The following is a 72089-nucleotide window of genomic DNA, read 5'->3' as shown; positions in this document are numbered from 1 at the left end:
AAATCATTGTCCTGTATATTAGACCCCGTTCCCACAAAACTACTTAAAGAGGTTTTCCCTGTAGTGTCAACCCCGATACTACATATCTTTAACTCATCGCTAGAAATAGGATACGTTCCAACAGCTTTCAAACTAGCAGTAATTAAACCGCTGATTAAAAAACCACAGCTTGATCAGGGAGAGCTTAACATCTTTAGACCAATCTCAAACCTCCCTTTTCTTTCGAAAATATTAGAAAAGGTAGTGGCAAGCCAGTTACGCACATTCTTGACAAATAATAGTACGTATGAAAGTTCCAATCAGGATTCAGGCCCCACCATAGCACAGAGACAGCGCTGCTTAGAGTTACAAATGACCTCCTATTAACATCCGATCGTGGTGAAATCTCAATCCTTATATTACTAGACCTTAGCGCAGCCTAGTGTTGTTTTTGGCAGCCTGTTTTCATTTTAGTTTTAGTCTAGTCTTTGTGTCAAGCTGTCATTTTAGTTTTTATTAGTTTTAGTCATGTCATACTCTTTTTAGTCTAGTCAAGTTTTAGTCGACTAAAATTCTTGCCATTTTAGTCTTATTTTAGTCAGACTTATCCATTACTATTTTAGTCTAGTTTTAGTCGACGAAAACTGATGACATTTTAGTCTAGTTTTAGTAAGTGAAATTGTATTTAGTCTCTTTTTAGTAATGCAATTCTATTTAACCCATATAGTATAATGACCTAATAGTATTATAGACAAAACAATATTTTCTTTTAGCCAAACTCATTTCAAACAAAAGTTATATTATTGTTACCTTATAGACCCAATAATACATCCATTCCAGACATGGAAGATGCTCTGATTTGAATAGATATTTATTTTACTATCCTCTGAGTGAGTGACTTGACTGTTCGTAAGAGTACATAAAAGTCTACATAATCAAAACAAAAGTAGTCTAAGCAAACACACACACACACACACACACACACACACACACACACACACACACACACACACACACACACACACACACACACACACACACACACACACACACACACACACACACACACACACATGTTGGTGTATGTGGTTTACGGGGACATCTCCATAGACGCAATGCATTTTATACTGTCCAAACTGTTATATTCTATTCCCCTTACCTACCCCAGTCCCTAACCCCAATGTCACAAAAACCTGTTGCAAGTCTTTAATCTATGAAAAACTACCATTAAGTATGTTTTTTTAGCTTTTCCGTTTATGAGGACACTCTCTGTGTCCCCGTAAACCACCTTTATAGCATAATAAACATGTCATTATACACTATTCATGTCCTCGTAAACCACATAGACCAACCCACACACACACACACACACACACACAAGGTCAAATGGGTCACACACAACTATAGTATGTGTGAGAATAGAAATATGCTATTGTTAACATTTATAATTGTATTTTGACAGCAGCACAAACTACAATCATACATATGTAATTATATATTATTATAGTTTATATTTCTGCATCTGTACGTTACCACCAGTGTACCTAATGGACTTTGGCTTAATCTAATGTGACAAAGCTGATCTTAAATGTCAGTATAAATTCAAGCAATTTTGGAGAATTACTAAATGTTTTTCTTGTAAGTAAATTAAAAGTCAGCTTTAAGAAAACATCAGATGTCTATTAAGAAAAGCAAAGTTGATATGTATGCTTAGTTCTCAATAGTACAGGTGTTTGATTGATTTAATACTCAAGTATTCAGCGAAGTATGTTTTGTTTATTTAAATAATAAATAAGTGTAGTTATTAAGCATATACAAAACAACGAATGTCTTTAGCATAGATATATTTACAATGTTTCAAAACGCAACGCAGCACAATGTCATTTAAACAACTGTTACATGATATAAATTTGTACATTGTTATACTGGTGGTGTCAGCAATCAAAGCTATACATTTTAACAGGCTTGTTGAACTGACCTGAAAGTGATGCACGGGATTTATTTTGGACTTTTCTTTTACATTTGGAGCCAGAATGCTGCATCTTCCCGGTCGGAATCGCCGCGCGGCTACAGCTTTTCTCATGCAGTGGAAGCGTTTTGTGCAGCATTTAGTGGAAATGTGTTTATCTTCAACAGCGACTGCCATGAAGAGTCGTGTCCGTAAAAGGGAGAGGATCTTAGGTGCACGAGCAAGGCTTGTGGACCAACTCTGCTTCACCTCTGTAACCGCCCCCGTTTCTCCGCTTTCCGCATGTCTCACGGTTGCCGCGTACACTGTTTGAAATGCCCATTAACGTGCAAATGGAGGCCTATGATATCAAAGCATCGCGAGAGCAGACTGCTCCGCATGCTTTCTACTCACTCTCGCGGTACTTTCATGTTTTGATTGATCTACGCAGCGCCAACAACACACGTGATCACCTGCAGTCAGGTGGTGGGGGCGCGGAGATGCTGAGATGGGTAAAAGACGAAATAACGTTATAACATTTCGTCTCGTCTCGTTTTGGTCAACGAAAATGAAGAGACATTTTAGCTTAGTTTTTATTTTGTAAACCACTTTTAGTCTCGTTTTTATTTGTCAACAATATTGCATTATACATTTTATTATAGTCATCGTCACATGACCAGCATTTTCGTTACGTCTCGTCTCGTTTTCGTCACGTGAAAAAGGTTCGTTGACGACTATATTTCGTCATACTTTTCGTTGACGAAAGCAACACTAGCGCAGCCTTTGACACAATAGATCACACAATCTTACTAAATAGACTAGAAAACTATGTTGGTATCAGTCGTCAGGCGCTAGCCTGGTTTAGGTCGTATCTAACCAATCGCTATCACTTTGTTTATGTAAATGAGGAAGAGTCATATCACTCCCTGGTTAAATATGGTGTACCGCAGGGATCAGTTTTAGGTCCTATCCTGTTCTCGTTATATATGTTACCCCTAGGAGACATTATCAGGAAACATAACATAAGTTTTCACTGCTATGCGGATGATACCCAGCTTTACATCTCCTCACATCCCAGCGAAACCCACACGTTTTCTAAGCTAACAGACTGCATTAGCGATGTTAGTGACTGGATGGCACATAACTTTCTTAAGCTCAACTCCAATAAGACAGAGATACTTATTTTTGAACCGAATCGCTACAAACATAATATGTCAGATTACAAGTTGCACATAGATGGCTGCACTGTGGTGCCATCTTCCTCGGTTAGGAACTTAGGTGTGATTTTCGACAGCAACTTATCCTTCGATAGTCATATCGGCAATGTCTGCCGCACAGCATTCTTCCATCTTAGAAATATCTCTAAAATACGCCATATACTGTCTACATCTGATGCAGAGAAGCTTATCCATGCTTTTATGACCTCTATAATAGACTATTGTAACTCGCTACTCGGGGGATGCCATGCAAATCAGGTAAACAAGCTTCAGCTAGTTCAAAACGCTTCTGCAAGAGTGCTTTCTAAGAAGTGTGACCACATAAGTCCAATTCTGGCATCTTTACACTGGCTAATAGTTAATTATCGCATACAATTTAAAATATCACTTATCACCTACAAAGCCTTAAATGGCCTAGCACCCTCATATCTTAGAGAATTACTATCAGAATACAATCCATCACGTGCACTGCGTTCGCAAAATTCTGGTCTAAAATATCAAAAGTGTCTAAAGGTGGAAGATCCTTTTCCTACTTAGCCCCTAAGCTCTGGAATGATTTACCAACCGTTGTCCGAGAATCAGACACAGTAGATACCTTTAAATCTAGACTTAAAACTTTTCTCTTTAACAAGGCATTCGCATAATTTGTTTTAGTAATGGTACTCATCTCACAATAGATAGCTTGTACAACCTAATAAATAAATAAACTAAATCCTCATTTTCGTCAACACTTCAAAGCATGGTAAATGCTATTAATATTCTTAAGAAATATGTTTAATATATCCTTACTCTGCTTCAGAACATCGTAGAGACACGGGGTTTGGACCATTTTACTTGTGACTCGGCATGTAATCACTAGTGGGTGCCAATTTTTCCCTAGCAACCAAATACAGTACCCTAGCAACAGAGTAAACAAAGCCTTATATCTCTGCAGCAGAACATCGTACAGACACAGGGGTTGGATCGTTTGACTTGTGACTTGGAGTGTAATTACCAGTAGATGCCAATTTTCCCCCTAGCAACCAAACACAGTACCCTAGCAACAGAGTAAACAAAGCCTTATATCTCCGCATCAGAACATCTTAGAGACACGGGGGTTGGACCTTTTGACTTGTGACTCGGAGACTAATCACTAGTGGATGCCACTTTTTTCCCTAGCAACCAAATACAGTACCCTAGCAACCGGATAAACAAAGCCTTATATCTCTGCATCAGAACATCGTAGAGACACGGGAGTTGGATCATTTTACTTTTGGCTTGGAGTATAATAATATATTGTCCCCCGAATTTTGCCACGGCAAGCACCACTTCACATTTTCTTCAGGAAATGTACCTTTCTAGTTATTATTAGTGGTGCTTGCATTTATGCAAAGCATCACTATTACTATTCCTCAAAGATATTATTAGTGGTGCTTGCATTTATGCAAGGCATCACTATTACTATCTTGCATACTTATTATTATTATTAAGTTGGCTTGAGAAAGCCAACTTACTGAAATGCTATTTAAACTTATTATTATTATTCTTCTGATCCAAAAATTTCCAATTCTAACTCTTCCTAGAGCTTTAACTCTACATACTCCAAACTCAGGTCAGACCTTCAGTCTTATCTGACTCGAGTTGCTATATCTTTTCTAAGGGATCAGACTTACGGAATTCCTAAAAATTGGGATCAAACTTCCCAAAATTCCCATTGACTTAACATTGCAACAAACTTTGAATGGTCATAACTCTGAGTCTCGATTACGTAGAAACGTGTGGACTTCCACATTTGAAGAAGCTGGCAGGCTGTGTAAGAACATACCTCACAATGGGGTGTAAGCTGTACCCCTGGGGTGTAAGAGGCCCCCAAAATTTCCCATTGACTTATAATGGGGCAGGAAACATGCCCTTATAAGGGAATAAAAGCGTCCCAGAAGGAATATCTTCACTTTAGATTGTCGTGGAGACATGGGGGTGGGCTCATTTTACTCAGTCATCAAATCAGTCTCTTAGGATCGTCCCAGAGCTATTAAGCCACGCCCCTAGCAACAATTTTGGGTACCCTAGCAACATCTCCCATAGACTACCATTATAAAAATCCCAGATGGATATCTTTGCAACAGAGTGTCATAGAGACATGGGTGTGAGCTCATTTTACTCAGGCATCCAATCAGTCTCTCAGGATTCTTATCAAGGTATTAAGCCACGCCCCTAGCAACCAAATATGAGCACCCTAGCAACATAATAAACAAAGCCTTATATCTCTGCATCTGAACATCATAGAGACATGGGGGTTGGGTCTTTGGGTCATGTTAGCATCATGCTAGCTTCATGCTAAGTCATACTAGCTTCATGCTAATTTCATAATAAATCTTGCTAACTTCATGTTAAATGTTGGACTTTAAGGCATCCATTGCATGTTCATAATTTAGAGGAAAGGCACAAAATACAAATATCTAAGTTCAAATATTTATTGATCAGATATGAAAAAGTTTCACAGCATGCTGGATCTTCTCATGACCACATCTGGTAAGCGAAGACACACAGCCTCTTGTTTGACAATTATATATTATGTGACGTCGATCTTTTTCTTAGAATTCTCCACCCACATCGGTTGTTCTCGTTTATCTGACTCCATCACCACACCCAGTTTCAGCCTGTAGGCGAAGATGGACACACACAGACAAAGAAAAAACAAACTGTTCTCCGCACAACTTTGAGAGTCCTGCAATTTGTAACTTTTCCCCCAGTACTTTTCCACTTCACATATGATTGACTTCACATAGCATATTATAATGCTTTCTTAAAAACAAATCATTAATAAAACATTCATTTATTCATAAAAAGACATAAGCTGTAAGATGAAAATGATTATTATGTAAAACACATTTCAATATCATAACATCATTTCATTATTCGTAAAATTGGTTATATGAATAAGGCACACATTAACTTCTTTAGATAGATAAACACATATTAAATCTTTTACTGCAATACTACTTCTAAGCAAACACTTTAATCATTATTAAAAACCATCTGTTAGGGAACAAAACACACACACACACACACACAAAGAACAAGCACAGGAGATTCTGTTCTTCAAGGTAGAGCTGCCATGCCCCCATTAGGTTATTCTGTATGCAACCTTTATTTCATTGGTTAATACACATTTATCAAAGACAACATCTTATATTTATTACATCAATTATTCAATAATTAATACTGATTAAGTAAGAATACATTGCATATTTTATCCTGTAAATATTAAAACATTGGCTAATAACATGGATGTCTGTTTGCTTTTCTCCCTCAGGCCTCGCTCTTATCTTGACCAATACCAGCTGTACATTCCAAGCTAATCCAACCGAAACCACGGCCTTGCAGCTTTTGCACACACAAGCTGCTCCCTCTTAGTAACTTTCCACTCTCTTAGACAAACACAAACAATCTTTTACTTCAGCATGCTATAATGATTATTGAAAACACTTCTAAGTAAACTATTTACAAACATATAACCTTAAAATCCCACAATTCCCTCTCTTGACCTCTGAAAGAGGTCACACTTGTTCCTCCTCATCATCCTCCAGGTTCTGTAGGCCTAATAGCGGCATGCTGTATGGGGGTGGATTTTCTTTTTTCTCTATTGCAGACACTATCAGCCTGTTACACAGGGATCTGAGACAGTGGATACAACAACATCCACAAGTGACCAGTATGGCCAAATCCAAGGTGTATGATATCGTTCAATTTTTGTGTAATTTAATTCAATTCCCCCATATCTTTAAACACGGATCTTGTGGTGTTGTTTTGGACCTTTTGTCAATTTTCAGATTACCTCCATTGTTTATGCCAAATATTATGGTAATTATAATTGCAGGTATAGCCCCTAGGGCCCACAGAACCTTCCAATTTCCATATAGCTTCATCTCTGTGGAAAAAATACACTTATGCCTATTGGCTAATACTCAAATAACATTCGTAAATTCAAAAAGGAAAAGAAAAATGAAATGTGAAATTAATACTGTAGAACTGTATAAGAAACTTAGAAATTAAATTCAAAAGGAAACATCCCTTGACAAAAAATCCTATTAGAATTTCATAGAATCTTGTAGGATTCTAAAGGATTCTTAAAATCCTATTGGACATTCAGTTATATTTTAGTGGATTTTAACTTTGTCTTGTAGGATTCTAAAGGATTCTCAAAATCCTATTGGACATTCAGATATATTTTAGTGTATTTTAACTTTGTCTTGTAGGATTCTAAAGGATTCTTAAAATCCTATTTGACATTCAGATATATTTTAGTGGATTTTAACTTTGTCTTGTAGGATTCTAAAGGATTCTCAAAATCCTATTGGACATTCAGATATATTTTAGTGGATTTTAACTTTGTCTTGTAGGATTCTAAAGGATTCTCAAAATCCTATTGGACGTTCAGATATATTTTAGTGGATTTTAACTTTGTCTTGTAGGATTCTAAAGGATTCTCAAAATCCTATTGGACATTTAGATATATTTTAGTGGATTTTAACTTTGTCTTGTAGGATTCTAAAGGATTCTTAAAATCCTATTGGACATTCAGATATATTTTAGTGGATTTTAACTTTGTCTTGTAGGATTCTAAAGGATTCTTAAAATCCTATTGGGCATTCAGCTTTATTTTAATGGATTTTAATTTGTCCTGTATGATTCTAATGGATTATACAATCCTATTGGAAATTCAGATTTATTTTAGTAAATTTTCAGTGTATCCTTTAGAATTGTATTTGATTTTACAAATCCTGTTTGACATTGTTATACACCCTATCGGAATTTCATTTTGACCTATAGGATCATATTTGACTTATTAGATTTCTATTATATAAGAAATCACACATGTAGTTAACTGCAAAGAGCACCAGTAATAAATAATAATAATAACAACAACAGCAACAATAAATTGTGTCTTTCTCAAGTAATCATAATAAAATACAAATAAAATAATTTGTATATTTATACATAAAATGTCTACACTTCCCTATCACACTTTGTAGTCATTAACATTGGGCATAGGCATCCTTTGTCCTGTTCAAAAACTTCAGCAGTTTGAGGGTTCTGGCTAGATGAAGTACAGCTACGGCAGAGGCGATTCTAGGGTTAGAGCTTTAGGGGTGCTGAGCACCCAATGAGCTCCGCTGCCACCACCCGCTCTTTTTTCCTACAGAAACCAATAATATGTCTATTGTAAAATAACTATCATTTTAACATTGGTTAAACTAACTCCAAAATAAAGATTTTTTTGGAGACCTTTCAGGCATGAAAATGGGTCAGGGGTGAAAAAGAGGAGAAGAATATTACCCCTCTAGGGTCCGGGAGCATGCTCCCCCTTAGAATTTTTTTTAAATAACATATTTTAAAGCATCAATCTGATGAGTTTTCAGATGCATTTTTTTGCCAACCTTTTTATTTCTAATTAATGGTGAGCTAGCACTTTTTTGCCATTAATGCCATATTAAAGTCTCAGGACAAAAGGTGGGCTACACCAGCAGTGTGGGTATGGATTTATGTGAATATACAGTGTATCGTTTTAAGCCTTTGTCAAAATTGGAAAATCTCCTAATTTATAAGTTTTATGCCTACAACATATGGTAGGTTTATTAATAGTTTGTTAATTTGCAGCTTTTCTTTTAACAGTTCTTTAATTGAACCATTACCTTTACTATGTCTAAAACAAAACACTTGTGACTCCTGCACTAAGGGTTAAAAACGTTATCCCCTTCATATTAGTCTATATGTAACAAACTAAAAAAATATTTATTGTCTAGTTTGATAGTCAGACAGTTAGTGATTTCACACATAACTTACCGGTACTTGTGGTATACAGTTATATGTAGTTTGTTTTCACTCTGTTCCAAACGCCATGTTTTCATCACGACTGACCAGAAAAGACGCACGTGACGTCATGTTTACTTGACTCCCGATTGTTAAAATAAGTCTCAAATTAACGATAAATCATACAATAAACTTTAACAACGGAGACACACGTATGCAACTACCCACTGAGACGCACAAAACTGCATGCGTCTTGCGGAAGAACATTAACCGGCGCTACTTCTCTCCGTTTAATGCTGCGTTCCAGGCAACCCGTAACCCGTAACTCACGAGTTCAAAACCACGCCTCACGACTCTGAACTGGGAGTACATCGATCTAGTACGAGTTCACGGGTGGGAAGTCACGGGTTTGACTGCCGTTCCAGTGCACTTTCACCGGTAGAAGGTTGTAAAAACACGAGTTACGGGCTGCCTGGAACGCATAAGGTCGTGAGTCGTGGTTTTGAAGTCGTAACTCACGGGTTTAAAAACCTGCCTGGAACGCACCATTAGTCTATGGACGAGTCACCCAAGTACTGTACTACTCCGCAGCGCGCGGGTACCCGCCGGACTAAAATAATTCGAAAATAAACACTTATTATACGTGTACCATGGTGATTCATTATAAGACAAAAACACGGCTTGAAAGATTGATTCGTGATGTACTCGCTCATTATAAACATAACGTAAACATTTTGTAAGATTTGAACAAAAAAGTTGCATCACAACACTTTTAACTGATTCTCACTCTGCGTGTGTTTCGCACTGAATGGTCGGGCTAAGTGATGCAGGTACAGAGAAGTAGAAGAAGAGGATGACACCATTTGCTAAGCGGGGAGGTTTTCATTTTCTACCTTATTATTCATTTTAAACCACAAACTACGGAGTATGTTTTGGACATTATTTAACCTGGTCCAAGACGAACGAACATTTTAGAATAATTAAATTTCTTGCCCCAAGTTTTAGGGGTGCTGAGCTCCTTTTTAGGGGTGCTGAAGCACCCCTAAAAAGGGGCTAGCCTCGCCCATGAGCTACGGCCAAATCTCGCGAGATGTTTGGTTTAGCCAAAAACAGCGCTCGTTCGGCGAGAGCTCACGAGATTTTGGACCCAGCTGTAAGCCGGCTAGTATCCCTTCTAGCCACAACTCAGTTCGTCTGAATGGAAACTCTGAGGAGCACAAACAACTGGTAAGTGGCTAAGTTTTACTATTTTTTCAATATTTTGCACAGTCTAGAAATGTAAGCGTGTGTAAAACATAATTTCTCATTATAAGCTACTGTTGTTGTTCCCGTTACCCAGCAACATTCTTAACCGTTATGAATGAAGCGAGAGAGTGAGTATCCGTGCAAAATACGCAAATTCAGGTGATAAAACGACAAAACTGGATAGGCATTAAATGTTTGTTGTAACTAACGTTAATGATAAGTTATCGACCTTTTTTGTTGATGTTAGTTCATAACAGCTTTGCTGCACGTCAAAGAGCTTGCGTCACTTTTCTCAAACTGAACTCGCCTTTTTAACCAGAATAGAGGTAACTACAAACAAAGTTTTTCAATTGTTATATTATTATTATAAGAGAGAGCCATGGCAACTATTATGGACACCGCAGTTATGTTTAATGTTACTGTCTTTTCTCCGTGCATGGGAAAGAAAAGTCATACTTTATGTGAACACATGAATGAACAAACACCAGTCAGCGCGTGGCTCAGCACGTCAGCTTGTTGTTCTCTAATGTAAATCTTGTGTAAAAAGTACTAATGGTGTAAATGTGGTAACTTTAAAGCTTCAGTTGATAAGAATAACAGTTAACACTTCATTTTAACAACACTGACACTTCATGCGATCTGCTCACTACATTGTAAGAGAGTTTTCTTGGTTATTTCATGCAATTTAAACAATCAGCCATTAAAGGTCTCAAATTGTGTAGAAACCAACCTACTTAAAGTATATTACTATGTATGTTCACAGATCTGTTTTTTTCTAAAACAATTCTACTTTCTCAAATCTCTAAATTTAGACTATGAACAGAATTTACAACTAATGACATTATTTATTAATTTTGGTTTGTTAAAATATGTTTTCTATTTCTTTATTTTATAGGCTACCTCAAAAATGAATTCCATATGGAACTTAGTGGAAGACCATCTCCAAGAAATGTGCAGATGAATGTAAGATGTCAAAAAGGCACCACAGTCATTGTTTGTGAAAATTACTGCTTTGCATTAAAAGATATTTCACGGTAATGTAATATAGATTTTTTTACCTTTTGAAAGTAACAAATATAATATGATTACAGTATGTAATAAAATAATTACAGTTATAAGCATTTATCACTGTGTCTGTTATCTTTTACCTGTTATCAGCACTAATACTCTATTCAAAAGAGGTAAGAAATTGTTTTGTTCAAACACAGCATAATTACAAAGTATGGTTTTGCTGGGTTTTAATTGTTTTCTTATTAACACAAAAAACAACATGACTACCCTTTCTGCTTCTAGAGCCTTAGAGCTGTTCATGTATAACTCCGTGGTAGAGCATTGCGTTTGCAATGCAAAAGGTCATTGTGGGTTTGAAACAAATAATAAGCAGCTTGTAATGCACTTTAAGTTGCTTTGGATAAAAGCGTCTCCAAATGCATAAATATTATATATACACATGATGTAACCCCAGGTGGACCACCCAGGTGGAAACATGTATGCTTTAGGTGGACGGCTTTATCCAAAGCATATACTTTTTATTAGTATGTGTGCTCCTTGGTTATTTAGCCCATAACCTCTTATTTCAGCCTTGTTTGTTTTATTTTTTATGTATATACACTGTAAAACCTAACAGTGTAAGTCACTAAACGAAATGAGTTTTTTAAACTTATTATTTTTTTAAATAAATTTCACTTAATAAAAACTGTGATATGAACTCAAAAACTGCAAATGATTAACCATAAATTAAACCAAATAAGTAAGCAACAGCCAGGACACAGATATGAAGAGCTAACAGGTAAGCACTGCAAACTCTTTCAACCTTTTTAAAGGACAAGTTCGGTATTTTAGACTTAAAGCCCTGTTTTCAGATTGTTTATGGTGAAATAGAATGGTTTTGACTGAAATTTCGACATTTGCGGCTGCCCTGAGAATTTTTGCGTGTTTGTGTTTCAGCTCAGACCTCTACAGTGGGTTTAATGGTGCACTGGAACAATCCTTCCTAAAATGCATTAAACTTTCGTTTACAAAGACGTGAAACTCACCGAGTGGTCAGGGGTGTTCACTGATATGCTCACACAAAAATCGCTGCAAAAGATGCTTTCCAACAGCTGTTTTAGCATTCGTTGTTAACTTGTGGACCTATTTTTCCAAACGCCTCACACCCATACATTCTTCCGCTTAGAGCTTGAATAATAGACACTCCAGCCCAGGTGGTGGCGCTAATCCGCCTTTGCCAATTGCAAGAATAGAAACAAAGTTCCCGGCGCGGAGTAATACGTACCTCACAGCACATCTAATACAAGTCAATGGAGTTGGCAAAAACTACGATAAAACCTGTTGGAATGCGTCTTTTGGAGCGATTTTTGTGTGAGCATACCAGTGAACACCCCTGACCACTCGGTGAGTTTCACGTCTTTGTAAACGAAAGTTTAATGCATTTTAGGAAGGATTGTTCCAGTGCACCATTAAACCCATTGTAGAGGTCTGAGCTGAAACACAAACACGCGAAAATTCTCAGGGCAGCCGCAAATGTCGAAATTTCAGTCAAAACCATTCTATTTCACCATAAACAATCTGAAAACAGGGCTTTAAGTCTAAAATACCGAACTTGTCCTTTAAAGCATCTTTAAACTTTAAAAACATGTTGTTTGTCGTGACTCTACATTGTAATACTCACCCAGTTACAGTAATTTGTGTAATGTTGGACATACGATGAAACAACACGACATTGATACAGCAATTTGATCTCACACTCATTTTTATCAGCAGATTAGTGTGCTTTGAGTACACCACAGTTCTGTAAGTGAAAAATTAATTCATATTTATGTGTGTTTCTTTCTCAGTAAGGACTACCTTTAACTGACTTTCTGTCTGTCTGTCTGTTCTCAACCAAACGGTCATTCAAGACCTTTTAAAGGTAACGTTACCACATTTATTCATTCATTTATTATGTTTTGAGTACACCACAGTTGTGAAAAATGTATTCATATTTATGTGTTTCTTACTGTTTAGCAAAAACATTTCCCGTGCAAGTTTGAATCTCTCTCAGTAAGGACTTATTGACTGGCTGTCTGTTCTCGACCAAACGGTCATTCTTACTCATAAAAAACTTTTAAAGGTAACGTTACCCCATTTATTTGTTCTTTTAATATTGTTTAGTACACCACAGTTCTTTCAATTGAAAATTAATTCATATTTGTGTGTGTTTTCTTACTGTTTAGCACAAGTGTGTCCCGCGCAAGTTTGAATTTCTCTCAGTAAGGACTGACGGATGGCCATTCACTCATAAAACCTTTTAAAGGTAACATTACCACATTTATTATGTTGTGAGTATACTACAGTTCTGTATAGGGATGGGCACGAGTACTCGAACGTGGCATCGATGATCGATCACAAAAACGATGATCATGCGGCTTTATTTATTTATTTATTGTGGATATGACGGCATTGGATGTCTGGTTAGCATTACAAGCGCATGTGGTAGTAAAGGCTTGGTCTGGAGATGCGTGTTTGACATTGTGTTGAGCTATGCAGACCGGCGTATGACATCAGTAACATTACCATGCATGATTTAAAAACAAACAGATAATTCCGCGCACCCGACGTGCACGCGGCAACCCCTCGATCCGCGCAATGCGCGGCAACTCGCCGATCCCGTGAAGCCGGTCACACCTCACATCACTGAGACATTATTGTTTAAAAAGATGCCCTGATTTTCAGAAATACAGTCAGTCAGGTGAAAAAGTACAGCGCTGTCAAAAGTTCAATGGGTTATCATCTCATATTTAAAAATCAATGTTAAAAGATACCAGAGAGCCATACGAGCATTAACATTACATCTTGACTGAGAACAGGTTAGGGGACGATACGCCACAGCTAATCCCTAAAATAATAGCAAAAGACTTAAAGCTGCTTAATGTTATGAAGCTTGTGCTTTGACTGGACGTGTTTAAAAGGGCGCTGTTTATGGTGCACATCCACAATGGGAGTTAAACTTTCTGTACATAACTTAGTTGAAAACTTAGTTGAAGTCTAGCATTTTATGCAGATAGATGCACAATGTAAATTTATGTTGTATAAAGGCTTACTATATTTAGAGTGTGTCATATAGAAAGCGGTTTGTGCTTATTAACCCTTTAGATTCACTTCATCACGCAGCTATTCCTATTAGAGGTTTCTGTTAAAACCATTTAATTTCCTTAATAATCTAGTATGTGTTCATTGTTCTGTCGTAGTTTCTTCAAAATTAAGTTTCATTTCAGTGTTTTTAATAAAAATATTTTAATTTTCACCATGACGTGTACGCCCCTTTGATTGCCCCGCCCCAGTTAATCGAGTACTCGTTCTTCAGACCTATGGATTAATCAAAATGAAAAAATGACATAAATGCACATCCCTAGTTCTGTAAGTGGAAAAGTAATTCATATTTGTGTGTTTTCTCCCAGGTTAGCACGAATGCATCCAGCATAATTTTGGATCTTTACCATTGAGGAGACTGGCTGACTGTTCTCAACAAACCATCATTCACACGCAAAAACTTTAAAGGTACCACATTTATTTAAGTTGTTAGTATACCACAGTTCTGTTAGTGAAACATTTATTCATACTTTTGTGTTTTCTCACAGGTAAGTATGAACGTGTCTAGAGCAGTTTTGGATCTTTACCATTGAGGAGGTTGACTGACTTTCATCTACCAACTGTCATTAACACAACAAAAACTAAAGAAATGTTACTACAAGTGGACCTATTCAGTTACTCATTATGCTGTGAGTACACCACAATTTTATCAGTGAAACAATAATGTTTGTTTTTTCTCAATGCTTGGCATAGACAAATGTGACCCTGTGTAATTTGGAAATTTCATGGGAAATGTGTACGTCTTAAAGAGCACCTATTATGGGATACACGTTTTTAAACATCCTTTTGTGTGTAAGTGTGCATTAGTACATGCTAACGATATTCAAAAAGTACATACCTCAAAGAAAACGATGACGCGAGTTATCGTCTCTAACGTTCGAGGACTACAAAAAACACTCGGATTGTAGGCAACAGTTTACTTCCTGGGATTGGTGACGTAGATAAGACCAACATTATCATAGTTCAGCCCTCTCTGCTTTGCTTGGGTACGCCCTCAAAGACGGGGGTGGGGAGCGCCGAGTCAGAAGAGAGCTAAAATGGCGGAGGTTGTGAGTCCCTGCTGTGACTCTGTTTGCAAACTCTTGTTTCATTGTTTAAGCGATTAAATCTCTCGAGTAGACGCTGTCTCTTTAGATGCGAGGGCAAAATAGCACTTTATGGACTTCCACAGAGGACATCATGTTTAATACGGTTCCGGAAAAATCCAGTCAGAAGTTGTTCACGGAGTTTTCACAATAACTGCTTCTCATGAACCGAAGCTGGATTTGCGCGAAGTCTCCTCTTGAAAGTTGGATTACTGTGCACTTCTGGATCACAGGCTGTAAGTATTCACGTTTATTATTTGCCTTTTACTGTACATTACATAACTGGTAACCGGAGATTAACATAATGTGCGTGTAGAGCTAAGCTTGCAAGCTAATTGTTTTGTGTTGTAATACTGTATTTCATAAACAACGTACCATATTTACACACGTGTATGTTGAATTATGCAGACTATCGTTTTTTTTATCTATGTTGGTTTAGACATGTTTACAAACTTGCTAAGTTGCTAAGCTAAATACAAATACAAATACCAGCTAAACTGTCACCGGTAAAATTTGTTCTCATGATCAAACTCAAGAAACTCTAAGTACAGATGATTTGTTTAAAGTTATATGTATTTTACTGTTGTATTTACTTGAAGCTTTCTTAGATTTTGAAACGAAGTAAACACGTAATGTGTGTTGCTAATGTTGGGCCATGTAATATGTAATACATTAACGTTTTAATGAATAGTCTAACGAGTTATAGTCGTTGTACTCTATTGTTATAATATGTCTTTTTGACTGAATACATGTTTGTTTTATTTGTCTATATCCTAGATTCGCAGCTGGACACATCCTTCTACACTGTATGCAAACATGCAACATCATTACACACAGTACAAGGAGTCAGACTGGCATATGAGGAGCAAAGGTGTGTAACACATACAGTATGATGTATTTAGCTAGTGAAACCACTACCAGTCTTAGATGTATAAAGTTTTTTTTCTCTGCATAATAATAGGAACCCAGGCAGTAGCATCGTTTCACAATGTTTCCATCATCATCATCAGTGGATGCCTTTGCCTTCCGTAGCCTGAGATTTCAGATTTGCAGCAAAAAAAAAAATATTTTCTCATTTATTGGAATGCTGTGCAGGTATTAAAGTATTTTAGTAACTGTGTTAAATAAAGTAGTATTTACTTTTACAATAAATTAATTGCTTGTTTATATTTTACAGGTATTTGTACCTTGCAGCCATCCATTACAATGTCACCAAGCCGTAACAAAAGCAGGAGAGGGAAAGTACAAGGCTATGTTCCCAAAACACACAAGTGACATACCGTAAGCAGTAATGTTTTATTTCAAATACATTCATAATTAAAAACTTAATGTATGAAGCAGGGAAATAAATTATCAAAACAAAAGATTTATTGACTGCAATATTTCTACAGTTATGTGGAGGATGTGATCAGGCTTGTGTTTGATGAGGTATTTAAAGATAAGCTGAAGGAAGCCCTGATTCCAATGGACCTGGCATCACAGTTTGAGAGACCTTCAAAGGAGGACGTGATTGCATGCCATCTTCAGTGCAGGGGTCGTCAAAAGCCAAAATTGTGACCGATCTGATCAGGAAGCTCCAAGCGTATCTGGAGAACAACACACGACAGGATGATAACCTTATAGTGTCGTCTTAAATAGCACCAGCTGACAAAGCTTTGATATGCCATTTATCTGAATAGATAGCTGTAAGAAATGAATTGAACAATTTTTGAAACAAGAGCACAATATGGTTACTAAAGTATGTTTATTTATATATTGTTTAACATTTAAATATATATTTGTAATAAATAAAAAAAACTTTTGACTGACTATTATATTTTCTTTAAAGTTACATCTTTTGTTCTTTTGGGTACTTTGTTACTATAATGATACTTTAGTGTTATTGGTTTAAAAATGTAATAAAACTTACTCTAGTCCTGCACCTCAAAGGCTTATAGTCGGTACAATAAATGTTCTGTGTGTAGGGATTTAGACAATTTGTGCAAAACCTGGATGATGAATCACGCAGGTAAGAGGCCCTGGAACATGTTGCATTCTCCTTAAAACCTAGTAAGTAAAAACATAGCACAGTCTTTCATAATAAAGTTTACCATAGTAAAATAATGTAGAACTAACATTCATTTCAATTAATACTTTCTTTGTGCTACATTTGGTGTTTCCATATAGTTTGCACAGTAAAATAGTATGTAAGCAGTATTTTATAATTAAGTTTACTATAGTAAAATAATGTAGAAATTACCAAGTGAAATCGTTTTATAATCATTTCAACAAATACTTTCTATGTGCTACATTTGGTGTTTCCATATAGTTTGCACAGTAAAATAGTATGTAAGCAGTATTTTATAATTAAGTTTGCTATAGTAAAATAATGTAGAAATTACCAAGTGAAATCGTTTTATAATCATTTTAACAAATACTTTATATGTGCTACATTTGGTGTTTCCATATAGTTTGCACAGTAATAGAGTATGTAAGCAGTCATTTATAATAAATTTTACTAGAGTAAAATAATGTAGAAATTACCAAGTGAAATCGTTTTATAATCATTTCAACAAATACTTTCTATGTGCTACATTTGGTGTTTCCATATAGTTATGTAGTACGTTATAATTACCTTTTGGATGTCTTTGCAACACATTTTCGTCTTCGTTTAGCATTCTGGCAGAGCTAAGGACACCTAAAAAAGTTAAATCCAATCGCATTCATTGACGGAGATCGTTTATATCGTAACGGCCGTATGAACTCTCTGGATCGAGCTCGAAGTGGTAAGGCAGTACAGACACCATCGTTTATAGAGAAATATAACGCTTGTTTACGTTGCCTCTGAGGCTGTGACTCTCAGTCAGAATCTGTGTCAACCCACGCGTAGTCAGGGGCGTAACCTTTCAAACACACGCTGAACCCAGCTGACCAATAACAGTTGAGTAGTCATCTGACCAATCCGATTACACTAGACATTTTGGGAGGCGGAGACAGGAACTAAACCGAGCGTTTTCCAGACAGTGGGAAATCGGTGAGGTATGTAAGCAATTTATAAGACTCACAATGCATTAGTTCAAGTTTTAATAACATGTATGTACTATGGGATATTGCAATAACGTGCTAACGTGCCAATTTATTAGCATAATTGGTGCTCTTTAAAAATGTTTAAATGTCATTTGAGTTAAGGAACAGTACACCGATTTATTAAAAGTGTGCAATACACTGAGTCTATTAAAGTCATAAAGGAATACTTGATATATTTCATAAAGGAATGTGTAAATCTAATATTAGTTTTAATGTGAATTTGGACAGAAAAGCAAAAAAATGTTTGTAAAATAAACAATTGTTTAATAAACTGTAATAATTTTACCCTTTTCTGTCATCATTTTTTATACTAATGTTTGGTTTAAGGCAATCGGTTTCCTCAAACGGTTTAAGTTGAGTTAACTTTTCAGGTTTTACAGTGTAACAACAATGTACAAAATCAAAAAGAGGAAAGCATATTTTAAGAAACAAAAAATTTAATTGTATTTGGATCCCATTAAAATCCTCTACAAATTATCCTAAAGGATATTTTTGTCGTGTCTTAAAATCCTTTAGAAATATCCTCTAATAGAATCCTATAGGATTTTTTCTAATGGAATCCCATAGATGTTTTGTAATGGAATCCTTTAGGATTTTCTAATGGAATCCTATAAGATTTTTCTAATGGAATCCTATATGATTTTTCTAATGGAATCCTATAAGATTTTTCTAATGGAATCCTATAAGATTTTTCTAATGGAATCCTGTAGAATTTTCTAATGGAATCCCATAAGATTTTTCTAATGGAATCCTATAAGATTTTTCTAATGGAATCCTATAAGATTTTTCTAATGGAATCCTATAAGATTTTTCTAATGGAATCCTATAAGATTTTTCTAATGGAATCCTATAGGATTTTTCTAATGGAACGGTTCCAAAATATGATAGAAATTCTAATTGGATTCCTGTACAGGATTCTTATAAAAAATCCTATAGGATTTTTTGACAAGGGATTGAAATGTAAGACTATATAAGAAACTTAAGAAATTCAAAGGTCAAAATTCATATACCAATATGGTATGTAGTTACCCAGGTTATAATGACTAAACCATAATTGTGATGTTCAGGTCCCTGAACACTTCTGTCAGGATTTCCACCACCTTATGGAAATCCAATTTATCTAACCCACACCCCAGCCGGGGAGTAGGCACACTTGTTATTCCTTTTTCCTCACACCAATCTCTCATGCATCTGAGGCTGTTAGTAAAATTCTCATATGTTGGTAAATCAGTACAGTTTTGTTTGGTTATTAAATGAAAGATCAGTCTGCCGTCATCCTCATGGGTAACTGCACATTCACCTGTGTGTTTGTTTTGACTTACAACCTTTTGTGTACCGTACTTTGCCTTGAATCGTACGGCTATACCTGAATTTTACAGATTGTCTGTCGACTTTGTTGTTGGTGTTGTGTGGGTGTTACCAATAGTGGTTCACTTCCCGTCTGTTCTCTCTGCTCTCCAGCAGGTTTAGTTTACTTTCACTTTCACTTTCAACAACCTCCCTCTCTTGGACCTGAGTCTTCAGGTCCACACCTGTGTCTGTCAGTGACCTGGAAGGAAAATCACATGGAACACAAGAAGAAACATGGAACCAGGTGTCTCCTTTTCCTTGGAGCTACACACAATGCGAAGGCCTGACAGTCACTCTTAGCGACTTGGACCATCTGGGCTCGTCCCACTTCCTCCTTAACACCGTTACTCTCACCCAATCAGCTATACTTTTGGTTTGGTCACTGTCACCTTCACGTGTTTTGGTAGCCTGCCATGAAAAATGTTTAATCAGATCAGTTAGTGTGTCAAAAGAAACAGCATGTGTTAGTGGCAGGATAGGGTCCTTCACCAGGGCATTCCTCGGACCCGGAAACTGACGACCTGTAAGCAATTCAAATGTTGTCAAACCAGTGATCCTGTTAACAGAAAAGCAAATAGACATTAATGCAATTGGCAATGCGTCAAGCCATGTTATTTTTGTCTGTGCACAGATTTTGTCAAGTCAAGTTTTGATGTCAAGGTCAGGTTCATTATTTCAGCTTTGCTCTGTCATTGGGGTGTCAAGCAGCCCCGAAACTATATGTCAATTCCATTGTGTGTTTGTCAGTCTGTCAGATCTAACTTTGTCTTTAGAAACCATGGTTGGGGATATAAGTGGTTTATTGGGCAGTTGACAACAGCCACTTCATTAGGTACCTTCACAGCCTGTAGCATGTCTCAGGCTTCGCTAGCATTTGATAAAGGCCGGCCTTTCCTGGTTTCAAACCCACCTATCTGCCATATGGCAGTTCCATACTTCACCAATCACATATTCACAGTCACTATAAACAATCACCCTCTCTTCACCAGCGTAGTGTAAGGCTTTGATACCAGCTATCATTTCAGCTCTCCGTGCTTACTGTTTACCTTCCAACCTGCCACTCACTCCTGTTACAAAATCACCCTCAACTTGCTCCACCACGGCAAAGCCTGCTTTTAGTGTACCATCTGATGCTTTAAAACAACATTAATCCGTAAATAGTTTAATGGTTGGTGTAGGAGTTGGCAATGGTGCTGTAAACAAAGTATGTCTGATTCAATTGGCCCATTGTTTGTTTTGTGGTTTTATTTTTCTGAATACAATCATGTGGCATCCCCTCTGTGATCAGGTCAGTCACGTTTACACCCCCATGGACACAATTTTATGTTTGGCTGGCCAGAATTTTGGTAAGCTTTCTTTAGGACACCGTAATATATATTGGTAAATACTTTGTTATGTTTTGTTTGTTGAAGTGTATAGGGCCTAAAAATGACAACACGTCTCTCACAGTTTCTGGTCATGGGTCAGACATAAGGCTTTGTCTCTGCCATTCATTTTTGCCTCGTCCATCCGGGAGCACATTACAAGATTGACAGGCCATTATAATTTCTAGGTCCCTATCAATCATTAACTGGTGCGTTGGAGGAATACAGAAATGCATGTGAAACAGACTGATTATCAATTGTGGTTGGTAAATATTTTGTTAATGGCCACTTTTCAATTTTACCAGAGAAACCCATCACACCCACTGTTGTATTACTTAGATCTTTTGACTGTATGGTGCCTCTTATTACAGTGGAGTATGTAGCTCCAGTATCCACTAGAGCTTTTAGTGGTGTATCGTTTACCACTATATCCATTAGGGGCTCAGCCATTCCCCTCATGGTGGTTCTCTGTGTGCCCCGTCATTCCTCTGCACCACTACCCTGGCCCCATGTTGGGTGCACAGGCGCCATCCAATCAGGCAGTGATGGGTTGTGTGACGCTGATGGTCCCCTGCCAAAACCACCATTTCCACGTCCGCCACCTCCTCTGTTGGGACCCCATCCCCTTGCATTTGGTGTGTTAAGTGGATACCTTACACCGGAATATTGGGGCTGTGACCCATTTTGAGGGCATCTTCTGGCCCAATGACCTTCTTGTCCGCACACATAACATGTATTCCTGCCAAAACCTCCCCGTTTTGGTCTACTACTCCTTCTTGGCCCTCCCCTTCTCTGTTGGTTATATCCCTCCCACGGGTTTCCTGTATAGGGTGGGCCTTTATATGGATCTATGGGCTGATTGGGATATTGTACGTTGTCCGGGACACTAGTTGTCATAGCTATTGGTGTTGGTTGGGCCTGCTGGGGCATTTGTTTCTTTTTTGTGTTGGCCTGTTCCAGCTGCAGTTTCAAAAGCTCATTCTTAATCCTATCTACCTCTACAAGTTCTGTTTGTGTGATTTGTTTATGGCCCTGTCTGTGTAATACACAAGATCTCTTTCCCATGTTTTTATCATTTACATTTCTCTGTAATCTTAATAGAGTTGTGATTATCTCTCCCTGTGTCATAATTGTTTGTTCTAATCTTTCCATTTTTCTTTTCAGGGCCTTTATCTCATCAAATTCAACATCTAGTTCACCGCTGTTTACTGTTAACACCGGCTGTTGCTTTGAGATCGAAACAGACTTTTCCTCATAAGGAGGAGGTGTGTGCAGTGAGGGGTATAGTGACTTCACTTGAGGAGGAGCCATGGGTGGGGCTGAGGGTACCGGCTCAGTGCTTCCTTGTTCTACTTCCTTTTGCTCGCTCCCAGCACAACTGCCAACTTCCCTTTTTTTCTCTGCAATCGTCTCGACTTCAGCTGCAACAAAAGCGATTCTCGTCCCCATTCTCAAATCTGTTTCTTAGTCTTTTACAGTTGGTCCCTTTCCAAGCTACTTGCCTTTTCCCATTGCACATACACTGTTAGGCAGCCATACCCATCACATTTTTTAAATTTAGCCATTTTAAGACAATTTACAAGCATTCAAAATGTCAAAAAACACAAAACGTCGCTCCTATTAAGCAAAAGGATATATACACCAGTAGTTTTCAGGACTTCCACCCGCGCGACTACTGACCCGTCTTTTTAGCGAAATTCGAAAGCACACAAGAGTCTACTATACACCAGTAGTTTTCAGGACTTCCACCCGCGCGACTACTGACCCGTCTTTTTAGCTAAATTTGAGAGCGATTAAAAATATCCGGACACATCAGAGTCAGTATTTTATAATACCTAATGTATTAAAGGAATCCTCAACCTTTTCAATTACTTCTATTAAGTTAAACCGCCATCAACAGTATTTGTAGGTATTTCACCTAACAGGCCTTTCACCCCCTATTGGTACTTTATAGTGTCTAATACACTAATGGCCTCCAACCATAACTTACTGTTTCTGTTTGTTCACTGTTACCAAACACCGTACTTATCAAAAGTTTTTCACTCTGATCATTGTATTGGATAGTTTATATAAAATTCAGTTCGGATATCCTTTTCAACACAAGTAATTTGGTGTATTCAAAGAGCAGAATTCGATAAAACAGGCTCTGCTTACCTTTTTTAGTAGAGCGCTCTTTTTGTGTTGAATTGTATTCCTCCCTTACTTTGGTTTCTTCAATATGAAACCCTCCTTCCTTTCACTCTCTCCTTTCCCTCCAAAGAACGTCAGGTCACCAATTGTTGGACTATAAGGCGTCCATTGCATGTTCATAATTTAGAGGAAAGGCACAAAATACAAATATCTAAGTTCAAATATTTATTGATCAGATATGAAAAAGTTTCACAGCATGCTGGATCTTCTCATGACCACATCTGGTAAGCGAAGACACACAGCCTCTTTTTTGACAATTATTTATATATTATGTGACGTCGATCTTTTTCTTAGAATTCTCCACCCACATCGGTTGTTCTCGTTTATCTGACTCCATCACCACACCCAGTTTCAGCCTGTAGGCGAAGATGGACACGCACAGACAAAGAAAAAACAAACTGTTCTCCGCACAACTTTGAGAGTCCTGCAATTTGTAACTTTTCCCCCAGTACTTTTCCACTTCACATATGATTGACATCACATAGCATATTATAATGCTTTCTTAAAAACAAATCATTAATAAAACATTCATTTATTCATAAAAAGACATAAGCTGTAAGATGAAAATGATTATTATGTAAAACACCTTTCAATATCATAACATCATTTCATTATTCGTAAAATTGGTTATATGAATAAGGCACACATTAGCTTTACATCTCGTCACATCCTAGCGAAACCCACCAGTTTGCTAAGCTAACAGACTGCATTAGTGATATTAGGGACTGGATGGCACATAACTTTCTTATGCTAAACTCCAATAAGACAGAGATACTTATTATTGAACCAAATCGCTCCAAACATAATATGTCAGATTACAAGTTGCCCATAGATGGCTGCACGGTGGTGCCATCTTCCACGGTTAAGAATTTAGGCGTAATGTTTGACAGCAATCTATCTTTCGATAGTCATATCTCCAACATCTGCCGCACAGCATTCTTCCATCTTAGAAATATCTCAAAAATACGCCATATGCTGTCTGCATCAGATGCAGAAAAGCTTATCCATGCTTTTATGACCTCTAGAATAGACTATTGTAACTCGTTACTCGGGGGATGCCATGCAAATCAGGTAAACAAGCTACAGCTGGTTCAAAACGCCGCCGCAAGAGTGCTTACTCGATCTAAAAAGTATGACCACATTAGTCCAATTCTGGCATCTTTACACTGGCTACCAGTTAAATATCGAATACAATTTAAAATATTACTAATCACCTACAAAGCCTTAAATGGCCTAGCGCCCTCGTATATTAAAGAACTACTATCAGAATACAATCCACCACGTAAACTGCGATCACAAAATTCGGGTTACTTAATTATCCCTAGAATATCAAAAGTGTCTAAAGGTGGTAGATCCTTTTCCTACTTAGCCCCTAAGCTCTGGAATGACTTACCAAATAATGTTCGAGTATCAGACACAGTCGAACAATTTAAATCTAAACTTAAGACATTCTTCTTTAACAAAGCATTCACATAGAATGTCCAGTAAATGTACTTTTCCCGCAGTAGTTATTTTGTCTAGAACAAAGCACATACATATGGAGGACCAAAAATGACTTAAGTGTATATAAATTAATTAATTAATAAATACATAAATACGTAAATAAATAAATAAATAAATGTAGATATACGTAAATAAATACATAAATACGCAAATAAATAAATAAATACATGTAGATATACGTAAATAAATGTATAAATAAATAAATAAAAACAGAAATAAATAAGTAATTAATTAAATGAATAAATAAATAAATGTAGAAATAAATAAATAAATAAATAAAAGCAGCCATAAATAAATAGATATATATCGTTTTTGGACAATTTCATTAATTTCTACATTTATTTATGTAGTTCTACATTTATTTATTTTTACATTTTTTTATGCATTTCTACATTTATTTATTTCTGTATTTCTGTGTCCGTATGTTAATAAGGTAGGCGGCCCCAACCTCTCTCAATGCAGGATTGGTCAACTAGGCAGACCAATCAGAACAACCCTTAGAAACCAGTCAATGAAGGATTGGTCAACTACGTAAACCAATCAGAACAACCCTTAGAAACCAGTCAGAACCTCTGGTGCTGTAAAACATGGCGGGTTTTTTAAGTACCATTGCTAATGGTCTTCGTTTAATAGCAAATGATCTAGGTCATGCAAGAAGCGACGACCTTCTCGTTCGTTTGGAACGTTTAGAAGATGATTTAGTTCAGCTCAGTGCTGATATGGATGTAGACCTTGATCCAGCTGTGTTTGCTGGTCTGCAAGACGCAGCATACCAGCTTCACGTGCGCTCAGAAACGGAGGCGAACATGGGACGTCCATCATACTGTTTACCTTCACATGTAATCAAGGCACACCTGCTTTTGGGCCACACCGCTGGAGATATCGCTAATTTATTCGAAGTGTGCGAGAGAACAATTCGTCGGAGGATGACACAGTATGGGATAAGGTAATTAATAAACATTTCTTCAGCTGGACGTTTTAATGGCCGATTTCATTATGTTGTGTTGTGAACGTAAACCCATGTGTTGTGAATTATTGTAACTTTTCATAATATCTAATCCATGCCTCAATCGAATAAACCACATTTGTTGCTGTTTGTTAGAGGTAAAGATAGAGGCTGTTGTATGTTGTTGTATAGACCATTTTGCAAGATGTAAACAACACTGGTCCAGAAGCACTCCCTGCTTCAGTTTTTTAACACTACAACAACGTTGGGATAAAATACAACCAACATAACATATAGAACTGAATCAAAATGTTAGAAAAACATCTTTAAGATGTTTTCTTAATATGTGATATACAGAAATCAGTTACAAACTAAAACGGGAAGTGTTTCTGGACCAGTTTTGTTTACATCTTGCAAAATGTACATACATTATCCCATTGTGACAAAAAAAAGATGATTTGCAATGTTTTGCTATAAAACTGATCATTTGACATTTGCTTTAGGTTTTGTTAAGGCTTATTATAGGACAAACTTTAACATTAACGTATTGCTGTTTTTGTACATAAAACACTAGTTTAAATTCGTTGAAATTGCGGCAAAGCTAAGTAACTGAGCAGCTAACCTTTTTGTCTGTCATTTGATGTTTTCAGAGTTCATGATCTATTAACTCCAGTCGATGACAATGATCTGGATGAAACTGTTACCCACATTCTGCAACGCCATCCCAACTGTGGTTATAAAATGATGGTTGGGCACTTGAATGCACAGGGAATCCTCATACAGAGTAAGTGATTCATTGGGTCAGAGGATCATTTACACATAGGCTATTCAACTGCTGATCAATTAATAATGCTTAAAGGTGCCAAAGAATGCATTGAAATAATATGTTAAATTGTTCTCTGATATCTACGTGTGTGTGTGTGTGTGTGTGTGTGTGTGTGTGTGTGTGTCTGTGTGTGTGTGTGTGTGTGTGTGGATGGGTGTGTGGATGGGTGTGTGTGTGTGGGTGGGTGGGTTGTGTATAGGGTATATATTTATAGTGTTGTGACTTTATTATGGGACTGGAAAGCCTGACTTCTGTGTTAAGGTCTCATTGTAGTTGTGCTTAGGCCCTACGGTGTGAACTATCACTTTAATCTGTGTCTTATTTTGCATATCATAGGACAGCGTGTACAGGAGTCCATGCGCCGTGTGGATCCTTATGGAGTATCTATTCGCACCCTTCAGCTCAACCCACGAAGACGCAGGAAGTACTTTGTACCAGCGCCAAACAGTCTGTGGCACATCGACGGCAATCACAAATTGATAAGGTATCTGAAGAACCTCAACAGTCTTTGCAAGCTTGCTAGTTAATGAAAATATGCAAATTCAATTTAAGGTTATTCTGTAATGTTTTATAATTATGCATTGTGGGATTGTAAAATAGATGAGATTGTATATTCCTTAATCCATGCCTACGCATACAATTTTTCAGATGGCGTATTGTTGTCCATGGTGGGATAGATGGCTTTAGCCGTCTCATTGTATACCTGAGTGCAGCCACCAACAACTGTGCAGCAACAGTCATGCAAAGCTTTCTTGAAGCTGTTCAAGTATATGGCATGCCATCTCGTGTGAGATCAGATAAAGGTGGGGAAAATGTTGATGTTGCACGCTATATGGTGGCTAACAGAGGACTCAACAGAAATTCACATATTGCTGGCAGGAGTGTTCATAATCAGAGGTAACATGAAATCATTAAATAATAAGATACGTTAGCCTTATTAAAAGCTTGCTTTTATAAATGTTTGATGAATTAAACAATTATATTTGCATGTTTTTAATTAGAATAACATATCTTATTATTAATACTTTTATTGTTTTTTAGAAATTGTGCATAGTTAATGTTGGGCACATAACTACAAACATAACATTGAAGCATACTATAGAAATAACAATCTAGTTCTCCGGACAGGGCTTATCCTAGTCCCAGATTAAAATGCATTTTTGAGATGTCTTAATTTATAAACATCTTGCATTGACATATCTTAACAGATATCAGTGCCATTGTTTTGTCTCAACGCATAGCAGTAATTTTTTTTGTAAGCCATTTTTTTTAAAACTGCTTAAATGCCCTAATATAACAAAAGCTAGTCCTGGCTTTATCCAAACCCCGTCCGGGAAACTGCCCCAATAACATAATTACTTTATTTTTATTCAGAATAGAGAGACTCTGGAGAGATGTTTATGCTGGAGTGCTTGATCTATTCTACTCAATCTTTACCAATCTTGAGAGAGAAGGCCTTCTGGATCCTGACAATGAAGTTCATCTTTATGCTTTACACCAGAGTTTTCTGCCTCACATACAGAAGCACCTTATCTTTTTTCAACGTGGCTGGAACTGCCACCGACTGCGAACGGAGGGAAATCAGTCCCCGTTTCAACTGTGGAGTCGTCATCAGAATGAGGCACAGCAGGACCCTATGCAGGTTTGGATTTTTTTCTGGTTGTCCTACGTAGTATATAATCTTATTCATTGTATATGACATTATACAACTCAAGGGTTTAGGTGTCAATTCTGGACATTTTCAAAGCCATAATCTGCACTTTTGTAACTATTAAAGTAGACTGAAATTCTGGAACAAAGTTATGGAATTTTATAGTTTGTTTTTATTGTACAGTGGTTGGATCAAACAAGAACCTGTAATGTGTAGTGAAAACACACATCGTCTACAAATAATTTTGCTCTATGAAAATTGTAATCAAACTCCATGATGTGCTGAATTAAACCCATTATTACAAGTTTCGTTGTGTGAGCTAATTGAAAATGTAATTTTCTTGTCTCCACATCTTTTGTCATTAAAGGTTGATATGGAGTATGGAGTTGACTGGACAGGCCCTTGTGGTCATCGACAGCCTGGTGTTGTGGTCCCTGAAGTTCAACTGCAGCGGATGTTGACTATGGAAGAAATAGAAAGTCTGCCAGAACCTGATGTACCTTTGTCCAATGTGTTGGATGTCTACATACAAACTGTAAACTTATTAACAGAGATGCTTCAGTAAATTTATTTTCAAACAACTGTACAATATATGCTCACACTAGAAGCAAGTTGTTCTAATGCTCTACCTTATAAAAGCTGGGATAACAAACTTTTGTTTCATAAATGTTTTAAAAGAGTTATATTTACAAACATTTTGTTACTCATTTGGCAATAAAAAAAACACAACTGACAATGGCAGAACATCCAGTGTTTTAATTTTACAGTAGTCTTTAAATACTGTATGGTATAACAGTGTACATATTGTAATACCCATACTGTACACGTTTTCATGAAAAACAAGACCCATTTATAAAATTGGCCCCCCAATGGCAAATGTTTTGTCTAGTCCTACTTAGAAAACCGTTAATTGCAATGTTAACAGAGGTTACATTCCACAGTATTATCAGTTAGCATACACAAAACTCAAGTGCTGATAATAATATTAACTATTTCCTCTTTTGACAAGACAAAATGCCAGCTTGTGAAACTGAACCTATAAGAGAAACGATGTAACATTATACAGCCCTAACTTAAAAAGGCATAACCTCCAGTGTTTAATTTTACAGCAGTCTTGGGTAAAATACTGCATTATAAAACACAGTGTACATATTGTATTGCACAGTAATATACACAATTTGAATGAACACCATGAAAAACAAGAAAAGACCCATTTATAAAATTGGCCCCTCCCATGGCAAATGTGCTGATAACATTAATATTTTCTTTTTGACAAAGGAAAATGCCATCTTTGAGAAACTGAACCTAGCATAGAAACATGGTAACGTTAATACTGCCCCAATGTATTACAGGCTTGCAACCTTTATTCGCAGTGTTACCGATACTCTGTGCTGCTTTTAATAACTCAATGATTGGTGTAGTGTGGAACATTTAATTCTACTTCCTCCTTAAACCATTCCAAAACCACTTTCAGTACTACATAGAGCAGCAAGAATGTCTCTTTCAAAGATGCTGTAGTCTTTGTAATGCATTGGGAGTTTAAGGAGGTGGAAGCAAGTGGATGACTTTGGGAAGCTGCTCTCTACAACTTCTACATCCATGTACCTTGGTAGCACACTCCACCCAACCCAGAACTGCACAAGCTTTTCAAGCAGTCTTGAAGATGCTGCAACAAGATCAAGAAAAACAATGATACTTTAGTCGAGTCAAAAAGATTTGTCATTTAACCATATATAGCATTATAATACCATGGTGCTACATACAGACACTGAACTGCATAAAACAACACAGAGCTAAGGACTAAAAAGTAAATATTTTGCCTAGCTACATAATGTGCATGTGTGCAAAGAGTGTAAGACAAGAGCAGGGTTTCTGCAGGTTTTTTGCAAGTCGTTGGAAATGACAATAACGATGAGGCAATAATAATCTGTTCAAATAAAACAAAATCAAAACCAAGTAGACACAGGGTATTATCAAACGTTAAAATATATGGTCAGTTTCACAGACAGGGTTTAGATTAGTCTAGGACAGGGGTAGGCAAGTTCGGTCCTAGAGAGCCGCAGTCCTGCATATTTTAGCCTAAACACTGATAATCTAACCTGATGTCTAAATCCTAAAGACATTGATTAGCTTGTTCAGGTGTGTTTGATTAGGGTTGGAACTAAACTCTGCAGGACTGCGGCTCTGTAGGACCGAACTTGCCTATACCCGGTCTAGGACTAGGCCTGGGTTATATTAGGACATTTAATTTTTTGCAAACAAATGTTACAAAGAAGAAATTATTGGGGTGCATCTTGAGACAAAGCAATGACACTGCCATTGTTTTATACCAAGTTGTATTCTACTTAAGACACAAAACATGCATTTTGAAAAAAAGATGCATTTTAGGTATTTAAACCCTCTCTGAGAAACTGGCCCATAGTGTAATATTAGCCAACATTGTGAATTTTAACAAATGATGGCATAGGGTGCAGTTTAACTTTGGTCAAATGTTAACTTTTGGCAAAATGACATTTCAATTGAAAAGAATTGGGACACATTAAAAATGTAAATGGCACATCCATTGTAATTCTTGAGCAAGAATATGGGGACATCAAATTCAGGTTAACTAAGTCAGAGCAATCTCTGCTGAGATGCTCCACATCACCTTAAGGATTAACTGCCAAACACAACATGCCTCAGACTTTATACGAGTTCCCAAACAAACATTATTGGAAACCCAAACAAAAAAAGCCTGCATGGATGCATTATAGAAGGTTGCCACAAACAGACTGATTTTTTTACTGATTATTCACTTTGATACTTCAGGACGATGTTTTAAAGTTTGAGGGCTTTACATAAATATCAAGTGTATATGAAATTTAATTAAATAGCATGTAAGGAACAAATAAAACACATATTAAACTTACCATTTTCAATAAATGTACGTAAGAATCCAGTGATCCTACATGTATCTTCCAAAGATACATCACAGTCTTCATCCTGTACAGGCCAGTTAATCTTGTCCAGGACCGTCTAAAAGAATAATTTTATAGTCATCGTTTATATAATATTATAAATAAAACTGCACAAAATTATATGTAAAACTAGACATTTTGTCTATCTCCTGTAATTTAGTCAAATAGGAGGATTTAGTTACTAGCATTTACATTGAATACAAATTCCATGTATGCAAATCAAATCTACTATTTTAAACATAATACTAGAGCAATACGCCCAGTGAAGCAATGGCTTACAGTAATTATATAACAACTAAGGGGGTGGCTCAGTGGGTAGCACCATTGCCTCACAGCAAGAAAGTCCTCTGTTTGAGCCCTGACAGGTTCGGGTGGCCTTGATGTTTGGAGTTTGAATTTTCTCCCTCTGTCAGAATGGCTTTACTCTGGATACTCGGATTTCCTCCCACAGTCCAGAAATGCAGGTTAGGCTAACTGGAGATGTCAAATTGGCCGTTCCCCAACATGTGTAAACTAACTTGTGTTCAGATTAACCTGTTCTTTCCAGGAATATAGCCGTAGATGCTGGGATGTCATTAAAAATAAATAAATAACAGCTATGGGACATTGTTAGGCATGACATGGAGTGTAATGCGGTCAGCTGATATAAACATGACATTTTATAACAGCTTACAACACGACTTAACCAAACAGGGGCAAGGACCAGAAATTACTATTTTATAATAGTAACAAATCGATATTAAATTAAATCTAATCAAAATTACAAAAAAGGAGTGATTTTATTTAACGCATTTACCTGTGGTGAGTACTGCATTTCAGATGCCCTTGGAAACAGAAGAGGAATTGTTTCTTTTCTTTCTGTTAGTAAAGGCCAGATCAGGGTCTCCTTTAACCCCCGTCTTAATTGTTTCAGTTGTCTTGAGGTTCTTGTAAGAACCTGCAAAATATTTACAATACAACACAACATAAAAGCAATTAGTTATATAAAATCTATATAAACAATATATTTTTGTGTATCCCTTCGGCCCTTCAACATAACTCCAACTCCGATTAGTTGGTTTTACTTTAAGTAACCAGTGAATTAGAAAATGCTTACAGCGTGCAAAAGCAGTTTTTCAAGGAGCCATCTTCTGTTCTCTGCTGTAACATGTGGCAAATCCCAGGAGACTGCAAGCTCATTGATTGCTTTCTTTTCATCAAGTGATAATTCCACTGTACCATCCAACTGATATAAAAAAATAATAATGAATAAAAAATTTCACATAAAATGTATATATACACACATATTCAACTTTGATGCAAATATTTTGTGGTCTTAAAACTATTCTCATGCAAAGAACATTTTAAAATGGCATCTTTCAATGTACTTCAGTGTTTAAAAAGATTTGTAACATTAGCATTCCCTGCTGGTGCCAAACAGGACTATGTGGTGTAATTGTTTAATTATCTTTATGTTATTTCTGCTAAAAAAAATGAAGTTGTCAATTAATGTTTTGCAGTATTGCAATGTAAATGCCTTACTTATTATAGATAATATCATAGTACTAAAATGATGTTCATACCAACTTGATTGTGTCACGAACATCAAGGTCAACACAATCCTTTATATCTATTATGGCTTCTTCTGGTGCTCCACCAAAGAGTACATGAATGATTGCTGGGCTCAGTCCAGCCAGGGTTGGCCCACCATGTATAAAAGAATGACCGATCATCCGGCCAGCAACAACAAAGAAGTCACTCTCCAAAAGATACGGTGAAGTAGATGGAATCAAGTGGTCTTGCTGTCCCTCAAAAAGAATAGTTCCTCCTGGCACTTAAAGTTAAAACATAGGTGGCAATGTTAGGAACATAGGACCATATTGCATTACCAGAACTTTCTATTAGCACAGTTTTTAACCTGGAGCTGCTCAGTAGACTGAAAGACCAAGTCAAACATTTATATTTTTCCATGCATGTGATGTGGAAAAGTGTACAGGACTGCTTAAGATTCTTTTTTTCAACCTGGATCTGCTACAGATCAAACACATAGCCTATCCAAGAGCAATCAAGATCATCCGTGAACTGACAAAAAGTCCATTATAAAATATTCAGCAGCAGAAGAGACCACTGCAATTTTTTTTTATTAATCAGCACTTCTAGATAATTCATAACCTGTTGAATTATACCAACATCAAGCCTCAGGAGTAAAGTCATTAAACAGCAATATGAAAGACTGACAGCATGAAAACACACTTAAAAAATTGAATATTTTCATTATTGTTTTGCCTAAAAGTGAATATGAACTTAATTAGTATTTTATTGAAAACATACAGAGCATCTTATTTTATTTTGTTAGCTGTTATTTGAAATTTTGTAGTAGTTCACAGAATGACACAAAAATTATAATTTCACTTTAACACATCAATTAATCGTTAAGTCAGGAAAAAAATGGGAAAATTTGGAATGGTCTATTTCAAAGCTGTGTGTGGAAAAAATTTAAAGGAAAACCCCAATATTTACTTACCCAAACAAATATCGAAACCACTCTGAAGTTTGGACATGATGGTACTAAAGAAATGGCGAGTCACACCATCACCAATTGCTGGATCTCCTGAGCAGGCAAAAACAATACATACATCAGTACAATAAGGTTAGCTGTTAGTGTGCATACCTCATGTAATAATCTGCAATGTCAACTAAATACAATTAAATAAACTTTTCTATAACACATCCATCAATTGTTCCCTACCAGCATTCACTAGGTTTCCACATACAAATTAAATTCATGTAGAATGCATGTTAAATTTATGATTTAGACTTTTATGACTTCATAATTTAAAGTGTAGCTATATACAAGCATATGCTTCACTGTCCTACACTCTATAGAGGTTAAGTAGTCCAATGAAATGTTTATTTTACGTTAGTAAGAAATTTACCTTTCAGTGTGCATGTCAAAGGGGAAGCCCATTCAACATGAGCCATTTTATAAAAAGAAATGATTGCCCTTTCCCTATCCTCGGAACTGTCTCCCAGATCCATTACGAGATTTAGTGGTTTCCTAGAAGCATGCTCATTTAAAATGTGAGCTCTGAATCCCTTTACTGCCTCAGTGGGATCTGGCTCCATTTTCCAGTCTTAAACAGATTAAAAAGAATTATTACATTAGTATTAAATCAAAATAGAACAACAAAATACAAAAATTAAGTACAGTATTACTACATTAAATGTTAATTTAATGTTAATTTAACAGACCACAGTTATCCACAGTGGGATCTAGATTAATGATCACAGGAGGAGTAGACACACGTCCCTGTGATGTCCCTGGGGCTGGCATATTTCCCTGATGTGCCACTGTGACGGCAGTGCTACTGGCCCTTGCTGTCTGACTCTCCTGTGGGGTCAACATGCTCACACATCTGTCTTCACTTTGAGGGGGGCTGGAACTTTCTGGGGGTACCTCCATTTGTTCCTCAGAAGTGCTCTGTAATCTTGAATAAATAGAGATGAACTGGATATGTAGTGTTCTGATTACAATTGTGCAGATAGGGTAAATACTGTAAATTACTATTTGTCTAATATCTATAAAAATGTATGTGTCACTACATCTAAAGACCGTTGCATGCTTGGCACTACTCCATTAAAGTTAACTTCACTGAAAATTTGATTCTAATAAAAAACGTGATGTTTTAACAGTGTAAAGCAATACCTTATACATTCATCACTATGTGCTTTGATTTGTGAAAAAGGAAACTCTTCTCCACAAGTCACACATTTCTGAGGTGGTCCAGCTAGCACATTACTGCATTCTGGTTGACATATCTACAAAAGGAATTATTTGAGAATTTAACAATACTGACGTGACTGTGATTCGAATTCACTTTCTAAAGCCTGGTATACATTGCACGTTTTTTGCCATCCTATAAGATCATTACCTTATCACACTATGCAATATGGATAGTTTAAACTTGAGTACGAAAAGCACTGTATGATGACACCTATTGAATCGTAGACGGCTGCAACACACATTATCGCAACATCACCAGCATGTGCAAATGGTAAACAAATACAGATACACAGGTCGTAGCAGCAAACTGTGCGTTGATCATGCTGATTTTCTGACACAACCTATGATAGTTTTCTGACAATCTTTGGTCACAAGAACGAGAAAACTGCCATCTTTACACCTCTCTTACTGTACAACATAGGACCACAGAAATCGTGCAGTGTATCACAGGCTGAAGGAGGCAACAACAGCTTTAAAATTAAAAAACTTACAGGCTCGAGGTTCAGGTTTCTCTGCAGTGGTCGAATAAAAATTGTGGCATGACCAATCTGGGTTTGTGGATTTTTAAGATATTTAATGTTATAGCCCTCATTGGGACATGGAATGAGGGTCAGTTGGCGACTTCGTGTTGTCCCAGCAATTTTAAGCAATTCAAATCCTCCACCTTGTCTAAGTTTTGGATACTCAGTAAAAAGAAAGTCATTAAATTCATGTGGGCTTGACTGACTTCCTAAGAAAGATGGAAAGATAAAACAGATAACTATACAAAAAGTGCATTTGCAACAAATGAAAGTAGTTTCACTAAAACTGTATTAAAGGTAACTTAATTATGATTACACTACCTTGAAATGTAAGACGTTTCTCCCCTAATCCAGCAGCAGTAAGTCTTTGTTTAGCACAACGATTAGGGACTAGATCTTCCACCTTGTCATCAAGACAGCAGAACACGTGAGTGTAAGAACTTAGTTGTGCGGGCACAGCAAGGGATCGCCGACCTGTAACATTAGACCTTCTCCCTCCGTTTGTGTATGGGCCGAACAGTCGTAAAACCTCAGCTGTTGCAAAAATCATATGGCAAGAAAATATTAAATCAGCACCTGTTGCATGACAGTCCATGTGAGCTATTGAAAACCCACATCATCAGTTACAGTCGGATTATTCCGCTGATTATGAAGATTTAAACTTTAAAACGTGCCCGAGTTACGTTACTGCTGTACGTGATCGCCGAACACAGATAAACATAAAGCGCGATAAAAGCTCATAATTAAACCTCAAAAACTTAAAGTAGAAACTTACCGTCCACTGGATGTCTGGGTGTAGGGGGCGTAGGGGGTATAGGAGGCGGAGGAGTGGGACTTGGTGCGCTTACGGCTCCCAGTCCTATAAAAAAACCGGTCCGATTAATATTTTCCGTGTGTATCGGTTATTAATTTAGCTTAATTATCAACCCATCAGATATAACAAGGAGAATTTTACTGTTTTCAAGCTGGTTAGCTACATCCCGCAGCAGGTCAGCTAGTGGTCTTCCATTCGACGCCATGTGCTCGGTGGTAAACAGCTATTTTGTTGTGTGCTGCGCTGACTATCAGCGGTTCTGGTTGGTTTGCCTAGTTGACCAATACTGCATTGACTGGTTTCTAAGGGTTGTTCTGATTGGTTTGCCTAGTTGACCAATACTGCATTGACTGGTGTCTAAGGGTTGTTCTGATTGGTTTGCCTAGTTGACCAATCCTGCATTGAGAGAGGTTGGGACCGCCTACCTTATTAACATACGGACACAGAAATAAATACATGTAGAAATGTAAAAAAGCATAAATAAATGTAAAAATAAATAAATGTAGAACTACATAAATAAACGAGAAATCAATGATATTGGGCAAAAACGATATATATTTATTTATTTATGTCTGCTTTTATTTATTTATTTATTTATGTATTTCTACATTTATTTATTTATTTATGTATTAATTTAATTAATTACTTATTTATTTCTGTTTTTATTTATTTATTTATGTATTTATTTACGTATATCTACATTTATTTATTTATTTATTTACGTATTTATGTATTTATTTACGTATAGCTACATTTATTTATTTATTTATTTACGTATTTATGTATTTATTAATTTATTTATTTATATACACTTAAGTCATTTTTGGTCCTCCATACATACATACCTCATACGGGTAATTTACTCTTGCCGCAATAGTTAGCCTGTCTGGAACCGAGCTGAATTAAACCACTATAATGTATGACACTTGCATTACATGTGAACGGCCCCTACGCTAATAGAATTCTGTTTTTGTCTCCCTGTCTCGTCCTCGACCCTGAGGACAATGAGACAAACAGACCCAGTTCCTGTTGCTGTGAAGGTCATCGCACCACTGATCTACTGGCTGTCCTTCAACGTGACGCCAAACCGATGCGCGACCAACGGCCACCGGCTGAACCAGTTTAATCCGCTTACACGCTTCCTATCCCTACCGTGTCTATATATTATAAATATAAATATTAATTTCTCCCTAGGGTTTTTTGTCCTTCTAGGATTTTTTCCCATTGGGTTTTCTCCTAGGGGTTTTTTTAGTCCCAGGGAGAGTCAGCCAACTTTGGCTTAACTTAGCACTTTACTGTATACGTTACATTATTAATATGCTCGCTTACACGTTTTTTTATCCTTAGCCGCTATACTCTACTTCTTATACTATGTATTGATTTTCAATGTTCTCCTCTACATCTACTCATGTAAAGCTGCTTTGCAACAATTAACAATTGTGAAAAGCGCTATATAAATAAAATTGAATTGAATTAACTTCTTTAGATAGATAAACACATATTAAATCTTTTACTGCAATACTACTTCTAAGCAAACACTTTAATCATTATTAAAAACCATCTGTTAGGGAAGAAAACACACACACACAAAGAACAAGCACAGGAGATTCTGTTCTTCAAGGTTGAGCTGCCATGCCCCCATTAGGTTATTCTGTATGCAACCTTTATTTCATTGGTTAATACACATTTATCAAAGACAACATCTTATATTTATTACATCAATTATTCAATAATTAATACTGATTAAGTAAGAAATACATTGCATATTTTATCCTGTAAATATTAAAACATTGGTTAATAACATGGATGTCTGTTTGCTTTTCTCCCTCAGGCCTCGCTCTTATCTTGACCAATACCAGCTGTACATTCCAAGCTAATCCAACCGAAACCACGGCCTTGCAGCTTTTGCACACACAAGCTGCTCCCTCTCAGTAACTTTCCACTCTCTTGGACAAACACAAACAATCTTTTACTTCAGCATGCTATAATGATTATTGAAAACACTTCTAAGTAAACTATTTACAAACATATAACCTTAAAATCCCACATAAATCATGCAAGCTTCATGTTAATTCGTGTTAGCATCATGCTAGCTTCATGCTAATTCGTGTTAGCATCATGCTAGCTTCATGCTAATTCGTGTTAGCATTGTGTTAGCTTCATGCTAATTCGTGTTAGCATTGTGCTAACTTCATGCTAATTTGTGTTAGCATCGTGTTAGCTTCATGCTAATTTGTGTTAGCATCGTGCTAGCTTCATGCTAATTCGTGTTAGCATCGTGCTAGCTTCATGCTAATTCGTGTTAGCATCGTGCTAGCTTCATGCTAATTTGTGTTAGCATCGTGCTAGCTTCATGCTAATTCGTGTTAGGATTGTGCTAGCTTCATGCCAATTCGTGTTAGCATTGTGCTAACTTCATGCTAATTCGTGTTAGCATCGTGCTAGCTTCATGCTAATTTATGTTAGCATCATGCTAGCTTCATGGTAATTCATGTTAGCTTTATGTTAACATCATGCTAGCTTCATGCTAATTCGTGTTAGCTTTATGTTAGCATCATGCTAGCTTCATGCTAATTCATGTTAGCATCATGCTAGCTTCATGCTAATTCATGTTAGCATCATTCTAGCTTCATGCTAATTCATGTTAGCATCATGCTAGCTTCATGCTAATTCATGTTAGCATCATGCTAGCTTCATGTTAATTCATGTTAGCATCATGCTAGCTTCATGCTAATTCATGTTAGCATCATTCTAGCTTCATGCTAATTCATGTTAGCATCATGCTAGCTTCATGCTAATTCATGTTAGCATCATGCTAACTTCATGCTAATTCATGTTAGCTTTATGTTAACATCATGCTAGCTTCATGCTAATTCATGTTAACATCATGCTAGCATCATGCTAATTCTTGTTAGCATCATGCTAGCTTCATGCTAATTCGTGTTAGCATCATGCTAGCTTCATGCTAATTCGTGTTAGCATCATGCTAACTTCATGCTAATTCGTGTTAGCATCATGCTAACTTCATGCTAATTCGTGTTAGCATCATGCTAGCTTCATGCTAGCTTCATGCTAATTTGTATTAGCATAATGCTAGCTTCATGCTAATTCGTGTTAACATCGTGCTAGCTTCATGCTAATTCGTGTTAGCATTGTGCTAGCTTCATGCTAATTCGTGTTAACATCATGCTCTAGCTTCATGCTAGCTTCATGCTAATTCATGTTAGCTTTATGTTAACATCATGCTAGCTTCATGCTAATTCGTGTTAGCTTTATGTTAACATCATGCTAGCTTCATGCTAATTCATGTTAGCATCATGCTAGCTTCATGTTAATTCATGTTAACATCATGCTAGCATCATGCTAATTCATGTTAGCATCATGCTAGCTTCATGCTAAGTCATGTTAGCTTTATGTCAACATCATGCTAACTTCATGCTAATTCGTGTTAGCATCATGCTAGCTTCATGCTAATTCATGTTAGCATCATGCTAGCTTCATGCAAATTCATGTTAGCATCATGGTAGCTTCATGCTAATTCATGTTAGCATCATGCTAGCTTCATGCTAATTCAGGTTAGATTCATGCTAAATCATGCTTACTTCATGTTAGTTTCATGCTAAATCATGCTTACTTCATGTTAGTTTCATGCTAAATCATGTTTACTTCATGCTAGCTTCATGCTGCATCATGTTAGCTTCATGTTAAATTATCATGTTAGCTTCAAATTATATCATGCTAACTTCATGCTAAATCATGCTAGCTTATGTTTGCTTCATGCTTAATCATGCTAGCTGTTTTAAACTTTCAGGCCAGGCTTTCTCAAGCCAACTTAAAATTTGTCTTCAAACTTTACCATCTAGTTAGTGGTGCTTGCATTTATGCAAAGGATCACTATTATTATTGTTCAGGGATATTCTTATTCTTATTTCTGGACAAAATTTCGGCACGTAACTCGTCCCGCACGGTTTGTCGTAGACCCATGAAAGAGGACTCAAATCGACCGGCTTATTGAAGAGCTGGTGGCTATATCTTTTATAAGCGATCGGGTGCAGGATTTCCGAAAGGGGGGCAAAAAACCACCCGAAAAAACCCATTGACTTAACATTGGGCAAAACTTTGACGAGTCATAGCTCCGCTCAAGGATTTTGTAGAAACATGTTGGTTACAAAATTTGAAGAGGGTGGTAGACTCTGTAAGAACATACATCACATTGGGGTGTAAGTTGTACCCCTGGGGTGTAAGAGGCTCCCAAAAAGTGCCCCACTGAAAAGTCAATGGGGGAAAATCCCATAGACTTAACATTGCAAAAACTCTGTCAGGACGTCCCCCACAATGGGGTGTGAGGTTACCCTAGCAACCATTTTGGGCACCCTAGCAACCTATCCCATAGACTGCCATTATAAAATGCCCAGATGGATATCTTTGCACCACAGTGTCATAGAGACATGGGAGTGGGCTCATTTTACTCAGGCATCCAATCAGTCTCTCAGGATCCTTAAAGACTAACTAAGCCACGGGCCAAGCAACCACTTTTAAGCACCCTAGCAACATAAAATTCAAACAGTTATATCTCGGCATCAGAACATCGTAGAGACACGGGGTTTGGGCCGTTTGACTCGTGACTCAGAGTGTAATCACTATGGGATGCCAATTTTTTCCCTAGCAACCAAATACAGTACCCTAGCAACAGAGTAAACAAAGCCTTATATCTCGGCATCAGAACATAGTAGAGACACGGGAGTTGGACCGTTTGACTCATGACTCAGAGTGTTATCATTATGGGATGCCAATTTTCTCCCTAGCAACCAAACTTAGTACCCTAGCAACGGAATAAACAAAGCCTTACATCTCCGCATCAGAACATCATAGAGACTTGAGGGTTGGACCGTTTTACTTGTGGCTTGAAGTGTAATCATTATGGGATGCCAATTTTCTGCCTAGCAACCAAACTTAGTACCCTAGCAACGGAATAAACAAAGCCTTATATCTCCGCTTCAGAACATCATAGAGACACAGGGTTTGGACCGTTTTACTTGTGGCTATAAGGTTGATCATTATAGGATGCCAATTTTCTCCCTAGCAACCAAACTTAGTACCCTAGCAACAGAATAAACATAGCCTTATATCTCCGCATCAAATAATCGTAGCGACACGGGGGTTGGACCGTTTGACTCGTGACTCAGAGTGTAATCACTATGGGATGCCAATTTTTTCCCTAGCAACCAAATACAGTACCCTAGCAACAGAGTAAACAAAGCTTTATATCTCCGCATCAGAACATCGTAGAGACACGGGGGTTGGACCGTTTGACTCGTGACTCAGAGTGTAATCACTATGGGATGCCAATTTTTTCCCTAGCAACCAAATACAGTACCCTAGCAACAGAGTAAACAAAGCCTTATATCTCCGCATCAGAACATCGTACAGACACGGGGGTTGGACCGTTTGACTCGTGACTCTGCAATTTTGCCACGGCAAGCACCACTTCACATTTTCTTCAGGAAATGTACCTATCTAGTTAGTGGTGCTTGCATTTATGCAAGGCATCACTATTATTATCTTGCATACTTATTATTAGTGGTGCTTGCATTTATGCAAGGCATCACTATTACTATTCCAAAAATTATTATTATATTTTATTCTTACATCTGCACGTTTTTTCGGCACCTTCCTCGTCCCGCACGGTTTGTCGTAGACCCATAAAAGAGGGCTCAAATCGACCGGCTTATTGAGGAGAGGTGTGCTATGACTTTTATAAGCGATCGGGTGCAGGATTTCCTAAAAGGGGGCGAAAAACCACCCGAAAAATCCCATTGACTTAACATTGCGCCCAACTTTGACGAGTCATAGCTCCGCTCGAGGATTTTGTAGAAACATGTGGGTTACAACATTTGAATAGGGTGGTAGACTCTGTAAGAACATGGATCACATTGGGGTGTAAGTTGTACCCCTGGGGTGTAAGAGGCGCCCAAAAGTGCCCCAATGAAAAGTCAATGGGGGAAAATCCCATAGACTTAACATTGCAAAAACTCTGTCAGGACGTCCCCCACAATGGGGTGTAAGGTTACCCTAGCAACCATTTTGGGCACCCTAGCAACCTATCCCATAGACTGCCATTATAAAATGCCCAGATGGATATCTTTGCACCACAGTGTCATAGAGACATGGGAGTGGGCTCATTTTACTCAGGCATCCAATCAGTCTCTCAGGATCCTTAAAGACTAACTAAGCCACGCCCCTAGCAACCACTTTTAAGCACCCTAGCAACATAAAATTCAAACAGTTATATCTCGGCATCAGAACATCGTAGAGACACGGGGTTTGGGCCGTTTGACTCGTGACTCGGCATGTAATCACTAGTGGGTGCCAATTTTTTCCCTAGCAACCAAATACAGTACCCTAGCAACAGAGTAAACAAAGCCTTATATCTCCGCATCAGAACATCGTACAGACACATGGGTTGGACCGTTTGACTCGTGACTCTGCAATTTTGCCACGGCAAGCACCACTTCACATTTTCTTCAGGAAATGTACCTATCTAGTTAGTGGTGCTTGCATTTATGCAAGGCATCACTATTATTATCTTGCATACTTATTATTAGTGGTGCTTGCATTTATGCAAGGCATCACTATTACTATTCCAAAAATTATTATTATGTTGGCTTGACAAAGCCAACATACTGTTCTTCGATCTAAGCTTATTATTATTAGTGGTGCTTGCATTTATGCAAGGCATCACTATTACTATCTTGCATACTTATTATTATTATTATTAGTGGTGCTTGCATTTATGCAAAGCATCACTATTACAATCTTGCATACTTATTATTATTATTATTAGTGGTGCTTGCATTTATGCAAGGCATCACTATTACTATTCCTCAGGGATATTATTATTAGTGGTGCTTGCATTTATGCAAGGCATCACTATTACTATTGCAAAAATGATTAGTGGTGCTTGCATTTATGCAAGGCATCACTATTACTATTCCAAAAATTATTATTAGTGGTGCTTGCATTTATGCAAGGCATCACTTTTACTATTCCTCAGGGATATAATTATTATTATGTTGGCTTTGAAAAAGCCAATATATTGTTATTGCTATTAAACTTATTAGTGGTGCTTGCATTTATGCAAGGCATCACTATTACTATTGCTCAGGGATATTATTATTATTATTATTATTCTTATTTCTGGACAAAATTTCGGCGCGTAACTCGTCCCGCACGGTTTGTCGTAGACCCATGAATAAGGACTCAAATCGACCGGCTTATTGAAGAGATGGTGGCTATATCTTTTATAAGCGATCGGGTGCAGGATTTCCGAAAGGGGGGCAAAAAACCACCCGAAAAATCCCATTGACTTAACATTGGGCAAAACTTTGACGAGTCATAGCTCCGCTCAAGGATTTTGTAGAAACATGTGGGTTACAACATTTGAAGAGGGTGGTAGGCTCTGTAAGAACATGGATCACAATGGGGTGTAAGTTGTACCCCTGGGGTGTAAGAGGCTCCCAAAAGTGCCCTAATGAAAAGTCAATGGGGGAAAATCCCATAGACTTAACATTGCAAAAACTTTGATGGGTCATAGGTCCAAGCGAGGATTTCGTAGAAACATGTGGGTTACTAAATTTGAAGAGGGTGCTAGACTCTGTCAGGACGTCCCCCACAATGGGGTGTTAGGTTACCCTAGCAACCATTTTGGGCACCCTAGCAACCTATCCCATAGACTGCCATTACAAAATGCCCAGATGGATATCTTTGCACCACAGTGTCATAGAGACATGGGGGTGGGCTCATTTTACTCAGGCATCCAATCAGTCTCTCAGGATCCTTACAGACTTACTAAGCCACGCCCCTAGCAACCACTTTTGAGCACCCTAGCAACATAAAATACAAACAGTTATATCTTGGCATCAGAACATCGTAGAGACACGGGGTTTGGACCGTTTTACTTGTGACTCGGACTGTAATCACTGGGCACATCATTGGCCACTCCCAAGCCACGCCCCTAGCAACCAAATACAGTACCCTAGCAACAGAGTAAACAAAGCCTTATATCTCCGCATCAGAACATCGTAGAGACACGGGGGTTGGACCATTTACTTGTGACTCGGAGTGTAATCACTGGGCACATAATTGGCCACTCCCAAGCCACGCCCCTAGCAACCAAATACAGTACCCTAGCAACAGAGTAAACAAAGCCTTATATCTCCGCATCAGAACATCGTAGAGACACGGGGGTTGGACTGTTTTACTTGTGACTCGGAGTGTAATCACTGGGCACATCATTGGCCACTCCCAAGCCACGCCCCTAGCAACCAAATACAGTACCCTAGCAACAGAGTAAACAAAGCCTTATATCTCCACATCAGAACATCGTAGAGACATGGGGGTTGGACCGTTTGACTCTTGACTCGGAGGGTAATCACTAGTGGATGCCATTTTTTTCCCTAGCAACCAAATACAGTACCCTAGCAACAGAGTAAACAAAGCCTTATAACTCCGCATCAGAACATCGTAGAGACATAGGGTTTGGACCGTTTGACTCGTGACTCGGAGGGTAATCACTAGTGGATGCCATTTTTTTCCCTAGCAACCAAATACAGTACCCTAGCAACAGAGTAAACAAAGCCTTATATCTCCGCATCAGAACATCGTAGAGACACGGGCGTTGGACCGTTTGACTCATGACTCGGAGGGTAATCACTAGTGGATGCAATTTTTTTCCCTAGCAACCAAATACAGTACCCTAGCAACAGAGTAAACAAAGCCTTATATCTCCGCATCAGAACATCGTAGAGACACGGGGGTTGGACCGTTTGACTTGTGACTCGGAGGGTAATCACTAGTGGATGCCATTTTTTCCCTAGCAACCAAATACAGTACCCTAGCAACAGAGTAAACAAAGCCTTATATCTCCGCATCAGAACATCGTAGAGACACGGGGTTTGGACCGTTTGACTCGTGACTCGGAGGGTAATCACTAGTGGATGCCATTTTTTTCCCTAGCAACCAAATACAGTACCCTAGCAACAGAGTAAACAAAGCCTTATATCTTCGCATCAGAACATCGTAGAGACACGGGGGTTGGATCGTTTGACTCGTGACTCGGAGGGTAATCACTAGTGGATGCCAATTTGCTCCCTAGCAACCAAATACATTACCCTAGCAACAGAGTAAACAAAGCCTTTTATCTCCACATCAGAACATCGCAGAGACACGGGGGTTGGACCGTTTGACTCGTATCTCGGAGTGTAATCACTAGTGGATGCCATTTTTTCCCTAGCAACCAAATACAGTACCCTAGCAACAGAGTAAACAAAGCCTTATATCTCCGCATCAGAACATCGTAGAGACACGGGGGTTGGACCGTTTGACTCATGACTCGGAGGGTAATCACTAGTGGATGCCATTTTTTCCCTAGCAACCAAATACAGTACCCTAGCAACAGAGTAAACAAACCCTTATATCTCCGCATCAGAACATCGTAGAGACACGGGGTTTGGACCGTTTGACTCGTGACTCGGAGTGTAATCACTAGTGGATGCCAATTTGCTCCCTAGCAACCAAATACATTACCCTAGCAACAGAGTAAACAAAGCCTTTTATCTCCACATCAGAACATCGCAGAGACACGGGGGTTGGACCGTTTGACTCGTATCTCGGAGTGTAATCACTAGTGGATGCCATTTTTTCCCTAGCAACCAAATACAGTACCCTAGCAACAGAGTAAACAAAGCCTTATATCTCCGCATCAGAACATCGTAGAGACACGGGGGTTTGACCGTTTGACTCGTGACTCGGAGTGTAATCACTAGTGGATGCCAATTTTCTCCCTAGCAACCAAATACAGTACCCTAGCAACCGAATAAACAAAGCCTTATATCTTCGCATCAGAATATCGTAGAGACATGTGGGTTGAATTGTTTTACTTTTGGCTTGGAGTATAATCATATATTGTCCCCCGAAATTTGCCACGGCAAGCACCACTTCACATTTTCTTCAGGAAATGTACCTATCTAGTTATTATTATTATTATTCTTATGTCTGCACACTTTTTCGGCGCGTAACTCGTCCCGCACGGTTTGCCGTAGTCCCATGAAAGAGGGCTCAAATCGACCGGTTTTTTGAGGAGATGGTGGCTATGACTTTTATAAGCGGTCGGGTGCAGAATTTCCGAAAGGGGGGCAAAAAACCACCCGAAAAATCCCATTGACTTAACATTACGCCAAACTTTGACAAGTCATAGCTCCGCTCGAGGATTTTGTAGAAACATGTGGGTTACAACATTTGAAGAGGGTGGTAGACTCTGTAAGAACATACATCACAATGGGGTGTAAGTTGTACCCCTGGGGTGTAAGAGGTGCCCAAAAATGCCCAATGAAAAGTCAATGGGGGAAAATCCCATAGACTTAACATTGCAAAAACTTTGACGGGTCACAGGTCCGAGCGAGGATTTCGTAGAAGCATGTGGGTTACTAAATTTGAAGAGGGTGCTAGACTCTGTCAGGACGTCCCCGCAATGGGGTTGTAATGTTACCCTAGCAACCATTTTGGGCACCCTAGCAACCTATCCCATAGACTGCCATTACAAAATGCCCAGAGGGATATCTTTGCACCACAGTGTCACAGAGACATGGGGGTGGGCTCATTTTACTCAGGCATCCAATCAGCCTCTCAGGACCCTTGCAGAGTTACTAAGCCACGCCCCTAGCAACCACTTTTGAGCACCCTAGCAACATAAAATTCAAACAGTTATATCTCGGCATCAGAACATCGTAGCGACACGGGGGTTGGACCGTTTTACTTGTGACTCGGACTGTAATCACTTGCCACATCATTGGCCACTCCCAAGCCACGCCCCTAGCAACCAAATATGAGCACCCTAGCAACGGAATAAACAAATCGTTATATCTCCGCATCAGAAAATCGTAGAGACACGGTGGTTGGACCGTTTTACTCGTGACTCAGAGGGTAATCATTAGTGGATGCCAAGAGGTATTAAGCCACGCCCCTAGCAACCAAATATGAGCACCCTAGCAACCGAATAAACAAAGCCTTATATCTCCGCATCAGAAAATCGTAGAGACACGGGGGTTGGACCGTTTTACTCATGACTCAGAGGGTAATCACTAGTGGATGCCAAGTTGTATTAAGCCACGCCCATAGCAACCAAATATGAGCACCCTAGCAACGGAATAAACAAATCGTTATATCTCTGCATCAGAAAATCGTAGAGACACGGGGGTTGGACCATTTTACTCGTGACTCAGAGGGTAATCATTAGTGGATGCCAAGAGGTATTAAGCCACGCCCCTAGCAACCAAATATGAGCACCCTAGCAACCGAATAAACAAAGCCTTATATCTCCGCATCAGAAAATCGTAGAGACACGGGGGTTGGACCGTTTTACTCGTGACTCAGAGGGAAATCAGTAGTGGATGCCAAGAGGTATTAAGCCACGCCCCTAGCAACCAAATATGAGCACCCTAGCAACCGAATAAACAAATCATTATATCTCCACATCAGAAAATCGTAGAGACACGGGGGTTGGACCGTTTTACTCGTGACTTGGAGTGTTATCACTGGTGGATGCCAATTTTCTCCCTAGCAACCAAATACAGTACCCTGGCAACAGAGTAAACAAAGCCTTATATCTCCGCATCAGAACATCATAGAGACACTGGGGTGGACCGTTTTACTTTTGGCTTGGAGTATAATCATAAATTGTCCCTCGAAATTTGCCACGGCAAGCACCACTTCACATTTTCTTCAGGAAATGTACCTATCTAGTTATTATTAGTGGTGCTTGCATTTATGCAAGGCATCACTATTATTATTGCTCATACTTATTATTTATTTATTTATTATTCTTATATCTGGACACTTTTTCGGCGCGTAACTCGTCCCGCACGGTTTGTCGTAGACCAATGAAACAGTGCTCAAAACGACCGGCTAATTGAGGACACGTCTGCTATGACTTTTATAAGCGATCGGGTGCAAGGTTTTCGAAAGGGGGGCGAAAAACCACCCAAAAAATCCCATTGACTTAACATTACGCCCAACTTTGATGGGTCATAGCTCCGCTCAAGGATTTTGTAGAAAAATGTGGGTTACAACATTTGAAGAGGGTGGTAGACTCTGTAAGAACATGGATCACAATGGGGTGTAAGTTGTACCCCTGGGGTGTAAGCGACACCCGAAAATTCCCATTGACTTATAATGGGGCAGGAAACATGCCCATATAAGGGAATAAAACAGTTCCAGATGAGATATCTTTGCTTTACAGTGTCGTAGAGATAAGTGGGTGGGCTCATTTTACTCGGGCATCCAATCAGTCTCTTAGGATCATCCCAGAGCTATTAAGCCACGCCCCTAGCAACAATTTTGGGCACCCTAGCAACATCTCCCATAGACTGCCATTATAAAATGCCCAGATGGATATCTTTGCGCCACAGTGTCATAGAGACATGGGGGTGGGCTCATTTTACTCAGACATCCAATCAGTCTCTCAGGATCCTTACATAGGTATTAAGCCACGCCCCTAGCAACCACTTTTGAGCACCCTAGCAACATAAAATTCAAACAGTTATATCTCGGCATCAGAACATCGTAGAGACACGGGGGTTGGACCGTTTTACTTGTGACTAGGGGTGTAACAATTGGGCACATCATTGGCCACTCCCAAGCCACGCCCCTAGCAACCAAATTTGAGCACCCTAGCAACCGAATAAACAAAGCCTTATATCTCCGCATCAGAACATCGTAGAGACACGGGGTTTGGACCGTTTTACTTGTTACTAGGGGTGTAACAATTGGGCACATCATTGGCCACTCCCAAGCCACGACCCTAGCAACCAAATTTGAGCACCCTAGCAACCGAATAAACAAAGCCTTATATCTCCGCATCAGAACATCGTAGAGACACGGGGTTTGGACCGTTTTACTTGTGACTCGGAGTGTAATCACTGGGCACATCATTGGCCACTCCCAAGCCACGCCCCTAGCAACCAAATACAGTACCCTAGCAACAGAGTAAACAAAGCCTTATATCTCCGCATCAGAACATCGTAGAGACACGGGGGTTGGACCGTTTTACTTGTGACTCGGAGTGTAATCACTGGGCACATCATTGGCCACTCCCAAGCCACGCCCCTAGCAACCAAATACAGTGCCCTAGCAACAGAGTAAACAAAGCCTTATATCTCCGCATCAGAACATCGTAGAGACACGGGGGTTGGACCGTTTTACTTGTGACTCAGAGTGTAATCACTGGGCTCATCATTGGCCACTCCCAAGACACGCCCCTAGCAACCAAATACAGTACCCTAGCAACAGAGTAAACAAAGCCTTATATCTCCGCATCAGAACATCGTAGAGACATGGGGGTTGGACCGTTTGACTCATGACTCGGAGGGTAATCACTAGTGGATGCCATTTTTTTCCCTAGCAACCAAATACAGTACCCTAGCAACAGAGTAAACAAAGCCTTATATCTCCGCATCAGAACATCGTAGAGACATGGGGTTTGGACCGTTTGACTCGTGACTCGGAGGGTAATCACTAGTGGATCCCATTTTTTTACCTAGCAACCAAATACAGTACCCTAGCAACAGAGTAAACAAAGCCTTATATCTCCGCATCAGAACATCGTAGAGACACGGGGGTTGGACCATTTGACTCGTGACTCGGAGGGTAATCACTAGTGGATGCGATTTTTTCCCCTAGCAACCAAATACAGTACCCTAGCAACAGAGTAAACAAAGCCTTATATCTCCGCATCAGAACATCGTAGAGACACGGGGGTTGGATCGTTTGACTCGTGACTCGGAGGGTAATCACTAGTGGATGCCATTTTTTTCCTTAGCAACCAAATACAGTACCCTAGCAACAGAGTAAACAAAGCCTTATATCTCCGCATCAGAACATCGTAGAGACACGGGGGTTGGACCGTTTGACTCATGACTCGGAGGGTAATCACTAGTGGATGCCATTTTTTTCCCTAGCAACCAAATACAGTACCCTAGCAACAGAGTAAACAAAGCCTTATATCTCCGCATCAGAACATCGTAGAGACATGGGGTTTGGACCGTTTGACTCGTGACTCGGAGGGTAATCACTAGTGGATGCGATTTTTTCCCCTAGCAACCAAATACAGTACCCTAGCAACAGAGTAAACAAAGCCTTATATCTCCGCATCAGAACATCGTAGAGACACGGGGGTTGGATCGTTTGACTCGTGACTCGGAGGGTAATCACTAGTGGATGCCATTTTTTCCCTAGCAACCAAATACAGTACCCTAGCAACAGAGTAAACAAAGCCTTATATCTCCGCATCAGAACATCGTAAAGACACGGGGTTTGGACCATTTGACTCGTGACTCGGAGGGTAATCACTAGTGGATGCCATTTTTTTCCCTAGCAACCAAATACAGTACCCTAGCAACAGAGTAAACAAAGCCTTATATCTCCGCATCAGAACATCGTAGAGACATGGGGTTTGGACCGTTTGACTCGTGACTCGGAGGGTAATCACTAGTGGATCCCATTTTTTTCCCTAGCAACCAAATACAGTACCCTAGCAACAGAGTAAACAAAGCCTTATATCTCCGCATCAGAACATCGTAGAGACACGGGGGTTGGACCGTTTGACTCATGACTCGGAGGGTAATCACTAGTGGATGCCATTTTTTTCCCTAGCAACCAAATACAGTACCCTAGCAACAGAGTAAACAAAGCCTTATATCTCCGCATCAGAACATCGTAGAGACACGGGGGTTGGACCGTTTGACTCATGACTCGGAGGGTAATCACTAGTGGATGCCATTTTTTTCCCTAGCAACCAAATACAGTACCCTAGCAACAGAGTAAACACAGCCTTATATCTCCGCATCAGAACATCGTAGAGACATGGGGTTTGGACAGTTTGACTCGTGACTCGGAGTGTAATCACTAGTGGATGCCAATTTTTTCCCTAGCAACCAAATACAGTACCCTAGCAACAGAGTAAACAAAGCCTTATATCTCTGCATCAGAACATCGTAGAGACACAGGGGTTGGACCGTTTTACTTTTGGCTTGGAGTATAATCATAAATTATCCCCCGAAATTTGCCACGGCAAGCACCACTCACATTTTCTTCAGGAAATGTACCTATCTAGTTATTATTATTATGTTGGCTTGAAAAAGCCAACATACTGTTATTGCTTTTAAACTTATTATGTTGGCTTTGAAAAAGCCAACATACTGTTATTGCTATTAAACTTATTATTATGTTGGCTTGACAAAGCCAACATACTGTTCTTCGATCTAAGCTTATTATGTTGGCTTGAAAAAGCCAACATATTGTTATTGCTTTTAAACTTATTATTATTATTCTTAGCACCCCAAAATTTCGGACACTAACTCGTCCTAGAGCTTTCAAGCTACATGCACCAAATTTTCCACGGACCTTCAGACTGGTCTGACTTAGTGTGCTATATCTTTTCTAACTGATGGGACCTTCCGAATTCCTAAACGGGGCGCTCAAACACCCCAAATTTCCCATTTACTTAACATGGAGACAAACTTTGACGGGCCATAGCTGCGAGTGAGAAACTTGTAGAAACTTGTGGCTTACCACATTTAAGGAGGCTGACAGGCTCTGTAAGAACATACATCACATTAAGGTGTAAGCTGTACCCCTGGGGTGTAAGAGGCCCCCAAAATTTCCCATTGACTTATAATGGGGCAGGAAACATGCCCATATAAGGGAGTAAAAGCGTCCCAGATGGAATATCTTCACTTTAGAGTGTCGTATAGACATGGGGGTGGGCTCATTTTACTCAGTCATCCAATCAGTCTCTTAGGATCGCCCCAGAGCTATTAAGCCACGCCCCTAGCAACAATTTTGGGTACCCTAGCAACATCTCCCATAGACTACCATTATAAAAAGCCCAGATGGATATCTTTACACCAGAGTGTCATAGAGACATAGGGGTGGGCTCATTTTACTCAGGCATCCAATCAGTCTCTTAGGATTCCTACTGAGGTATTAAACCACGCCCCTAGCAACCAATTTGAGCACCCTAGCAACATAATAAACAAAGCCTTATATCTCTGGATCTGAACATCATAGAGACATGGGGGTTGGGTCTTTGGGTCATGTTAGCTTCATGCTAGCTCCATGCTAAGTCATACTAGCTTCATGCTAGTTTCATGCTAGCTTTATGCTAATTTCATAATAAATCTTGCTAACTTCATGCTAAATCATGCTAACTTCATGTTAAATCTTGTTAGCTGCACGCTAAATAGTGCTAGCTTAATGCTAATCATGCTAGCATCTTGCTAATCATGCTAGCTTCACGATAAATCATGCTAGCTTCATGCTAATCATGCTATTCTCATGCTAACTTCATGTTAATCATGCAAGCCTCGTGCTAGCTTCATGCTAGCTTCATGCTAATCTTGCTAGTTTCATGCTAGCTTCATGCTAATCATGCTAGCATCATGCTAGCTTCATGCTAATCATGCTAGCATCATGCTAGCTTCATGCTAATCATGCTAAAATCATGCTAGTTTCATGCCAATCATGCTAGCTTTATGCTAGCTTCATGCTAATCATGCTAGCATCATGCTAGCTTTATGCTAATCCTGCTAGCATCATGCTAGCTTCATGCTAGCTACATGCTAATCATGCTAGCATCATGCTAGCTTCATGCTAATCATGCTAGCTTCATGCTAATCATGCTAGCATCATGCTAGCTTCATGCTAATCATGCTAGCATCATGCTAGCTTCATGCTAATCATGCTAGCATCATGCTAGCTTCATGCTAATCATGTTAGAATTATGCTAATCATGCTAACATCATGTTAACTTCATGCTAATCATGCTAGCATCATGCTAGCTTCATGCTAATCATGCTAGCTTCATGCTAATCATGCTAGCTTCATGCTAGCTTCATGCTAATCATGCTAGTATCATGCTAGCTTCATGCTAATCATGCTAGCTTCATGCTAATCATGCTAGCATCATGCTAGCTTCATGCTAATCATGCTAGCTTTATGCTAGCTTCATGCTAATCATGCTAGCATCATGCTAACTTCATGCTAATCATGCTAGCATCATGCTAGCTTCATGCTAATCATGCTAGCTTCATGCTAATCATGCAAGCATCATGCTAGCTTCATGCTTATCATGCTAACATCATGCTAGCTTCATGCTAGCTTCATGCTAGCTTTATGCTAATCATGCTAGCATCATGCTAGCTTCATGCTAATCATGCTAGCTTCATGCTAATCATGCTAACATCATGCTAGCTTCATGCTAATCATGCTAGCATCATGCTAGCTTCATGCTAATCATGCTAGCATCATGCTAGCTTCATGCTAATCATGCTAACATCATGCTAGCTTCATGCTAGCTTCATGCTAATCATGCTAACATCATGCTAGCTTCATGCTAATCATGCTAGCATCATGCTTGCTTCATGCTAATCATGCTAGCATCATGCTAGCTTCATGCTAGTTTCATGCTAGCTACATGCTAATCATGCTAGCATCATGCTAGCTACATGCTAATCATGCTAGCTTCATGCTAATCATGCTAGCATCATGCTAGCTACATGCTAATCATGCTAGCTTCATGCTAATCATGCTAGCATCATGCTAGCTTCATGCTAATCATGTTAGCATCATGCTAGCTTCATGCTAGCTACATGCTAATCATGCTAACATCATGCTAGCTACATGCTAATCATCCTAGCATCATGCTAGCTTCATGCTAATCATGTTAGCATCATGCTAGCTTCATGCTAATCATGCTAGCTTCATGCTAGCATCATGCTAGCTTCATGCTAATCATGCTAGCATCATGCTAGCTTCATGCTAATCATGCTAGCATCATGCTAACTTCATGCTAATTATGCTAGCATCATGCTATCTTCATGCTAATCATGCTAGCATCATGCTAGCTTCATGCTAATCATGTTAGCTTCATGCTAATCATGTTAGCTTCATGCTAGCTTCATGCTAATCATGTTAGCTTCATACTTAAACATACTAACTGCCAGATAGCCTACTAAACTAAACTTCTGTCAATCCGTTTTAAACGTTCAGGCTACGCTTTTTCAAGCCAACATAAAGTTTGTCTTCAAACTTTAATATCTAGTTATTATTATTATGTTGGCTTGACAAAGCCAACATACTGATATTGTATTTAAACTTATTATTATTATTCTTCTTCTTCTTCTGAGACTAAAATTTCTGCGGCTAACTCGTCCGACAGCTTTCAAGCTACATCCACGAAATTTTCCACGGACATTCTGACTGGTCTAAAGAAGTGTGCTATATCTTTTTGATGGGATCCGACTTACAGAATTCCTAAAACGGGACATTAAACTTCGGAAAAGTCCCATTTACTTAACATTGCGACAAACTTTGACGGGTCATAGCTGCAAGCGAGAAATTTGTAGAAACTTGTGGGTTACCACTTTTCAAGAGGCTGGCAGGCACTGTGAGAACATACCTCACATTGGGGTGTAAGCTGTACCCCTTGGGTGTAAGAGGCTCCCAAAATTCCCCATTGACTTATAACGGGGCAGGAAACATGCCCATATAAGGGAATAAAAGCGTCCCAGATGGAATATCTTCGCTTTACAGTGTCATAGAGACATGGGGGTGGACTCATTTTACTCAGGCATCCAATCAGTCTCTCAGGATCGCCCCATAGCTATTAAGCCACGCCCCTAGCAACCATTTTTGGGCACCCTAGCAACATATCCCATAGACTGCCATTATAAAATGCCCAGATGGATATCTTTGCAGCACAGTGTCACAGAGACATGGGGGTGGGCTCATTTTACTCAGGCATCCAATCAGTCTCGGTGGATTCTTATTGAGGTATTAAGCCACGCCCCTAGCAACCAAATATGAGCACCCTAGCAACATAATAAACAAAGCCTTATATCTCTGGATCCGAAAATCATAGAGACATGGGGGTTGGGTCTTTTGGTCATGTTAGCCTTATGCTAGCTCCATGCTAAGTCATACTAGCTTCATGCTAGTTTCGTGCTAGCTTTATGCTAATTTCATAATAAATCATGCTAGCTTCATGCTAATTCATGTTAGCTTCATGCTAGCTTCATGCTAATTCATGTTAGCATCGTGCTAGCTTCATGCTAATTCATGTTAGCATCGTGCTAGCTTCATGCTAATTCATGTTAGCATCGTGCTAGCTTCATGCTAATTCATGTTAGCATCGTGCTAGCTTCATGCTAATTCATGTTAGCGTCGTGCTAGCTTCATGCTAATTCATGTTAGCATCGTGCTAGCTTCATGCTAATTCATGTTAGCGTCGTGCTAGCTTCATGCTAATTCATGTTAGCGTCGTACTAGCTTCATGCTAATTCATGTTAGCGTCGTGCTAGCTTCATGCTAATTCATGTTCGCGTCGTGCTAGCTTCATGCTAATTCATGTTAGCGTCGTGCTAGCTTCATGCTAATTCATGTTAACGTCGTGCTAGCTTCATGCTAATTCATGTTAGCGTCGTGCTTGCTTCATGCTAATTCAAGTTAGCGTCGTGCTAGCTTCATGCTAATTCATGTTAACGTCGTGCTAGCTTCATGCTAATTCATGTTAACGTCGTGCTAGCTTCATGCTAATTCATGTTAACGTCGTGCTAGCTTCATGCTAACTCATGTTAACGTCGTGCTAGCTTCATGCTAATTCATGTTAGCGTCGTGCTAGCTTCATGCTAATTCATGTTAGCTTCATGCTAATCATGCTAACATCATGCTAGCTTCCTGCTAATCATGCTAGCATCATGCTAGCTTCATGCTAATCATGCTAGCATCATGCTAGCTTCATGCTAATTCATGTTAGCACAATGCTAATTCATGTTAGCATCGTGCTAGCTTCATGCTAATTCATGTTAGCATCGTGCTAGCTTCATGCTAATTCATGTTAGCATCGTGCTAGCTTCATGCTAATTCATGTTAGCATCGTGCTAGCTTCATGCTAATTCATGTTAGCATCGTGCTAGCTTCATGCTAATTCATGTTAGCATCGTGCTAGCTTCATACTAATTCATGTTAGCACAATGCTAATTCATGTTAGCATCATGCTAGCTTCATGCTAATTCATGTTAGCATCATGCTAGCTTCATGCTAATTCATGTTAGCATCATGCTAGCTTCATGCTAATTCATGTTAGCATCATTCTAGCTTAATGCTAATTCATGTTAGCATCATGCTAGCTTCATGCTAATTTATGTTAGCATCATGTTAGCTTCATGCTAATTCATGTTAGCATCATGCTAGCTTCATGCTAATTCATGTTAGCATCATGTTAGCTTCATGCTAATTCATGTTAGCATCATGCTAGCTTCATGTTAATTCATGTTTGCATCATGCTAGCTTCATGCTAATTCATGTTAGAATCATGCTAACTTAGTGCTAAACATGCTAACATGGTAACTTTTGGTATCATGTTTACGGAAAGTTATAATCCTAAACTAAACTTGTTTTAAATTTCTCTCAATCTGTTTTAAACGTTCAGGCTAGGCTTTGTCAAGCCAACATAAAGTTTGTCTTCAAACTTTTCTATCTAGTTATTATTATTATTATTATTATTCTGGTCCACACTTTTTCTAACTGTAACTCCTCCTAGAGCTTTCAAGCTACACCCACAAAATTTTACAAAACTTTTAAGACTGGTACGTAGATTTATGCTATATCTTTTCTAACTGATGGGACCTACTGAATTCCTAAACGGGGCGCTCAAACACCCCAAATTTTCCATTGACTTAACATTGCGACAAACTTTGACGGGTCATAGCTGCGAGCGAGAAATTTGTAGAAACTTCTGGGTTACCACATTTGAAGAGGCTGGCAGGCTCTGTAAGAACATGCCTCACATTGGGGTGTAAGTTTCACCCCTGGGGCGTAAGGGCCACCCAAATTTCCCCATTGACTTATAATGGGGCAGGGAACATGCCCATATAATAAGCGTCCCAGATGGAATATCTTCACTTTAGAGTGTCGTAGAGACATGGGGGTGGGCTCATTTTACTCATTCATCCAATCAGTCTCTTAGGATCACCCCAGAGCTATTAAGCCACGCCCCTAGCAACCATTTTGGGCACCCTAGCAACATCTCCCATAGACTGCCATTATAAAATGCCCAGATGGATATCTTTGCATCACAGTGTCACAGAGACATGGGGGTGGGCTTATTTTACTCAGACATCCAATCAGTCTCTTTGGATTCTTATTGAGGTATTAAGCCACGCCCCTAACAACCAAATATGAGCACCCTAGCAACATAATAAACAAAGCCTTATATCTCTGGATCCGAACATCATAGAGACATGGGGGTTGGGTCTTTTGGTCATGTTAGCCTTATGCTAGCTCCATGCTAAGTCATACTAGCTTCATGCTAGTTTCGTGCTAGCTTTATGCTAATTTCATAATAAATCTTGCTAACTTTATGCTAAATCATGCTAGCATCATGCTAGCTTCATGCTAATCATGCTAGCATCATGCTAGCTTCATGCTAATTCATGTTAGCATCATGCTAGCTTCATGCTTATTCATGTTAGCATCATGCTAGCTTCATGCTAATTCATGTTAGCATCATGCTAGCTTCATACTAATTCATGTTAACATCATGCTAGCTTCATGCTAATTCATGTTAGCATCATGCTAGCTTCATTGTAATTCATGTTAGCATCATGCTAGCTTCATGCTAATTCATGTTAACATCATGCTAGCTTCATGCTAATTCATGTTAGCTTCATGCTAATTCATGTTAGCATCATGCTAGCTTCATGCTAAGTCATGCTAGCTTCATGCTAATTCATGTTAGCATCATGCTAGCTTCATGCTAATTCATGTTAACATCATGCTAGCTTTATGCTAATTCATGTTAGCATCATGCTAGCTTCATGTTAATTCATGTTAACATCATGTTAGCTTCATGTTAATTCATGTTACCATCATGTTAACTTCATGCTAATTCATGTTAGCTTCATGCTAATTCATGTTAGCATCATGTTAGCTTCATGCTAATTCATGTTATCATCATGCTAGCTTCATGCTAATTCATGTTAGCATCATGCTAACTTAGTGCTAAACATGCTAACATGGTAACTTTTGGTATCATGTTTACGGAAAGTTAAAATACTAAACTAAACTTGTTTTAAATTTCTCTCAATCTGTTTTAAACATTCAGGCTAGGCTTTGTCAAGCCAACATAAAGTTTGTCTTCAAACTTTTCTATCTAGTTATTATTCTTTCTTATCCCCCCAAAATTTCTGACACTAACTCGTCCTAGAGCTTTCAAGCTACATGCACCAAATTTCCCACAGACCTTCAGACTGGTCTGACTTAGTGTGCTATATCTTTTCTAACTGATGGGACCTTCCGAATTCCTAAACGGGGCGTTCAAACACCCCAAAATTTCCATTGACTTAACATTGAGACAAACTTTGATGGGTCATAGCTGCGACTGAGAAACTTGTAAAAACTTGTGGCTTACCACATTTAAGGAGGCTGACAGGCTGTGTAAGAACATACCTAACAATGGGGTGTAAGCTGTACCCCTGGGGTGTAAGAGGCCCCCAAAATTTCCCATTGACTTATAATGGGGCAGGAAACATGCCCATAAAAGGTAATAAAAGCGTCCCAGATGGAATATCTTCACTTTAGAGTGTCGTAGAGACATGGGGGTGGGCTCATTATACTCAGGCATCCAATCAGTCTCTTAGGATCGCCCCAGAGCTATTAAGCCACGCCCCTAGCAACAATTTTGGGTACCCTAGCAACATCTCCCATAGACTACCATTATAAAAAGCCCAGATGGATATCTTTGCACCAGAGTGTCATAGAGATATAGGGGTGGGCTCATTTTACTCAAGCATCCAATCAGTCTTAATAGGATTCTTATTGAGGTGTTAAGCCACGCCCCTAGCAACCAAATATGAGCACCCTAGCAACATATTAAACAAAGCCTTATATCTCTGGATCTGAACATCATAGAGAAATGGGGGTTGGGTCTTTGGGTCATGTTAGCTTCATGCTAGCTCCATGCTAAGTCATACTAGCTTCATGCTAGTTTCATGCTAGCTTTATGCTAATTTCATAATAAATCTTGCTAACTTCATGCTAAATAATGCTAACTTCATGTTAAATCTTGTTAGCTGCACGTTAAATAGTGCTAGCGTCATGCTAATCATGTTAGCATCATGCTAATCATGCTAGCTTCACGTTAAATCATGCTAGCTTCATGCTAATCATGCTAACCTCATGCTTACTTCATGCTAATCATGCTAGCCTCATGCTACCTTCATGCTAATCATGCTAACATCATGCTAGCTTCATGCTAATCATGCTAGAATCATGCTAGCTTCATGCTAATCATGCTAGAATCATGGTAGCTTCATGCTAATCATGCTAGAATCATGCTAGTTTCATGCTAGCATCATGTTAGCTTCATGCTAATCATGCTAACATCATGTTAGCTTCATGCTAATCATGTTAACATCATGTTAGCTTCATGCTAATCATGCTAGCTTTATGCTAATCATGCTAGCATCATGCTAATCATGCTAGCAACATGCTAGCTTCATGCTAATCATGCTACCATCATGCTAACTTCATGCTAGCTTCATGCTAATCATGCTAGCATCATGTTAGCTTCATGCTAATCATGTTAACATTATGCTAACTTCATGCTAGCTTCATGCTTATCATGTTAGCATCATGCTAGCTTCATGCTAATCATACTATCATCATGTTAGCTACATGCTAATCATGCTAGCTTCATGCTAATCATGCTAGCTTCATGCTAATCATGCTAGCATCATGTTAGCTTCATGCTAATCATGCTAGCAACATGCTAGCTTTATGCTAGCATTATGCTAGCTTCATGCTAATCATGCTAACATCATGCTAGCTTCATGTTAATCATGCTAGCATCATGCTAGCTTCATGCTAATCATGATAGCATCATGCTAGCTTCATGCTAATCATGTTAACATCATGCTAGCTTCATGCTAATCATGCTAGCAACATGCTAGCTTTATGCTAATCATGCTAGAATCATGCTAATCATGTTAGCAACATGCTAGCTTCATGCTAATCATGCTACCATCATGCTAACTTCATGCTAGCTTCATGCTAATCATGCTAACATCATGCTAGCTTCATGCCAATCATGCTAGCTTCATGCTAATCATGCTAACATCATGTTAGCTTCATGTTAATCATGCTAGCATCATGCTAGCTTCATGCTAATCATGCTAGCATCATGCTAGCATCATGCTAGCTTCATGCTAATCATGCTAACATCATGCTAGCTTCATGTTAATCATGCTAACATCATGCTAGCTTCATGCTGATCATGCTAGCATCATGTTAGCTTCATGTTAATCATGCTAGCATCATGCTAGCTTCATGCTAATCATGCTAGCATCATGCTTATCCTGCTAGCTTCATGCTAATCATGCTAGCTTCATGCTAATCATGTTAGCATCATGCTAGCTTCATGCTAATCATGCTAACATCATGCTAGCTTCATGCTAATCATGCTAACATCATGTTAGCTTCATGCTAATCATGTTAGCTTCATGCTAATCATGTTAGCATCATGCTAGCTTCATGCTAATCATGCTAGCATCATGCTAGCTTCATGCTAATCATGCTAACTTCATGCTAATCATGCTAGCATCATGCTAGTTTCATGTTAATCATGCTAACATCATGCTAATCATCCTAGCTTCATGTTTATCATGTTGGCATTTTGATAAATCATGCTAAATCATGCTACCTTCATGCCTAAACATACCAAAAGCCAGATAGCCTACTAAACTAAACTTCTGTCAAACCGTTTTAAACGTTCAGGCTACGCTTTTTCAAGCCAACATAAAGTTTGTCTTCAAACTTTAATATCTAGTTATGTTGGGTTGAAAAAGCCAATATATTGTTATTGCTTTTAAACTTATATCTTATTAGTGGTGCTTGCATTTATGCAAGGCATCACTATTATTATTGCTCATACTTATTATTTATTTATTTATTATTCTTATATCTGGACACTTTTTCGGCGCGTAACTCGTCCCGCACGGTTTGTCGTAGACCAATGAAACAGTGCTCAAAACGACGGGCTAATTGAGGACACGTCTGCTATGACTTTTATAAGCGATCGGGTGCAAGGTTTTCAAAAGGGGGGCGAAAAACCACCCAAAAAATCCCATTGACTTAACATTACGCCCAACTTTGATGGGTCATAGCTCCGCTCAAGGATTTTGTAGAAACATGTGGGTTACAACATTTGAAGAGGGTGGTAGACTCTGTAAGAACATGGATCACAATGGGGTGTAAGTTGTACCCCTGGGGTGTAAGCGACACCCGAAAATTCCCATTGACTTATAATGGGGCAGGAAACATGCCCATATAAGGGAATAAAAAAGTTCCAGATGGGATATCTTCGCTTTACAATGTCGTAGAGACACGGGGGTTGGACCGTTTTACTCATGACTCAGAGTGTAATCATTATGGGATGCCAATTTTTTCCCTAGCAACCAAATACAGTACCCTAGCAACAGAGTAAACAAAGCCTTATATCTCCGCACCAGAACATCGTAGAGACACGGGGGTTGGACCTTTTGACTTGTGACTCGGAGTGTAATCATTATGGGATGCCATTTTTTTCCCTAGCAACCAAATACAGTACCCTAGCAACAGAGTAAACAAAGCCTTATATCTCCGCACCAGAACATCGTAGAGACACGGGGGTTGGACCGTTTGACTAGTGACTCAGAGTGTAATCATTATGGGATGCCAATTTTTTCCCTAGCAACCAAATACAGTACCCTAGCAACAGAGTAAACAAAGCCTTATATCTCCGCATCAGAACATCGTAGAGACACGGGGGTTGGACCGTTTGACTCGTGACTCAGAGTGTAATCAGTATGGGATGCCAATTTTTTTCCCTAGCAACCAAATACAGTACCCTAGCAACAGAGTAAACAAAGCCTTATATCTCCGCATCAGAACATCGTAGAGACACGGGGGTTGGACCGTTTGACTAGTGACTCAGAGTGTAATCATTATGGGATGCCAATTTTTTCCCTAGCAACCAAATACAGTACCCTAGCAACAGAGTAAACAAAGCCTTATATCTCCGCATCAGAACATCGTAGAGACACGGGGGTTGGACCGTTTGACTCGTGACTCAGAGTGTAATCATTATGGGATGCCATTTTTTTCCCTAGCAACCAAATACAGTACCCTAGCAACAGAGTAAACAAAGCCTTATATCTCCGCATCAGAACATCGTAGAGACATGGGGTTTGGACCGTTTGACTCGTGACTCGGAGGGTAATCACTAGTGGATGCCATTTTTTCCCCTAGCAACCAAATACAGTACCCTAGCAACAGAGTAAACAAAGCCTTATATCTCCGCATCAGAACATCGTAGAGACACGGGGGTTGGACCGTTTGACTCGTGACTCGGAGGGTAATCACTAGTGGATGCAATTTTTTTCCCTAGCAACCAAATACAGTACCCTAGCAACAGAGTAAACAAAGCCTTATATCTCCGCATCAGAACATCGTAGAGACACGGGGGTTGGACCGTTTGACTCGTGACTCGGAGGGTAATCACTAGTGGATGCCATTTTTTTCCCTAGCAACCAAATACAGTACCCTAGCAACAGAGTAAACAAAGCCTTATATCTCCGCATCAGAACATCGTAGAGACACGGGGGTTGGACCGTTTGACTCGTGACTCGGAGGGTAATCACTAGTGGATGCCATTTTTTCCCCTAGCAACCAAATACAGCACCCTAGCAACAGAGTAAACAAAGCCTTATATCTCCGCATCAGAACATCGTAGAGACACGGGGTTTGGACCGTTTGACTCGTGACTCGGAGGGTAATCACTAGTGGATGCAATTTTTTTCCCTAGCAACCAAATACAGTACCCTAGCAACAGAGTAAACAAAGCCTTATATCTCCGCATCAGAACATCGTAGAGACACGGGGGTTGGACCGTTTGACTCGTGACTCGGAGGGTAATCACTAGTGGATGCCATTTTTTTCCCTAGCAACCAAATACAGTACCCTAGCAACAGAGTAAACAAAGCCTTATAACTCCGCATCAGAACATCGTAGAGACACGGGGGTTGGACCGTTTGACTCGTGACTCGGAGGGTAATCACTAGTGGATGCCATTTTTTCCCCTAGCAACCAAATACAGTACCCTAGCAACAGAGTAAACAAAGCCTTATATCTCCGCATCAGAACATCGTAGAGACACGGGGTTTGGACCGTTTGACTCGTGACTCGGAGAGTAATCACTAGTGGATGCCATTTTTTCCCTAGCAACCAAATACAGTACCCTAGCAACAGAGTAAACAAAGCCTTATATCTCCGCATCAGAACATCGTAGAGACACGGGGGTTGGATCGTTTGAGTCGTGACTCGGAGGGTAATCACTAGTGGATGCCATTTTTTTCCTTAGCAACCAAATACAGTACCCTAGCAACAGAGTAAACAAAGCCTTATATCTCCGCATCAGAACATCGTAGAGACACGGGGGTTGGACCGTTTGACTCATGACTCGGAGGTTAATCACTAGTGGATGCCATTTTTTCCCTAGCAACCAAATACAGTACCCTAGCAACAGAGTAAACAAGCCCTTATATCTCCGCATCAGAACATCGTAGAGACACGGGGTTTGGACCGTTTGACTCGTGAATCGGAGTGTAATCACTAGTGGATGCCAATTTTCTCCCTAGCAACCAAATACATTACCCTAGCAACAGAGTAAACAAAGCCTTTTATCTCCACATCAGAACATCGCAGAGACACGGGGGTTGGACCGTTTGACTCGTATCTCGGAGTGTAATCACTAGTGGATGCCAATTTTTTCCCTAGCAACCAAATACAGTACCCTAGCAACAGAGTAAACAAAGCCTTATATCTCCGCATCAGAACATCGTAGAGACACGGGGGTTTGACCGTTTGACTCGTGACTCGGAGTGTAATCACTAGTGGATGCCAATTTTCTCCCTAGCAACCAAATACAGTACCCTAGCAACCGAATAAACAAAGCCTTATATCTTCGCATCAGAATATCGTAGAGACATGTGGGTTGAATTGTTTTACTTTTGGCTTGGAGTATAATCATATATTGTCCCCCGAAATTTGCCACGGCAAGCACCACTTCACATTTTCTTCAGGAAATGTACCTATCTAGTTATGTTGGCTTTGAAAAAGCCAATATATTGTTATTGCTATTAAACTTATTTTTATTATTATTATTCCGCTTTCTTCTGAGACTAAATTTCCGACACTAACTCGTCCTAGGGCTTTCAAGCTACATGCACCAAATTTTCCACAGACCTTCAGACTGCTCTGACTTAGTGTGCTATATCTTTTCTAACTGATGGGACCTTCCGAATTCCTAAACGGGGGGCTCGAACACCCCAAAATTTCCATTGACTTAACATTGAGACAAACTTTGACGGGTCATAGCTGTGAGTAAGAAACTTGTAGAAACTTGTGGCTTACCACATTTAAGGAGGCTGACAGGCTCTGTAAGAACATACATCACAATGGGGTGTAAGCTATACCCCTGGGGTGTAAGAGGCCCCCAAAATTTCCCATTGACTTATAATGGGGCAGGAAACATGCCCATATAAGGGAATGAAAGCGTCCCAGATGGAATATCTTTACTTTAGAGTGTTGTAGAGACATGGGGGTGGGCTCATTTTACTCAGTCATCCTATCAGTCTCTTAGGATCGCCCCAAAGCTATTTAGCCACGCCCCTAGCAACAATTTTGGGTACCCTAGCAACATCTCCCATAGACTACCATTATAAAAGCCCAGATGGATATCTTTACACCAGAGTGTCATAGAGACATGGGGGTGGGCTCATTTTACTCAGGCATCCAATCAGTCTTAATAGGATTCTTATTGAGGCATTAAGCCACGCCCCTAGCAACAAAATATGAACACCCTAGCAACATAATAAACAAAGCCTTATATCTCTTGGTCTGAACATCATAGAGACATGGGGGTTGGGTCTTTGGGTCATGTTAGCTTCATGCTAGCTCCATGCTAAGTCATACTAGCTTCATGCTAGTTTCATGCTAGCTTTATGCTAATTTCATAATAAATCTTGCTAACTTCATGCTAAATCATGCTAACTTCATGTTAAATCTTGTTAGCTGCACGCTAAATAGTGTTAGCGTCATGCTAATCATGTTAGCATCATGCTAATCATGCTAGCTTCACGTTAAATCATGCTAGCTTCATGCTAATCATGCTAACCTCATGCTTACTTCATGCTAATCAAGCTAGCCTCATGCTACCTTCATGCTAATCATGCTAACATCATGCTAGCTTCATGCTAATCATGCTAGCATCATGCTAGCTTCATGCTAATCATGCTAGCATCATGCTAGCTTCATGCTAATCATGCTAGCATCATGCTAGCTTCATGCTAATCATGCTAGCATCATGCTAGCTTCATGCTAATCATGCTAGCATCATGCTAGCATCATGCTAGCTTCATGCTAATCATGCTAACATCATGCTAGCTTCATGCTAATCATGCTAGCATCATGCTAGCTTCATGCTAATCATGCTAACATCATGCTAGCTTCATGCTAATCATGCTAGCAACATGCTAGCTTCATGCTAATCATGTTAGCATCATGCTAGCTTCATACTAATCATGCTAGCTTCATGCTAACATCATGCTAGCTTCATGCTAATCATTCTAGCATCATGCTAGCTTCATGCTAATCATGCTAACATCATGCTAGCTTCATGCTAATCATGCTAACATCATGCTAGCTTCATGCTAATCATGCTAGAATCATGCTAGCTTCATGCTAATCATGCTAGATACATGCTAGCTTCATGCTAATCATGCTAGAATCATGCTAGCTTCATGCTAATCATGCTAGAATCATGCTAGCTTCATGCTAATCATGCTAGAATCATGCTAGTTTCATGCTAATCATGCTAGCATCATGCTAGCTTCATGCTAATCATGCTAGCATCATGCTAGCTTAATGCTAATCATGTTAGCTTCATGCTAATCATGTTAGCTTCATGCTAATCATGCTAGTATCATGCTAGCTTCATGCTAATCATGCTAGCATCATGCTAGCTTCATGCTAATCATGCTAGCATCATGCTAGCTTCATGCTAATCATGCTAGCATCATGCTAGCTACATGCTAATCATGCTAGCATCATGCTAGCTTCATGCTAATCATGCTAGCTTCATGCTAGCATCATGCTAGCTTCATGCTAACATCATGCTAGCTTCATGCTAATCATGCTAGCATCATGCTAGCTTCATGCTAATCATGCTAGCATCATGCTAGCTTCATGCTAATCATGCTAGCAACATGCTAGCTTCATGCTAATCATGTTAGCATCATGCTAGCTTCATACTAATCATGCTAGCTTCATGCTAACATCATGCTAGCTTCATGCTAATCATGCTAGCATCATGCTAGCTTCATGCTAATCATGCTAACATCATGCTAGCTTCATGCTTATCATGTAAGCATCATGCTAGCTTCATGCTAATCATGTTAGCTTCATGCTAGCTTCATGTTAATCATGTTAGCTTCATACTTAAACATACTAACTGCCAGACAGCCTAATAAACTAAACTTCTGTCAATCCGTTTTAAATGTTCAGGCTACGCTTTTTCAAGCCAACATAAAGTTTGTCTTCAAACTTTAATATCTAGTTCTTATTATTATTCTACCCCCTCAAAATTTCTGACACTAACTCGTCCTAGGGCTTTCAAGCTACATGCACCAAATTTTCCACAGACCTTCAGACTGGTCTGACTTAGTGTGCTATATCTTTTCTAACTGATGGGACCTTCCGAATTCCTAAACGGGGGGCTCAAACACCCGAAAATTTCCATTGACTTAACATTGAGACAAACTTTGACGAGTCATAGCTGCGAGTGAGAAACTTGTAGAAACTTGTGGCTTACCACATTTAAGGAGGCTGACAGGCTCTGTAAGAACATACATCACATTAAGGTGTAAGCTGTACCCCTGGGGTGTAAGGGGCCCCCAAAATCTCCCATTGACTTATAATGGGGCAGGAAACATAGCCATATAAGGGAATAAAAGCGTCCCAGATGGAATATCTTCACTTTAGAGTGTCGTAGAGACATGGGGGTTGGACCGTTTTACTTGTGGCTTGAAGGTTGATCATTATGGGATGCCATTTTTCTCCCTAGCAACCTAACTTAGTACCCTAGCAACGGAATAAACAAAGCCTTATTTCTCCGCTTCAGAACATTTTAGAGACACGGGGATTGGACCGTTTTACTTGTGGCTTGAAGGTTGATCATTATGGGATGCCATTTTTCTCCCTAGCAACCAAACTTAGTACCCTAGCAACGGAATAAACAAAGCCTTATTTCTCCGCTTCAGAACATCTTAGAGACACGGGGGTTGGACCGTTTTACTTGTGGCTTGAAGGTTGATTATTATGGGATGCCAATTTCCTCCCTAGCAACCAAACTTAGTACCCTAGCAACGGAATAAACAAAGCCTTATATCTCCGCTTCAGAACATCATAGAGACACGGGGGTTGAACCGTTTTACTTGTGGCTTGAAGGTTGATCATTATGGGATGCCATTTTTCTCCCTAGCAACCAAACTTAGTACCCTAGCAATGGAATAAACAAAGCCTTATATCTCCGCTTCAGAACATCATAGAGACACGGGGGTTGGACCGATTTACTTGTGGCTTGAAGATTGATCATTATGGGATGCCAATTTTCTCCCTAGCAACCAAACTTAGTACCCTAGCAACGGAATAAACAAAGCCTTATATCTCCGCTTCAGAACATCATAGAGACACGGGGGTTGGACCGATTTACTTGTGGCTTGAAGGTTGATCATTATGGGATGCCAATTTTCTCCCTAGCAACCAAACTTAGTACCCTAGCAACGGAATAAACAAAGCCTTATATCTCCGCTTCAGAACATCATAGAGACACGGGGGTTGGACCGTTTTACTTGTGGCTTGAAGGTTGATCATTATGGGATGCCAATTTTCTCCCTAGCAACCAAACTTAGTACCCTAGCAACGGAATAAACAAAGCCTTATATCTCCGCTTCAGAACATCATAGAGACATGGGGGTTGGACCGTTTTACTTGTGGCTTGAAGGTTGATCATTATGGGATGCCAATTTTCTCCCTAGCAACCAAACTTAGTACCCTAGCAACGGAATAAACAAAGCCTTTTATCTCCGCTTCAGAACATCTTAGAGACACGGGGGTTTGACCGTTTTACTTGTGGCTTGAAGGTTGATCATTATGGGATGCCAATTTTCTCCCTAGCAACCAAACTTAGTACCCTAGCAATGGATTAAATGTTAGCTTCATTCTAGCTTCATGCTAATCATGTTAGCTTCATGCTAGCTTCATACTGATCATGCTAACATCATGCTAGCTTCATGCTAATCATGCTAGCTTCATGCTAATCATGCTTACTTCATGCTAATCATGCTAACAGCCAGATAGCCTACTAAAATAAACTTCTGTCAAACCATTTTAAATGTTGAAAAAGCCAACATACTGTTATTGCTTTTAAACTTATATCTTATTATTATTATGTTGGCTTTGAAAAAGCCAACATACTGTTATTGCTTTTAAACTTATTATTATGTTGGCTTTGAAAAAGCCAACATACTGTTATTGCTTTTAAACTTATTATTATTATTATTATTCTTAGCACCCCAAAATTTCTGACACTAACTCGTCCTAGAGCTTTCAAGCTACATGCACCAAATTTTCCATGGACCTTCAGACTGGTCTGACTTAGTGTGCTATATCTTTTCTAACTGATGGGACCTTCCGAATTCCTAAACGGGGCGCTCAAACACCCCAAATTTCCCATTTACTTAACATGGAGACAAACTTTGACGGGCCATAGCTGCGAGTGAGAAACTTGTAGAAACTTGTGGCTTACCACATTTAAGGAGGCTGACAGGCTCTGTAAGAACATACATCACATTAAGGTGTAAGCTGTACCCCTGGGGTGTAAGAGGCCCCCAAAATTTCCCATTGACTTATAATGGGGCAGGAAACATGCCCATATAAGGGAGTAAAAGCGTCCCAGATGGAATATCTTTACTTTAGAGTGTCGTATAGACATGGGGGTGGGCTCATTTTACTCAGTCATCCAATCAGTCTCTTAGGATCGCCCCAGAGCTATTAAGCCACGCCCCTAGCAACAATTTTGGGTACCCTAGCAACATCTCCCATAGACTACCATTATAAAAAGCCCAGATGGATATCTTTACACCAGAGTGTCATAGAGACATAGGGGTGGGCTCATTTTACTCAGGCATCCAATCAGTCTCTTAGGATTCCTACTGAGGTATTAAACCACGCCCCTAGCAACCAATTTGAGCACCCTAGCAACATAATAAACAAAGCCTTATATCTCTGGATCTGAACATCATAGAGACATGGGGGTTGGGTCTTTGGGTCATGTTAGCTTCATGCTAGCTCCATGCTAAGTCATACTAGCTTCATGCTAGTTTCATGCTAGCTTTATGCTAATTTCATAATAAATCTTGCTAACTTCATGCTAAATCATGCTAACTTCATGTTAAATCTTGTTAGCTGCACGCTAAATAGTGCTAGCTTAATGCTAATCATGCTAGCATCATGCTAATCATGCTAGCTTCACGTTAAATCTTGCTAGCTTCATGCTAATCATGCTATTCTCATGCTAACTTCATGTTAATCATGCTAATCGTGCTAGCTTCATGCTAGCTACATGCTAATCATGCTAGCATCATGCTAATTAGCTTCATGCTAATCATGCTAACATCATGCTAGCTACATGCTAATCATGCTAGCATCATGCTAGCTTCATGCTAATCATGCTAGCTTCATGCTAATCATGCTAGCATCATGCTAGCTTCATGCTAATCATGCTAGCATCATGTTAGCTACATGCTAATCATGCTAGCATCATGCTAGCTTCATGCTAATCATGCTAGCTTCATGCTAATCATGCTAGCATCATGCTAATCATGCTAGCATCATGCTAGCTTCATGCTAATCATGCTAGCATCATGCTAGCTTCATGCTAGCTTCATGTTAGCTACATGCTAATCATGCTAACATCATGCTAGCTTCATGCTAATCATGCTAGCTTCATGCTAATCATGCTAGCATCATGTTAGCTTCATGCTAATCATGCTAACATCATGCTAGCTTCATGCTAGCTTCATGCTAATCATGCTAGCATCATGCTAGCTTCATGCTAATCATGCTAGCATCATGCTAGCTTCATGCTAATCATGCTAGCATCATGCTAGCTTCATGCTAATCATGCTAGCATCATGCTAGCTTCATGCTAATCATGCTAGCATCATGCTAGCTACATGCTAATCATGCTAGCATCATGCTAGCTTCATGCTAATCATGCTAGCTTCATGCTAATCATGCTAGCATCATGCTAATCATGCTAGCATCATGCTAGCTTCATGCTAATCATGCTAGCATCATGCTAGCTTCATGCTAGCTTCATGCTAGCTACATGCTAATCATGCTAACATCATGCTAGCTACATGCTAATCATGCTAGCTTCATGTTCGCTTCATGCTAATCATGCTAACATCATGCTAGCTTCATGCTAATCATGCTAGCATCATGCTAGCTTCATGCTAATCATGGTAACATCATGCTAGCTTCATGCTAATCATGCTAGCTTCATGCTAGCATCATGGTAGCTTCATGCTAATCATGCTAGCATCATGCTAGCTTCATGCTAATCATGCTAGCATCATGCTAGCTTCATGCTAATCATGGTAGCTTCATGCTAGCTTCATGCTAATCATGTTAGCTTTATACTTAAACATACTAACTGCCAGATAGCCTACTAAACTAAACTTCTGTCAATCCGTTTTAAACGTTCAGGCTACGCTTTTTCAAGCCAACATAAAGTTTGTCTTCAAACTTTAATATCTAGTTATTATTATTCTTCTTAGCACCCCAAAATTTCTGACACTAACTCGTCCTAGAGCTTTCAAGCTACATGCACCAAATTTTCCATGGACCTTAAGACTGGTCTGACTTAGTGTGCTATATCTTTTCTAACTGATGGGACCTTCCGAATTCCTAAACGGGGGGCTCAAACACCCCAAAACTCCCATTTACTTAACATGGAGACAAACTTTGACGGGTCATAGCTGCGAGTGAGAAACTTGTAGAAACTTGTGGCTTACCACATTTAAGGAGGCTGACAGGCTCTGTAAGAACATACGTCAAAATGGGGTGTAAGCTGTACCCCTGGGGTGTAAGAGGCCCCCAAAATTTCCCATTGACTTATAATGGGACAGGAAACATGCCCATATAAGGGAATAAAAACGTCCCAGATGGAATATCTTCACTTTAGAGTGTCGTAGAGACATGGGGGTGGGTTTATTTTACTCAGTCATCCAATTAGTCTCTTAGGCTCACCCCAGAGCTATTAAGCCACGCCCCTAGCAACAATTTTGGGTACCCTAGCAACATCTCCCATAGACTACCATTATAAAAAGCCCAGATGGATATCTTTACACCAGAGTGTCATAGAGACATAGGGGTGGGCTCATTTTACTCAGGCATCCAATCAGTCTCTTAGGATTCCTACTGAGGTATTAAACCACGCCCCTAGCAACCAATTTGAGCACCCTAGCAA

The 72089-nt window shown here is 39.1% G+C and overlaps 2 protein-coding genes and 1 long non-coding RNA gene across 3 annotated transcripts; 2 read left to right on the top strand and 1 right to left on the bottom strand.

Moving 5' to 3' along the window:
* Positions 1–12860: 12860 nt before the first annotated feature.
* On the top strand, positions 12861–16453 carry LOC135748451 (uncharacterized). The gene is made up of 7 exons (XR_010532031.2): positions 12861–13093; positions 13189–13294; positions 13398–13477; positions 14622–14721; positions 14802–15634; positions 16176–16269; positions 16360–16453. It is a non-coding gene; the product is annotated as an uncharacterized lncRNA (long non-coding RNA).
* Positions 16454–25420: 8967 nt separating this feature from the next.
* LOC135745256 (uncharacterized) lies at positions 25421–29030 on the top strand. Its single transcript, XM_065263584.2, has 6 exons — positions 25421–25817; positions 26468–26601; positions 26980–27127; positions 27292–27540; positions 28018–28285; positions 28662–29030. Exons 1-6 carry the CDS (start codon positions 25459–25461, stop codon positions 28857–28859), a joined length of 1356 nt encoding a protein of 451 aa, XP_065119656.2. The 5' UTR covers positions 25421–25458; the 3' UTR covers positions 28860–29030.
* Positions 29024–36582, bottom strand: LOC135751924 (uncharacterized). Its single transcript, XM_065270200.2, has 13 exons — positions 36491–36582; positions 36311–36394; positions 35857–36069; positions 35506–35744; positions 34937–35049; positions 34483–34718; positions 34167–34364; positions 33755–33841; positions 32814–33064; positions 32348–32476; positions 32048–32188; positions 31204–31309; positions 29024–29960 (listed from the first exon to the last, which is right to left on the bottom strand). The coding sequence occupies exons 1-13, from the start codon at positions 36552–36554 to the stop codon at positions 29743–29745; spliced, it is 2079 nt and encodes a 692-aa protein (XP_065126272.1). The 5' UTR covers positions 36555–36582; the 3' UTR covers positions 29024–29742.
* Positions 36583–72089: the final 35507 nt, after the last annotated feature.

The sequence above is a fragment of the Paramisgurnus dabryanus genome, chromosome 7, assembly GCF_030506205.2.
Source record: "Paramisgurnus dabryanus chromosome 7, PD_genome_1.1, whole genome shotgun sequence".
Taxonomy (NCBI): Eukaryota; Metazoa; Chordata; class Actinopteri; order Cypriniformes; family Cobitidae; genus Paramisgurnus; species Paramisgurnus dabryanus.
The sequence above is the reverse complement of the archived record's forward strand: the minus strand, read 5'-3'. Positions and strand labels throughout refer to the sequence as shown.

Bases quoted from the DNA above. Each gene is read 5' to 3' on its own strand.
- LOC135745256 (XM_065263584.2), top strand. From the start codon at position 25,459: ATGGCGGGTTTTTTAAGTACCATTGCTAATGGTCTTCGTTTAATAGCA. The intron at 27,128-27,291 runs GTATCTGAAGAA...ACAATTTTTCAG, and splicing joins GGCAATCACAAATTGATAAG to ATGGCGTATTGTTGTCCATG. The intron at 27,541-28,017 runs GTAACATGAAAT...ATTTTTATTCAG, and splicing joins AGGAGTGTTCATAATCAGAG to AATAGAGAGACTCTGGAGAG.
- LOC135751924 (XM_065270200.2), bottom strand. From the start codon at position 36,554: ATGGCGTCGAATGGAAGACCACTAGCTGACCTGCTGCGGGATGTAGCT. The intron at 36,070-36,310 runs GTAAGTTTCTAC...TTTTTGCAACAG, and splicing joins ACCCAGACATCCAGTGGACG to CTGAGGTTTTACGACTGTTC. The intron at 32,477-32,813 runs GTATGAACATCA...TTTTTATATCAG, and splicing joins TTCGTGACACAATCAAGTTG to TTGGATGGTACAGTGGAATT.